This window comes from Podarcis vaucheri (assembly GCF_965113315.1).
Source record: "Podarcis vaucheri genome assembly, chromosome: 7".
Classification (NCBI taxonomy): Eukaryota; Metazoa; Chordata; class Lepidosauria; order Squamata; family Lacertidae; genus Podarcis; species Podarcis vaucheri.
Genome location: NC_138765.1, coordinates 6,141,520 through 6,203,030, shown reverse-complemented (window position 1 = coordinate 6,203,030; position 61,511 = coordinate 6,141,520). Strand labels below are relative to the sequence as shown.

Genomic DNA, 61,511 nt, shown 5'->3' with positions numbered 1-61,511 from the left:
GGGGCGGGGGCGGAAGGAAGGTAGGAAACCCACAAGCCCACCCCACCAATTTTATCCACGCCGTTGTCAATCGGGCAGATTTCTAAAATCAGCAGCTTCGACGTGGGGGTGTCCGTCGCCTCACCCCCACAGATTCCCTGTAATCCGAGCGCCGTTCGTAGCTGGGAATGTCGTTTAAAAACACCGGAAGTTTCCATCGGACAAAAGTGAGATAAAACCGTTTGCTGGGGCACAATCCGCTCTGAACGTTGTGCCAGGTGAGATCGCCGCCCCCTTGCAGTGCACAGAGGCCTACAAAGAAGTAAGGGCTCCCCCTCCCCACTCCAGCCACTGGAGGCCTTAAGGGGCCTTGACTCCCACCTGAGCACTGCCCAAAATGGGGCACGACTCTGCCACTCGCACGGTGTCTCTGCCCCTGCCCAGGAAGGCTTCTGCTTCAGGCCATTTGCTGCCACCGGCCTGCGAGGAGAGAGGTTTCATGTGCTGAGGGAGCTGGGGAACTCCCCGCTGCAGGGATTTGAACCCTCCAAAGAATGACTCTGTCGCTTGCAAGGTGCTGCCTGAGGAGTTGATTATGTAGGGGGGCAAGGGGGGGGGATCTGCAGAAGGCAGCTGGGTCAGGGACAAGCCAGGGAAGAGAGTCTTTGGGCTGCTCAACCAAACAAAGGGGAATAAAGGAAGCACAAAACGAGGCAGCGCCAGGCCAGCTGGGCACCACCCCAAATGCCCAGGGGCAGAAACTCTGGATGTTATGGCAAGAGAAGGGCCCCCCCATACACCCGCACCTCGGCCCCCTCTTTCGTTTCCTCTGGGGAGGAAGAGAGAGCCCCCCAACCAGAAGCAACAAAAAGTTCCCCAAACCCCCGGGCCGTTGGCAGATGCCAGTCCCTGGGGCTGATGGGAAATGGAGTCCGATAACGTTGACAACCCGCAGGCGGGACTCTGTGGCGGGGAGGGGGCCGGAAAGGAGAGCAGGGCGGCCCCCGGCAGTCCAAGTTGCGGAAAAAACGTGGCGGTCACAGCTCGATCTCGAAGGTTTTCTGCTGGTCGCCGGAGAAGGGGTTGGGGGTGGCGGAAGGAGCCCGGGACTCCAGCGCCGCCCACTGTGCTTCAAAGGGGTCTGTGGGGGGGTCCTGGCGGGGGGCGGGGGGCGCCGGCAGGCTCTGCTCGGGGGGCCAGGAGCCGCCGTTGGGCCTGGGCCGGGCCGGGCCAAGCAGGTTCTGCGGGAAGGGACTGGCCTTGGCCCCCAAGTTTGCGGCGGGCGCCTGCGTGGCGGAACAGAAGGCGTTGGCCACCATCTGGGAGGGGGTGATGCCCACCACGGGCAAGCTGGGCGCGGCGGCGGCAGCGGCGTAGGGCATCCCCGGGGGGTATTGCATGCCCATGGGGAGGAAAGCCGGCGGCATTTGAGAAGGGGGCGGCACAAACATGCCCAGGGGCAGGGGGCCCACATCGTAGCTCAGGGGGAAGGCTGGCAGCGCCATGGGCACCTGCTGCTGCTGTTGTTGTTGTTGTTGTTGTTGTTGTTGTTGTTGTTGTTGGGCCTTCGCGGCCTTGGCCACTTCCTGCAGCCAGCGTTCAGCTTCTGAGGGCGTCCGCTTGTGGCCTGGCTGGAACGGGGGGGTGACGGGGGCTCCGGCCGAGGGACCTGCAGAGGGCAAGAGGGAGAAGAAAAAAGCAGCTCAGTCCAGGAGGACGGGAGAGGAGGAGTCGTAGGGTTTGGGGGGTGCCCAGGGGTCATCCAGCCCAACCCGCTGCCAGGCAAGGATCTCCAGATGTGCTGGTTTTGACCTTTAAAGCCCTTCACAGCCTAGGACCCTCGTACCTATGGGACCGCCTCTCCTGGTATACCCCACGGAGGACCTTAAAGTCCTTAAGTGGTGCCCAGAAAAGGACACAGTATTCCAGGTATGGTCTGAACCAAGGCAGAAGAGAGCAGGACTATGACTTCCCTTGATCAGGACACTCAACTTCTGCGGATGCAGCCTGGAATAGCATTCGCCTTTTTTGCAGCTGCATCTCACGGTTGGCTTGTGGTCTATATTAAAACCCTGCCAGGTTTTGCACCTCCCAGCTGTTCTACCCAGACACTGAGGTCCAGTGCCAAGGGCCTTCTGGCAGTTCCCTCCCTGCGAGAAGCCAAGTTACAGGGAACCAGGCAGAGGGCCTTCTCGGTGGTGGCACCCGCCCTGTGGAACGCCCTCCCACCAGATGTCAAAGAGAAAAACAACTCCCAGACTTTAGAAGACATCTGAAGGCAGCCCCGTTTAGGGAAGCTTTTAATGTTTGATGTATTACGGTACAGTGGTACCTCGGGATGCGAACGGGATCTGTTCCGGAGCCCCGTTCGCATCCCAAACAGAACACAAGACACGATGGTGCATGCGCGGGTCGCGTTTCGCCGCTACCGCGCATGCCGTCATTTTGAGTGTCTGCGCATGCGGCGAAACCCGGAAGTAACACACTACGTTACTTCCGGGTTGCTGCAGAGTGCAACTTGAACGTGCTCAACCCAAAGCGCATTCAACTCGAGGCATGACTGTATTTTAATATTTTTTAGGAAGCCACCCAGAGTGTCTGGGGAAGCCCAGCCACATGGGCGGGGTATAAATTATTATTATTATTATTATTATTATTATTATTATTATCTGTGGGACAGAGGCCTTTCTGGAGAGGGGTGGTGGCAACATACCTGTGCTGCCCCCTTCCATGGGCATTGCGGCTGCCGTGGGTCCAGGGGTGCCGTTAAGTGGGGTGCCATTGGGGGCCTCCCCGGCCGGCTGGGTGAGCGAGGAGTCGATCTGGCTGCAGAGGGCAGTGATGCTGTCGGAGTCGCCGTTGGGTGTCGAGTCGAGCTCAATGACTGGCGGGAGAGAGGAGGGATTTCAGAAGGGCCTGTCCCCCAAAAGCAGCTTGCACCCCATATTTCCCAACTAGCATCCCCATCAAGAGCCCCCCCCCAACAAAACACACCACCCCCAGACCTCAGTCTCCCCACAAGCCTTACCTAGATGTGTGATGCATGTTTTAAGTCCTAACTTTTTGTATGTTTTTAATTACAGCTGTCAGAAAAAAAATTCAAACTGATAATTGTATCGCTTTTTGTAAACCGTGCTGAAGTTGTCTTTCTACCATCAAGCAGTGCATACCTTTTATGAAATAAAAAAAAGCAAATTCATACCCGCTTTTTTTTTTTGGCAAGACAGCTTACAGGATAGAAAGACAGAAAAAGCCGAAAACATAGATCACCATTAAAAAGTAACTGAAAACTAACAGAATTAAAACAATATAAATTTTAAATATCTGTTAAAAATGCAGATTATGAGAGCGATAAAAACATCTCAGCACCATTTCATTAAAAAAAGGCAGTTCCTAAATCCCTGTCGGAATAAAAAGGACTTCACCTGCCAGCAGAAAGATAGCAAGAATAAATGAGAAATGCTGCTAAGTATTATTATTATTATTATTATTATTATTATTATTTGCTGTTGCATTAATTAATGGAGATGTATTGTCAAAATATGGGATGCGGGTGGCACTGTGGTCTAAACCACTGAGCCAAGGACTTGCCGATCAGAAGACTGGCGGTTCGAATCCCCACGACGGGGTGAGCTCCCGTTGCTCAGTCCCTGCTCCTGCCAACCTAGCAGTTCAAAAACACATCAAAGTTCAAGTAGATAAATAGGTACCACTCCAGCGGGAAGGTAAACGGCGTTTCCGTGCGCTGCTCTGGTTCGCCAGAAGCGGCTTAGTCATGCTGGCCACATGACTTGGAAGCTGTACGTCGGCTCCCTCGGCCAATAAAGCAAGATGAGCGCCGCAATCCCAGAGTCGGCCATGACTGGACCTAATGGTCAGGGGTCCCTTTACCTTTACCTATTGTCAAAAGAATTGGTCTTATGCATGGTAGGCAAACTAAGGCCGGGGGGCCGGATCCAGCCCAACTGCCTTCTAAATCCGGCCCACGGATGGTCCAGGAATCAGCGTGTTTTTACATGAGTAGAATGTGTCCTTTTATTTAAAACGCATCTCTGGGTTATTTGTGGGGCATAGGAATACATTCCTTATTATTTTTTTCAAAATATAGTCTGCCCCCCCCCCAAGGTCTGAGGGACAGTGGACCGGCCCCCTGCTGGAAAAGTTTGCTGACCCCTGGTCTTATGTGTGACACAGGCAGCTCAGATAGTCATTGCAGCTCTATGGAAAATGATGGACATTTAGGCCCACATGCTTTGGATTAGAGAAAATTAAGCATTCTTTGAGATTTCATAGACTCATAGAGTTGGAAGAGACCACAAGGGCCATCGAGTCCAACCCCCTGCCAAGCAGGAAACACCACCAGAGCACTCCTGACATATGGTCGACAGGGACTAGAACCTTCAGGTACTTTTTATATTATTTGCATTTCCCTTATTATACACATACAAGGGAAGCACCATTTCCAAGCCAATCCTTCTCAAAAGCCTGGCAAATTGGGAACTAGACTGAATGACCCCATAGCACCGATATTCTTCATCGGAAGACATTTATTCTTGCTTTTGTCTTTCACAACCTGGACTTTATTTTAACCCCCGTACACAGTTTACGTGCCTATTTTATAGTTTGGATTTCCCCCCATCTTTTATTTTTCTCTCTCTTTTTAAAACAAAAAAACCCCCACGTTTATCTATCATGAATCTTGCAAGTAATATACCCCAAATCACAAAGGGGTACGGCTAAGTTTCACCTGTCGTTATAACGGTTCCCTCTTGCTTTATATATGGCATGAAATGAAACAGAAAAGATTTCCAAAAATGAAACAAAAAAACCTAAACGGCCTCGGTCCAGTATACCTAAAGAAGCATCTCCACCCCCATCGTTCTACCCGGACACTGAGGTCCAGCGCTGAGGGCCTTCTGGCGGTTCCCTCACTGCAAGAAGTGAGGTTACAGGGAACCAGGCAGAGGGCTTTCTCGGTGGTGGCACCCGCCCTGTGGAACATCCTCCCACCAGATGTCAAAGAGAACAACAAGTACCAGACTTTTAGAAGACATCTGAAGGCAGCCCTGTTCAGGGAAGTTTTTAATGTTTAATAGGTTATTGTATTTTAATATTCAGTTGGAAGCCGCCCAGAGTGGCTGGTTATTATTATTATTATTACAAGTGTTTTATACCCGCCCCTGGCATGGTTTATCCCGCCAGGGTAATCAGAAGGTAGACTGCCATGGCATGTGGAAGCTTCATTGAGGAAGCACGTTTGAAAACCTCCATGGAATGACAGCCATGCACCCAAAGGGTCTCTCAAGGTGCGCCCCCCACGCTTCACCTCCCTCTGCCCCCCCCGTTCCTCACCCGCGTCCCCCCTGCGCTGCAACGTAGAGGGCAGTTCATTCAGCCGCAAGGAGAGTTGCCTCTTGAATGGAGAGTTCTTCTGGCTGAGGGTGGGGAAGCCCCGGAAGGAGCCCTGGCGCACCAGCTGCTCCAGGGGCGCATGGCGGCGTGGGATGGCGTGGGCGCCCCCCACCTCGGCCTTCTCCTCCGGCGACGTGGCCCCCTGCGGAGGGGAGGCGCTGCCCGGCTGGGCGGGAGCTGGGGAGGGGGGCGCAGGAACGGTCGCCGCTTCGGCTGAAGGGGGAGAAAGCAAAGATTTAGAGGAGTCCCTGAACCCCGGACCTCATGCTTCTCTTGCAAAGGAGTCTTGACCCAGCTTCCCCTGGTTGCCCCTCCTTCCCCTGCCCCCCTGAAGTGCCCACATTTTGGGGAGTTGGGGAAGGGGTCGCCTTTATACGATTTATGTATGGAAAGGAGAAAGCGGACAGTTTTTTATTCTCCTTTTCGTAGGGGTGCAAATATCCAGAGTGTGGGGGTCAGGGGGGATTGCTATGAGGAATTATGAAATATGGAGCAAGCCATTGTGTCCGCGATGAAAGCATCACGTTGACTGAGCTTGATTCGTTGACAATAATTTCTGATCGAATCCCACTAGCCTCTGCACACCTCTGCCATTTGCTTTCTCTACGCCTGACAGGCACGTACAGTGGTACCTCAGGTTACATACACTTCAGGTTACATACGCTTCAGGTTACAGACTCCGCTGACCCAGAAATATTACCTCAGGTTAAGAACTTTGCTTCAGGATAAGAACAGAAATTGTGCTCCGGCAGCGAGGCGGCAGCAGGAGGCCCCATTAGCTAAAGTGGTGCTTCAGGTTAAGAATAGTTTCAGGTTAAGTATGGACCTCTGGAACGAATTAAGTACTTAACCCGAGGTACCACTGTATAAGTATTCAAAAAACACAGGCCAGTTGCTTCACCAGGCATCCTGGGTCATAAAGCTAGAAGGTCGCTTTGATGTAGTTTGATCTATAGATAGATCTTAAGGGCCAGGAAGAGAGTTCACAAGGAGATGGTAAATACTGCCATCGTTCCTCTCTTGTTTACTGCTGTTTATGACTTCCGGGGTTTCCTAAAAGCATTCCTCCTCAATTCCTATTTTATTTACTTTGAACTACTATGCATGCGGGTGGCGCTGTGGGTTAAACCACAGAGCCTAGGACTTGCTGATCAGAAGGTCGGCGGTTCAAATCCCTGTGACGGGGTGAGCTCCCGTTGCTCGGTCCCTGCTCCTGCCAACCTAGCAATTCGAAAGCACGTCAATGTGCAAGTAGATAAATAGGTACCGCTCTGGCGGGAAGGTAAACAGCGGTTCCGTGCGCTGCTCTGGTTCACCAGAAGCGGCTTAGTCATGCTGGCCACATGACCCGGAAGCTGGACGCCAGCCCCCTCGGCCAGTAAAGCGAGATGAGCGCCACAACCCCAGAGTCGGCCACGACTGGACCTAATGGTCAGGGGTCCCTTTACCTTTTTACTATGCATGCTCAAATTAGCTCTTTGTCGTTTAACTTTGTCCCCATGTGGGTATTTTCTGAAATGCTCAGAGGAAATCTGATTGGTTCTTACAAACGCTGTGTAAAAAGTTCTTTTGTGAATAAAACGACCTGGGCCGAGGGGTGGACAGGAATTATTATTACCGCATTTTTCGCTCTATAAGATGCACCAGACCACAAGACGCACCTAGTTTTTGGAGGAGGAAAACAAGAAAAAAAAATTATGAATCTCAGAAGCCAGAACAGCAAGAGGGATCGCTGCGCAGCGAAAGCAGCAATCCCTCTTGCTGTTCTGGCTTCTGGGATAGCTGTGCAGCCTGTATTCAATCCATAAGACTCACACACATTTCCCCTTGCTTTTTAGGAGGGAAAAAGTGAGTCTTATAGACCAAAAAATACGGTATACGCATCCCTCCCAGAGTCTCGCTGGTCAAGCCTCATGTGTATTTTATTAATCAGAGTCCAATCCTTCCTTGCTTTGGGAACGCTACATCTCCTAAGACTGGAACTTGTGCCATGAACCTGAAGGTTGGACAGATAAAAGAGAAGGCTTTTTCGCCCAGAGTTAAACTGCGGAACTCCCTCCCACAAGAAGCAGGAATGGCTTTGAAAGAGGATTGGACAAAGTCACGGAGTAGAGAGGCCCATCAAGGGCTCTGCTCTACCTCTACAGTTGGAGGCAGTAAAAGCTTCTGAATGCCAATTGCTGGAAACCAAAGGAGGGGAGAGGGCCTTGGGTTCGAATCCTGCTCGCAAGGTTTCTCATAATGGGCATTTGGTTGGGCACTGTGGGAGCAGGAGGCTGGATTCGATGGGACGTGGGCCTGATCCAGCAAGTCAGGCTGTTCTGGTACTCTTATGGAACCTCCAGCTGCAGGGGCAGTCTATTTCGATTCCTCGGTTGTTTGGGCTATTTGGCCAGTGTGAGATGATGATGGGCTTGATCCTGGTCGTCTGCTCTTAGCACCCAAAGTCCGGGGGGAAATGATATATAATGAACTGAAAAAGGTATTTAAATATACCTTCCTGAAGAAACCAGAGGCCTTTCTCCTGGGCATAGCCAGCCAATTGGTGCCAAAGAAGGACACAACTTTCTTTATGTATGCTACAACAGCAGCAAGAATACTCATCGCAAAGTATTGGAAGACACAAGATTTACCCACTCTGGAAGAATGGCAGATGAAGGTGATGGACTACATGGAATTGGCGGAAATGACTGGCAGAATCCGAGACCAGGGAGAAGAGTGGAAGAAATTTAAAGACTATTTACAGAAGTATTGCAAAATTAATGAATGTTAGAATGATGTTTGATTGAAGTTAAGCGGTTTCTAGCTGTAATGATATAAAAGAATATGGAAAATTTTTGATTTCTAAATAGGTAAAAATTTAATGTTATAATATATTAAGATCAAAGATCAGGATAATAAGGAGAGAAAGAAATTGCTGAATTAATTAATTGAATTGGAACACAAAAAAGGGAGGTACGAGGAGGTCAGGGAAACAAGGATATGAATGTAAGATATGGAAAGGTTGATTTTTTTATTTTTATTTTTTTCTTTGTAAGTGTATTTATTTTCTTTTTTTATTCTGTATTTTTCTTGTATTTTTATTTTTGTCTTGTACTTTTGTATTTCTTGCTTTTATGTAACTCCTTTTTCTGAAATTTTAATAAATATTTTATAAAAAACAACAACAACAAAGTCCGGGGTTTTTACCTTTCTTTCTGTCCTGCGGGGGCCTTGCTCCCAAGGGTCGGCTGGCAGAGGTAGGGGGTCCCGGCAGGCGGAAGGAGCCCTCGCGGGCGAAGCTGGTGCGGGTGGCGTCGAAGGAGGCTGTGACGCCACACTCCTTCTCCCGCTTCTGCTTGCGCTCCAGGCAAGCGGCAAAGGCACATCCCACGGCGTGGCTTAGGCGCTCTCCCTGCAAGGGGGGAGAGGCGGCGAGGCTGTCAGAGCAGCCCAGAGGGAAGGCCGGGGGGGGGGCCGCCCTCGCACCGGCTGAGGAGGAAGGTGGGCCCCCGCGCCCTGCGCACCACGCCAAATGCTGGTCAGGGGATAACCTGCGGAACTCCCTGCCACAAGGTGCAGCAGCAGCAGCCACTCACTTAAGGTGGCTTTGAGAAAGGGCTAGGCAGATTTATGGGACGTTTGCTGAAGAACACTTGTCCCCCTCCTTACAACAAGGTAGTTTGGGATGAGAGAGATGGCGACTCTCTGCGTCAAAGGCTTTAAACCTGATCCTTTCCACCCAATGACAAGAGGGGTCTCACAGGGGAAAGGGGACCCCACGGCATCCACACAGTTCTAGGGTTGCCAGCAGGTACTTTGGGGGTGCCAAGGGGCAGCGAAGTGATTTTTGAGGCTTCGCCCGTTGCAGGAGGACATCCAGAGCAGCATTTATGGTTCTGGTGGTGCCGGTCAGGGGGAGAGTGGCAGCGGTGGTGCAGTGGTTAGAGTGCCAGACTGGGGTCAGGGTTCGAATCCCTGCACCCAACCACGAAGCTCATGGAGTGACCTTGGGGGCCGGTCCCTGCCTCTTGGGCTGATCTATCTCACGGGATTGTTGTGGGGATTAAATGAGGAAGGGAATGAACCATATACATTATTATTATTATTATTATTATTATCATTATTGCTGCTGCTGCAGGGAGCTGTATTAGAACCCTTGGGATTCCTTCCAAATCTCCAATTCTATGATTCTGTGATTATTATTGTTGCTATCATTTATTAAAGTTTATATTCCGCCCTTCACCCAAGGGCCACAACCTAAAAATGCAAAGTGAGAACACAAAATGCATAATGAAGCGAGAACAAAGGCAAACCACACCGTGAGCCCCATGGTGGAAAAGGTGGGGTACCAATGCAAAAAAATCAGAAACCGTTAAGAGCATAGCCGTCAATTTACAGATTTGAAAATAAGGGATCAGCAGCCAAAATAAGGGATTTTTTCCAAGCACAGGTATGTTCAACTTCTGAGCCCCTCTGAGCCAAAGGCAGAAAGCCCAGCCGGCAGCCAAACGAAGCCTCAAGCGGTGGTTCCCACAGCGCAGCAACCCGGCAAAGGGGATGCAGCAAGGAAAACCACTGCCACCTCTCCGCTGGGAAGCGCTGAGCAAAGGCGAGTCCCCAGGCAACGTGGCCAATTTGATTGGCACAAGGCATGCAAGCTCCACCCCCCAGTCGTTCTTAGACTCCTTATTGGGTGAGCAACGCAGCCAAGCAACACAGCTGGAGCATCCCTCCTCCCTGGCCGGCAGGGAGGGAGGGAGGGGAGCTGCTTCCTTTGAAACCCGGGAAATTTAAGGGACATCATCAATAAGGGACAGCAGCGGGACACGGCGCTGGGATAAGGGACTTTCCCGCCAAATAAGGGACGGTTGACAGCTATGGTTAAGAGCTCCATATGCACGGGTCTGCAACGTCCGTGTGCCCCCCTGGCGCCACCCACCGAGTCCTTCAGCGCCAGGAAGCAGTGGCAGATCCAGCGCCGCGTGGTTCCGTCCCGGCAGATGTAGGAAAAGGCCTTGTCGAAGTTGCGGTCTGGGGCGCAGAAGGAGACCTTCTCAATCGTCTGGTCCACGATCAGATCCTGGCGGGAGGGGAAAGGAAAAGGGCAGGCGTGACACTGCGCAAGGGAGAGCTTGCATCGTGTGAGTGGAAGCTGCCCTCTGCGCACGCCCAGAGGCTGCTGTTCCCCGAGGCCAAAGCTCCTCCGTGTCGCCGCTTTGACGCTGGAGTGCAAGGAGCCCTCTGGCCAATGGAAAGCAGCTTCCGGGGCTCCGCCGTGGCTCTCCCGGGAAGCCACAAAGAGCATCACTCGAACCCAAAACCGTCCGTATCCAGAGCAGGCACTCTGAGCTGCAGCAACTTCGTACCTTGGTTTTGTCGTCCACAACTCTAAGGCCATCCGCCGAGACCCAAAGTACCGACTTCACCGATTTGCGGCCGCTCTGTTGGGAGAGGGCAATGAGAGGGAGGGCAGGAATGTTAACAGAATTTCACTTTGCCAGTCTTGCTACAGCCCCATGGGCTCTCTGGTTTTATTTCGGGGTGAAGGGAGGACAGAATGAATTTCTTTGCTTCTGCGCTCCTGGGTTTTGGAGATGGCACCGGTTGTTGCAACCAGGCCGCTGCGCCCAAGCAGGGGTCACAGTCTGCCCCCCACCCACAAGGTTGTTCTGGACGACAATTACCAGCAGCCTCAGCCAGCGGGGCAGAAGGTCAGGGCCAAAGGGAGGAGCGGTTGGCAACATCTGGAGGGTACCAGATGTTGGGGAACGGGTGATGCACATCAACATGTCTGTCCTTCTGATCCCAGGGCGGCAAACAGCTCCTTCCCCCCTGGTTGAGGACACATTCAAGGGCAAAACTAGTCTGTCCCCCTTAGAATGCGTGAAAAGGCCCTTTGGGTATACACTGGTTCTCAAATGCCTTGATTCTCAAACTCCGAAAACCCAGAAGTAAATGTTCCGGTTTTCAAACGTTTTGCAGAAGCCGAACATCCGATGCGGCTGTCGGCTATTGTTTCCAGGGCACCTGCACCAATCAGAAGCTGCGCCTTGGTTTTTGGACATTTCAAAAGTCAAATGGATTTCCAAAACTGATTAAAGTTTGGGGCGTTTGTTTTTGCTATGTATTTTGTGTTTCTGTTTTTGAAGCTTTTTCGATCAATTTGTTTTTGTGACTCTTCAGCTACTGATTGGTTGATTGTGTGACTGCGGAAATCAGTGCAGGTAAGAACAAAATTAATTTTGATTTTTATCATCTACAATACTGTCTTATAGTACAGTACATTGATTATTGCTTTCATTTTATGGATCAATGGTCTCCTTAGAATGTTAAATTGCTGTTTTAGGGGTTGTTTTTAAAAGTCTGGAACGGATTAATCCGTTTTGCATTACTTTCTATGGGAAAGCACGCCTTGGTTTTGGAACACTTTGGTTTTGGAACGGACTTGCGAAACGGATTAAGTTTGGGAATCAAGGTACCACTATACATTTATGGGGGGAGTCAGAGAGGGAGAGAGAAAGGGTTTGAAACAGAATGGAGGCATAAAAACACAAAGCATTGGGTTTAAAAAGAAGTCGGTTGGCTTGCTTGCTTAGAAGGCACCTCCCAATTTAAAATTTGCTCCACTTAAAAAAATTAAAATACAGTAAAATGCTTATTAATGGGGCGCTGGTGGCACTGTGGTCTAAACCACTGAGCCTAGGGCTTGCCGATCGGAAGGTCGGCGGTTCGAATCCCCGTGATGGGGTGAGCTCCCATTGCTCGGTCCCTGCTCCTGCCAACCTAGCAGTTTGAAAGCACGTCAAAGTGCAAGTAGATAAATAGGTACCACTCCGGCGGGAAGGGAAACGGCGTTTCCGTGCACTGCTCTGGTTCGCCAGAAGCGGCTTAGCCATGCTGGCCACACGACCCGGAAAAACTGTCTGCGGACAAACGCCAGCTCCCTCGGCCAGTAAAGTGAGATGAGCGCCGCAGCCCCAGAGTCGTCCGCGACTGGACTGTCAGGCGTCCTTTACCTTTACCTTTTTAAAATGCTTGTTGCTTTGTCATTACTTTTTAAAAGCTGCAGGGGGCAGCAGAAGCCTTGCACCACCATCATTTTCAGGCTGCCTCCATAACCCCCAACCTCTCTCTCCCTTCTTCAAGAATACTATGGTCCTTTTCGTCCTCATCTAATCCCCACAACCGCGAAAGGAAGGTTAGTCTGAGAGGCAGGGACTGGGCTCCCAAGGTGAGTTTCCGAGTGGGGGATTCGAACCCTGGTCTCCCAGGTCCTTGTCTGACACTAACCACTACGCGTCGCTGCCTCTATATTTTGGAAGATTTAACTAATGCAAATGGTTAAAGCTCATCTGCTCAACTGACTCTGGTTTCGTTAGCTCTGTATTAATCGTTTCGATGAATGATTTTTGAGGTTTTCTGAATGACTAAGACTGTACTGAATTGCAAAAATCATTTCAATGAATCGGTTGCTGCTTGCTGCATTTATATGTTATTGTGTTCGATGGCACAGTGAATGCAATGTTGGCTGCTTTTTCAATGCTTTTGTGATCATCGGGAGCCACTCTGAGCGCAACATTTGCTGCTGGAAAGGTAGGATAGAAATATAAAATCAGAGCAAAATTCAACCTTCTAATTAATGAGGGCATTGAAGTCTCCCCAACCCTGCCCAACTCTCCGTCCAGAATGACAAGGAGGGCAAACTCTGCTTTCTAGTTATAGGTAAAGGTAAAGGGACCCCTGACCATTAGGTCCAGTAGTGGCCGAATCTGGGGTTGCGGCGCTCATCTCGCTTTATTGGCTGAGGGAGCCGGTGTACAGCTTCCGGGTCATGTGGCCAGCAGGACGAAGCCGCTTCTGGCGAACCAGAGCAGCGCACAGAAATGCCGTTTCCCTTCCCGCCGGAGTGGTACCTATTTATCTACTTGCACTTGACATGCTTTCAAACTGCTAGGTTGGCAGGAGCAGGGACCGAGCAACGGGAGCTCACCCCGTCACAGGGATTTGAACCGCTGACCTTCTGATCGGCAAGTCCTAGGCTCTGTGGTTTAACCCACAGCGCCACCTGCGCCCCACTTCCTAGTTAGAAGCCTTCAAATTGCAAAAATTATAAACATGCACCAAGCTAATTTTTAAAGATTCTCCCTGTCTAATTTCCCTTTTGACCATCTGCTTCGTGACGCTGAGTCATTTGGCAACGCCATTAGGCAACATCACAGATCTGCTGGGACCCTTTTGGCACAAAATCTCCTGCTTCCCAGGCCAGTGACCCCTCACCCACCCCCACGAAACACACATAAGCCATTCCCCACATTGCACGGGGGTTGGACTAGAGGACCTCTGGGGGTCCCAACTCCACGATTCCGCGTCCCAGGGCAGAGAGGTCCTACCAGAGCAGCCAGTGCCCTGCTCCACACACAGGTTGCCCTCCGGCCTCTTCTCTGCCCCCTCCCCATGCGTTTCCTGGAGAGAAACCAGACCCTGGCCCACACCCTCTGAGAGACCCTCCTCCAGCAACTCACCGCTTTCAGCTTCTTCACGGCTTCTTCACAAACGTGCATTCCCCGAGACTCCGCCACTTCGGCATGACCCAGGTACTACGGGGGGCAAGGACAGGGGTCCAGTTATAAAGCTCTTTAAACTTGGGAACAGTTCACCTGTGAAATCGTCTCCCCCCCCCACATGCAACCCCCTCGGATCGGCAGAGCTGGCCCTGTTACAGGGGCCACACGAAATCTGCTCCATGTTTCTAAAAAATCGATTTTTTCGTCTTTTGGAACCTACACTTTGGAACTCCCCGCCACTTGATAACAAGCTGCCTAGAGCAGCTGGGGCAACTCAGATAAGCGGGATGCTAATAAACAAACAACAACAATGATAATAACAGCAGTGGTGCCTTTACTGTACTCCTGTCAGCACCTGCTTAAACCCATTTTTGTTTAGACAACCTGCAGAGGTTGATGAGAGCTTTGAATTCGAAACCTGCGGGACCAGAGATTCTCAGAAGACTGGAGTTAATTTATGGACTATTTGAAAAGGAATTGTGATGAACAGATTACGCTAGTAGGTTTGCAAGGAGTTTTGTAAGGTGGATTATTTGAAATATTGCAAAAAAGACAATGAGGAGAATTATTAGTTAAAGATAATTAAAGGTAATATGAAATTAAGAAATGCATAATAAGTGATAAGAATGGAAAATCATCAGAGGTGTTGACGGAAGTCCATAAATTATTGTATAAGATGAGAAGTTTTGTTGTATGAATGATAATTAATATATTAAAAACTAATAAAAATGTATATATATATTAAAGAAAAGAGCTTCAATCTGCTTTTAGTCTAAGGGTATTTAAAACTTTTTAAAAGTCTTAGTTATTCATCCTTCTTACTGATAATTCTATCTCTTTATTCTTCTCTTTTCTTTTCGCAAACCGCTCCATTTTTTCAAAACAATCAAGCAGCGTAAAAAATTATGAAATATATAAAGAAGCGAGGCTTCTGCTTCCTGCTCTGAACACCCCCCCACACTCTAGTCAAAAGATGGATGTGAGCATCACCCCCCACCCCAAATAATATCCATGATGGATGTTTGGATAACGGAGCTCCCACCTGCTTTGAAAACCAAGCCCTGGCAATTCACAGTGGAGGAATGGGCACTCTGCACATGCTCAGAGGCACACTTCTTTATATTCCCCTCCCCAAGCACACACACACATGTTCCTAGAGCAGAGTCCAGACAGCTGGACTCACCTCCCTGCCCATCACTCAGGATCGCCACTGATATTCCCATTTCACAGATAGGAAAGGCGATGGGTTTGGTAGAGAGCCTAGGCAGTTGCTCTCAGGAAATCCCGGGCTGAGCTGGGATCCGGACCCGGCAAAGCGATGAAAGATCCCCAAAGGACTTGAAACCATTCCAGGACCAGGAAAGCTTGGCCACAGAAGTTCATGCACGGGTTTCTTCAAGACTGGACTGCCACAGCGCCCTCTCTGTGGGGCTTCCCATGAGCCTGATCTGGAAGCTGCAGGCAGAATGCTGCAGCACGATTGCTGACGGGAGCAAGTCCCTGTCACCAACGTCAAAACATTGCTACCCAGAGATCCACGCTGGTTCCCGATTTGCCACAGGGCCAAATTCAAAGGGTAACTATTAGTACGTGATCCTGAGTGCGACAGCGCAGCGCTGTGGAACTCCCTGCCTCTTGATATACCATACAATTTGCAGTGCTTGGCAAAAAAAAACCACAAAACCTGGAGTACCAGGATATATGGAAGAAATTTAAAGACTATTTAACCAAATATGCTAAGATAATCTAAATAGAAATATTTGCGAGCACCAGACTGGCCTAGGATTTAAATAAGTGATGTTATAGAATAGTATGTCTAAAGTGAAAATGAAAAGAAAGAAAGATGTTAATTGCCTAAGTAAATTTTATGGGAAAATAGTTTTTGGAAAACTGTTGCAATGATATACATTGAAACTCAGCTTGGGGGAGTTGAGTAAGTTATCCAACAATGTAAACAAAAGTGGAATTATTACATGTAAGATTTTTGTTTGTTTATAAATATTAAAATTCAATTAAAAAAAATGGGGGGTGCCACCAAAAAGCCTTCCCGAGACTTGTGTGAGTTTTGATCCGTTTTCCATCCATTGCCCAATTTTACCTTCCGAATATTTCAAGGAGTTACCGGTATTTGTACGGATCGTGTTTCATTCTTCCTGTAAGCGGCTTTGGAGCTGCCGCGCCTTTAAAACAAGTGGCGTATAGATCTCACGAAATAAGGTACAGTGGTGCCCCGCAAGACGAATGCCTCGCAAGACGGAAAACTCGCTAGACGAAAGAGTTTTCCGTTTTGGAGGTGCTTCGCAAAACGAATTTCCTATGGGCTTGCTTCGCAAGACGACAATGTCTTGCGAGTTCCTGCTGGTTTTTTTCCCTCCCCCCCCTTTTTCTAAGCCGCTAAGCCACTTATCAGCTGATCCGATCAGCAGATAAGCCGCTAATAGCCGCTAATAGCGCTAATCCGCTAATCCGCCAATGGGCTTGCTTTGCAAGACGAAAAACCGCTAGACGAAGAGAATCACAGAACGGATTCTTTTCGTCTTGCGAGGCACCACTGTAAAATAAAAGCACCCCCCTCCTTCTGCTCCCTCCAACTCCCCCCCCCCCCGGCGCCCCTCGCCAGACTCACCCGCACTGGGAAACTACAACGCCCCTTCCGGACGGCTTCCTCGTCGGCCTGCCACTGGTGGGGGCGACTGGCCTCCGGGACATAGGCTGACTTCTTGCGCCTCAGGCTCTGCCGCAGCTTGTTCATCGCTGACCCCCCCGGGCCTGCAAAGGGGGCAGGGAGGGAAAAGGCCGGGCTTAGCATCCCTCAGGACCCCAAAGGAGAGAGGGGGGGAGGCAGGACTCACAGCAGGGAGGGCTGCCAGGATGACCCCAGGAGGCAGCTCACCAAAATCTCAGAAGACCCAGAAGCCTCTGGCAGAGCAAGGGTTAATAACCCCGGGGGGTCTCCCAGTCTCACTGGGAGTGAAACACAGCAAGGTGTTTATATAATATCATATCTTCTCCAATAACGTCTCCAATCCTTCCCGTTGGACTTTTTTATACAGCGGTACCTCGGGTTACATACGCTTCAGGTTACAGACTCCGCTAACCCAGAAATAGTGCTTCAGGATAAGAACTTTGCTTCAGGATGAGAACAGAAATTGTGCTCCGGCGGCGCGGCAGCAGCAGGAGGCCCCATTAGCTAAAGTGGTGCTTCAGGTTAAGAACAGTTTCAGGTTAAGAACGGACCTCTGGAACGAATTACGGTAAGTACTTAACCTGAGGTACCACTGTATTGTCTTCATTTTATCGCAGTTTGTTTTATAGCCTTTTCTGTATAATCCTCTAAGATATTTATTCCATTTGTTTGTTATACACAAGTATCATTCAATTCTGCTGTGATAATATCATTATAAATAACTGGCTTTTTAACTGATATTCTTTTGTTGTCGTTAATTCTTTTATGCTCCTTATTTTTATTTTCTTTATCTCTTTCTTTTTTTCATTTTCGCTGTAACCATTTGTAAGATGGTATTTTAAATTAATAAAGAAGATTTTTTTTTTAAGAAACACAGCGAGGGGGGGGCGTGTTTTGCCTCCCCCCTCCCTTTTGGCAAGGATTTACTGGGAGGCGAATCTCCAGCAAATTTCACATCCTCAAGATCAAAGGAGCTTCAGGGAGCCAGGGCTTTTATAACCATCTCTGAGGAGACACACAAACACCCTTGATCTTGCCTTCGCTGATTTAACTGGGACGCCTCAATTGCAGGCCGAGGAAAGAAAAAGAAAACACACACGCAAACACACAGAGTCCTTGCAGCCTAGACAGGAGCTGCTAGGGGGAGACCTAGGACCCTGGAAGACCCAGGGATGCACAGACAGAGGCCAGGGGATGGTTAGAAACTCAAGTATATAAGCCAGGTGGGTTCTTAAATCAGGGTTTCCAGACGCCAAAACGGAACGGCTTGTTGCCATTTGGCTCGAAAGCTGAAATATTCAATATGACATTTTGGGTTCCCGAAATTCGTTCTGAAGGTGCAGACAAAGTATCACGGACAGAATTCGACAGGACGTGTCGCTGGTGTGAGAAAACAGTCCAGATCGTCGAATTTTGCACCAGGCAGGCATCTCTAGATAGTGGAAATGTCAGGTGACAGACATCCTGGCACCTGGGCATCCACACTTGGTGGCAGCAAGTGGCTGGTAAAAGTAAAGGGACCCCTGGCCATTAGGTCCAGTCGTGGCCGATTCTGGGGTTGCGGCGCTCATCTCGCTTTATTGGCCGAGGGAATCGGCATACAGCTTCCGGGTCATGTGGCCAGCAGGACTAAGCTGCTTCTGGCGAACCAGAGCAGCGCACAGAAACGGCGTTTACCTTCCCGCCGGAGCAGTACCTATTTATCTACTTGCACTTTGACGTGCTTTCAAATTGCTAGGTTGGCAGGAGCAGGGACCGAGCAATGGGAGCTCACCCCGTCACCGGGATTCGAACCGCCGACCTTCTGATCGGCAAGACCTAGGCTCTGCGGTTTAACCCACAGCGCCACCAGCATCCCAAGTGGCTGGTAGCCAGGTGCAAAATGTGCCCGAGAAATTTCAAACACGGGCGGAAAGGCACTTCCCACATGCTCAGGAGCAGTCTCGCAAGGCAAAGTCCTAGCACTTAACTCCTGAGGTGCTTAAATAAGCCCCCTGACACAGTTGAGCATTAAACCTGCAAATGGTACAACATAGCAGCAGTGGCGTAGCGTGGGGGGTGCAGGGGGGGCCGGCCACACCGGGCGCAACATCTGGGGGTTAGGGTTAGGGGGCACAAATCCACGGGTTAGGGGGCGCAAATTACTTGCCTTGCCCTGGGTGCTGACAACCCACGCTACGCCACTGCATAGCAGGACCCCCACCCCACCTGCTCCTTTGCAGGGGGAGGGGGAAATGGTTGCCCCTTTTCCTCCTGGAGGGGCCTCTGCAGACAGCACATTTCTTCCTGCAGCAAGGCTGCCAAGCGCACAGGAGCCCCACCAAAGAGGAGAAGTGGCCGTCTTTGCAGCGAAAGGGGCTGGGTGCCACCAGCTGCTCCCCCCTGACCCGGCCCAAGGCCAGAAGGTCAAAGCTACTTAGCCATCGCCTGGGTTGGGGTCAGCTCCTGCCCCACATTCTCCACAAAGGGCTCCAAGCCACAGCCTGCATCCCTGGGGTGGATCGAGGGTAGGATTTCTTGGGGGGGGCGGGGGGCGGAGAGGCCATGAAGCCAAAAAGAGCCATCACCCAGGAGCATAGCTGTCAACTTTTCCCTTTTCTTGCGAGGAATCCTATTCGGAATAAGGGAATTTCCCTTAAAAAATGGGAAACATTGACAGCTATGTTCAGGAGTTGAGCAAGAGGCCTTGGATAGAAGGGCAGCTGGATCAGGCCCAAGGAGGCTCCTCTGGCCCAGCAACCTCTTCTCCCAGGGGCCTCAGAGGGAAACCCACGCGCAGGATCCGTGCACAAGAGTTCTCTCCCCTCCTGCAGTTTCCAGAAACTGGGATTCAGAAGCATCGTTCCATGAATTCGTCTAGTCCTACCGTATTTTTCGCTCCACAAGACACACTTTTTTCTTCCTAAAAAGTAAGGGGAAATGTCTGTGTCTCTTATGGAGCAAATGTGTGGTCCCTGGAGCCAAATTGCCCAGGGGCAAAAAGCAGATCATGCTCTTTTTTTCTGTGAAAGAGGAAAGTGGGCGTTGAAACAAAGCAGCTGATAGCTGGCTGATCGGGGAGAGAGATAAGGGACGCTAGAGATAAAGGAGGCTGCCTGGGAGGGGGGGAGGTAAAGACAGCGAACTTGCAAAGAGAGGAGACAGGAAGACTAAAGCAATGAGGAGAGAAATTAGAAGAAAAGGAGGAGCAAAAAACTGCTCCAGCTAAGGAAAAGACACTAAGGGGAAAGGCACTAAGAGGGAAGGGAGTGTTGAAAGGAAACAGCTGATCGGTGGGATCAGAAGAGAGATAAGGGAGGCAATAAAGGAGGCTGCCTGGGAGGGGGGAGGTAAAAGCTCATGGATCCTCAGGATTTTTGCACTGGGTCACCCCAAATTCACCATCAGATCACATAGCATGTCCATGGCTACAGCCTGCACCAAAAAAATCACGCACCCACTGTTACCTGGGGCCGCAACGGCGCACAAATGTGGTTACAAAGCACGAATCCGCATGGATCCTCAGGATTTTTGCATTGGGTCACCCCAAATTCACCATCAGATCACATGTCTGTGGCCACAGCATGAACCACAAAAATCATACATCCACTGTTTCATTCAGAATATATTTTTTCTTGTTTTCCTCCTCTAAAATCTAGGTGCGTCTTATGGTCAGGTGCGTCTTATGGAGTGAAAAAATACGGTATTTTAAAGTGACCCATGTTGGCGGCCATCTCTGCCTCCTGTGGCAAGGAGTTCCACCGTTTGCACTGCATGAAGAAGGAGAGAGAGAGGGGAAAAAAAACTTTTCTCTTTCCCCTTTCTCTCACTTGCTTTTTTCTCCAAGCGCTGCAACATTCCCTGGCCACCCGCTGCAAGTTCACAGATCTCAGCCAGCTCAAGTTGTTGGAGCATTTGCTGCTGCCCAGAGGGATCCCAAATCCGATGGGGTTGGAACTCCCGTTTTGAATGACGGAATCCTAGAGCTGGAAAGGGAGCCCTGGGTCATCTAGTCCAACCCGCTGCAATGAAGGAAAATGCACCCACACGGGGATCAAACCCATAGCCTATGCGTCATCGCCATGCCCTTACCAACTCTGCTAACTGCCAAGGCTCCTTCCCAGGTCATTGAATTGTGGTCAGGAGCTGTCGCCTCCCCCTCTAGCAGGAATCCCTGCAATTCACATAACTGCAGAGTTGGAAGGGACCCCGTGGGGTCATCCAGCCCAACCCCAACAACAGAGGGAAACCGCGGATCCTCATTCTTACTCTTGCGCTGCAGAGGAAGTTCGCAGAGACCCCTCTGCCTGCTGCACCAGCCTCTCTGCAGCTTGCGGACACCTCCCTCCCTCCCCACGGTGGCCGCCACCCCACGGCTCCTCTCATCTCACAGATGGCCCCGGCCAGCTGTTAAAGGCACCCCCCCCACCAAAATAGCCAGACGAAGACAACAGAAGAGGACAAGCAGGAGTGGGGGGGGAGAGATGGAGTGTTCTCTTTTGTGTGACGCGTGTGCCCCACACAATGGCCACAAAGCCAATCTTTCCCCCCCAACCCCCACCAGACGGCCGGCTGTGGAGACACACAAAAGGGGTACAGACAGTGGGCTGGTACAGCCGCCGCCCCCGTAACTCTGACCCCTCTTGTGCAGATGGGGGGTGCGCCGAGGAGCAGAGAAGATGAATGGAGACCCCCAAGCAGATTCTACAGGGAATTCCATTTAACATTTGTTAAAAAAACCTGAGGCATTTTTGTTGGGGATTGTAGGGAAAGACCTGCCAAAAAAGCTGAAAAACATCTTCATGTATGCGACAACGGCCGCGAGAGTTCTGGTAGCACCGGGATGGAAGACTGAAGAAACATCAACTAAAGAATCGCGGCAAGAAAAATCGACGGACTATGCAGAACTGGCAAAACGGACATATAAGCTACGGGACAAGGATAACTGTGACTTTAAGGATGAATGGGAACCCTTTACAAAGTATTTGAAGACGCAACAAAGCGAACTGGACTCCTTGGCTGGCTCTGAATAAACATTGACAAACTTTTTATTGATGATAATCAGCTAAATAGTTTGAGGATCTATAACATGCAGAAAACAGCATTCTTAGAGAAATCAGAGGCCGGAACTGAGGGAAGCCGGGGTGAAGTTGTGTGGGAGGGTGGGGGGAGGGAGGAAATATGGGGGAGAAATAAGGATGATATGTTTCTGGATAATATGTCTTGTTTTAATTCTGAATAATAAAAAAAAGTTTTTTAAAAAAGATTCTACAGGGAATGGGTTTAAAGGCAGCCCCCCTTTTTTTTGCAAAGTCAAACTTTCCCTTGCAACAGCTGCACTAGACCTGTTTGAAACAAAAGAGCATCCTGCAATGCCCCCAACCCCCCCTGAACCCGTTGCCGGGCAAGACAGCTGCCCCTGAATGGGTTTGGGGAGCCAACAGCTGTGTGTGTGTCCTGTCAAGCCCCCTCCCCGGTTTCTATGCCCCCATCCCAGTGCCTGGTCCAAGCACACCAGCTGTACTGGAGCTGGGCAAACATTTGGCCAAAAGGCAGAAGGGGGGGCGCGACGGACGGTGGGATTGTTTCCTCAGCTGCCACCAGCCGCTGGCTCAGCAGATGGGAGCCAGTCCCAGACAAGCAAAGGGGGGGGGCAGGAGAGGGGGGCTGTCCTCAGATGTGCCCCCTCTAAAAGGGGGGGGGAGAGGAGGTCTCCTCCTCCAGGGACCTTCAAGCCCAGGACAAAACCAGGAGATGGTGGTGGGGTGAGTCTCAGAGCTAGGAGCCTGGGCAGAGGCTAGAGTGAGTTGTAATAGGTGCTGGGGCTCCAGAATTGCGTCTTTTCAGGAGTCAACTCTCTGCGGTGGGTCATGCACAAACCTCACCCCTCCACTCGCTCACTAAGTAGTAGCAGTAGTAATAATAATAATAATAATAATAATAATAATAATAATAATAATGTTTATACCCCACTTATCTGGCTGGGTTTCCCCAGCAACTCAGGGCGGTTCCCAACAGAATATTAAAAATAGAATCAAACATTAGAAACTTCCCCAAACAGGGCTGCCTTCAGATGTCTTCTAAAAATCTGGCAGTTGTTTATTTCTTTGACATCTGATGGGAGGGCGTTCCACAGGGCAGGGGCCACCACTGAGAAGGCTCTCTGCCTGGTTCCCTGTAACCTCACTTCTCACAGTGAGGGAACCGCCAGAAGGCCCTCAGAGCTGGACGATGGGGGTGGAGACGCTCCTTCTAGTATACTGGTCCAAGGCTGTTAGGGCTTTAAAGGTCAGCACCAACACTTTGAATTGTGCTTGGAAGAAGAAGAAGAAGAGTCTGGATTTGATATCCCGCTTTATCACTACCCGAAGGAGTCTCAAAGCGGCTAACATTCTCCTTTCCCTTCCTCCCCCACAACAAACACTCTGTGAGGTGAGTGGGGCTGAGAGACTTCAGAGAAGGGTGACTAGCCCAAGGTCACCCAGCAGCTGCATGTGGAGGAGCGGAGACGCGAACCCGGTTCACCAGATTACGAGTCTACCGCTCTTAACCACTACACCACACTGGCTTGGAAACGTACTGGGAGCCAGTGTAGGTCTTTCAAGACCAGTGTTATGTGATCTCAGCGGCCGCTCCCAGTCACCAGTCTAGCTGCCGCATTCTGGATTAATTGCAGTTTCCAGGCCACCTTCAAAGGCAGCCCCACGTAGAGTGCATTGCAGTAGTCCAAGCGAGAGATAACTAGAGCATGCACCACTTTGGCAAGACAGTCTGCGGGCAGGTAGGGTCTCATCCTGCATACCAGATGGAGCTGGTAGACAGCTGCCCTGGATACAGAATTGACCTGCGCCTCCCTGGACAGCTGTGAGTCCAGAATGACTTCCATGCTGCTCACCTGGTCCTTCAGGGGCACAGTTACCCCATTGAGGACCAGGGAGTCCTCCACACCTGCCCGACACTCTGTACATGCTTGCTGTTACGCTTCTTTGAGATTTAGCCTGAATCTCCTGGGGCCAAATCGTGGCATCTGGTGCTGCAGGAGCCCCAGGACGAATGGTCCATGCAGATCCTCGCAGGTTCAGGAAGGAAAGATGACATACCTGAAAGGACCCTCATGGGGAAGAAGAGGAGCAAAACTCGCTTTCTGCGGCTCCAGTGGGGAGGAGCCAAAACGACTAAACATTAGAAAGAGCTTCCTTGGAGGCTTTCAAGCAGAGGTTGGACGGCCACCTGTCAGGAATTCTTCCGCTGCGATTCCTGCATTGCAGGGGGTTGGACTAGAGGGCATCTGGGGGACCCTTGCGATTCTACCCTCCTGTGATTGTGGAAGCAGATGCCCTTCCAAGCTGGGTCCGAAGGGATGCCTCCCCCCTCCCTGCATTTGGTACCTGCACCAGCCCCTCCCTCCTGGCTTCCTGCCTGCCTCCTCCGCCCTGGCCCATTAGCGGAACAGCTTTTATCGGCTTTCATGGCTTTCATCCTCTCTGCGCATCACTCAGCCTTCTAGGAGAAAGCGGGGGGGGGGGGGAGAGGGGAAGAGAAGCACCACCATTATCCATGTCTTCGCTGGAGAGTTTTCCCGGAGACACGGAGACCAGCTAGCCTGTCTCCTGCTCTCCCCCTTCAGCCCAGCCCAGGCTGCCAAGGGAAGGGAGACACACCCAAGAAAGCCCCCATTGCAACACAACAACCCTCCCAGTGCTGACAGTGGGTGACGCCAGAGTGGTGCATGCTCTAGTTGTCTCTCGCTTGGACTACTGCAATGCGCTCTACGTGGGGCTACCTTTGACGGTGACCCAGAAACTACGACTAATCCAGAATGCGGCAGCTAGACTGGTGACTGGGAGCGGCCGCCGAGACCACATAACACTGGTCCTAAAAGACCTACATTGGCTTCCAGGACGTTTCCGAGCACAATTCAAAGTGTTGGTGCTGACCTTTAAAGTTCTAGAGACCTCGACCCAGTATACCTGAAGGAGCGTCTCCACCCCCATTGTTCTGCCTGGACATGGAGGTCCACTGCCAAGGGCCTTCTGGGGGCTTCCTCCCTACTCAAAGTGAGGTTACAGGGAACCAGGCAGAGGGCCTTCTCGGTGGTGGCGCCCACCCTGTGGAACGCCCTCCCATCAGATGTCAAGGAAATAAGCAGCTATCCTATTTTTAAAAGACATCTGAAGGCAGCCCTGTTTAGGGAAGTTTTTAATATTTAATGCTGTATTGTTTTTACCACTCGATTGGGAGCTGCCCAGAGTGACTGGGGAAACTCAGCCAGATGGGAGGGGTATAAATAAATTATTATTATTATTATTATTATTATTACTAGTAATGGTCCATCTCTCTTCTGCCTTGGTCAGACCACACCTGGAATACTGTGTCCAGTTCTCGGCACCACAATTTAAGAAGGATTTTGACGAGCTGGAAGGTGGGCAGAGAAGGGCAACTGAGATGGTCAAGGGTCTGAAAACGAAGCCTGATGAGGAACGGTTGAAGGAGCTGCCTAGGTTTAGCCTGGAAAAGAGAAGACTGAGAGGAGATATGAGAGCCATCTTCAAATATCTTAAAGGTTGTCACATGGAAGATGAAGCAAGCTTGTTTTCTCCTGCTCTGGAGGGTGGGTCTCGAACTCGTGGCTTCAAGTTACAAGAAAGGAGATGCCGACTAAACATTCGGAAAAACTGACAGTAAGAGCTGTGGAACAGATTCCCGTGAGAGGTTGTGGACTCTCCTTCTTTGGAGGTTTTGAAGCAGAGGTTGGATGGACACCTGTCATGGATGCATTAGCTGAGATCCCTGCATTGCAGGGGGTTGGCCTAGATGACCCCCAGGGGTACCTCCTTCCAGCTCTAGGATTCTGTGACTTTATGATTCCTGCAGCCCAGGAGGGAGGGGACCTGGGCTGAAGCACAGCTATTATTTTATAAAAGGCTCCAGAGCCAGTGCACTCAGCACCGCCTTGGGCCAACCATACTTCTGGGGGGCAAACGGCTTTCTTATCCCAGTCCAATATCAAAGCAACTTGCTCAGTTCCCTGCCAAGCCTCAAAAAAAAACTTATTAGAACCTCTGAGGCAAACTGATTCCCTTTTGCGCTCCTTGGAGTGTAACGAGGTGGAGAAGGATCAAGTCATGAAGCTTCCCTGATGGGCGGGGTACAAATAATAAATTATTATTATTATTATCATAGAATCATAGAATCATAGAGTTGGAAGAGACCACAAGGGCCATCGAGTCCAACCCCCTGCCAAGCAGGAAACACCATCAGAGCACTCCTGACATATGGTTGTCAAGCCTCTGCTTAAAGACCTCCAAAGGAGGAGACTCCACCACACTCCTTGGCAGCAAATTCCACTGTCAAACAGCTCTTACGGTCAGGAAGTTCTTCCTAATGTTTAGGTGGAATCTTCTCTCTTGTAGTTTGGATCCATTGCTCCGTGTCCGCTTCTCTGGAGCAGCAGAAAACAACCTTTCTCCCTCCTCTATGTGACATCCTTTTATATATTTGAACATGGCTATCATATCACCCCTTAACCTCCTCTTCTCCAGGCTAAACATGCCCAGCTCCCTTAGCCGTTCCTCATAAGGCATCGTTTCCAGGCCTTTGACCATTTTGGTTGCCCTCCTCTGGACACGTTCCAGTTTGTCAGTGTCCTTCTTGAACTGTGGTGCCCAGAACTGGACACAGTACTCCAGGTGAGGTCTGACCAGAGCAGAATATTATTATTACTTCTACTGAGCCTGGCCATCGGTCCAGGTAGCTCAGTATTGCCTACCCTGACTTCCAGCAATAGTGTTTCAGACAAGGCAAGGCTGTTCAGTACTGAACCTGAGACCTTCTACAGGCAGAGCAGCTGTTCTGTGTCTGAGCTGCATCCCCTCTCAGGATCATCACCCTCTTGTGGGGGCAGCAACCCCCCCCCCCGCCCTCTAGATCCACGCCTGGGATTCCCAGCCTTCGCCCTTTGGCAGCCAGACGGGAGACACTGCCTTGGGCAAAGGCCACAGCTCCCTCGGTCAGGGATAGATTCCGGCTGCCATCCACAGCGGCGCCAGGGAAGGGCAGAATCCTGGAAGAGACCGCAAGAGTCATCTAGTCCAACCCGCTGCAATTCAGGAATCTTTTGTCCAATGCTTGAACCCACGACTGTGAGATTAAGAGCCTCACGCTTTGCGGAATGGGCCCCACTGTGGATCAGAGCAATCTCAGACTCGGCGGCGACTCTGGGCTAGCACAGACCAGCATCCCCACACACACCCCACAACCTGGGCACCTCCCCACACACCAGGGTCGTCACCCCTTACCCCAGCCTGCCCCAGAAACGGTCTCTCGTCCCACCCACCCATTTTAAAGCTGATTGTTGGGGAGGAAAAGCAAAGCAGAAGGCTCCTTGCCACCCACGGAAACCTGCAGAGTCATCACCTATGAGCAAACTAAGGCCCGGGGGGCCAGATCCAGCCCAATTGCCTTCTAAATCCGGCCCACGGACGGTCCAGGAATCAGCGTGTTTTTACATGAGTAGAATGTGTGCTTTTATTTAAAATGCATCTCTGGGTTATTTGTGGGGCATAGGAATTCATTCATTATTATTTTTTTCAAAATATAGTCCGGCCCCCGCACAAGGTCTAAGGGAAAATGGACCGGCCCCCTGCTGAAAAAGTTTGCTGACCCCTGACTTAGAGCCATCACAGCCCGAGGGAATGGCAGGGCTCCTGGAGCCAAGCTGAGTAAGCTGGAAGGGGGTGGCAGAGCCCCCATCCAGGCAAGACGCAGACCCCCCCATGGCAGGGAGATTCTCTCCCATACGGGACCCCCAGTCAGGACAAGGTGGGGGAGAGTCTCAGTCTGCCTTCGCCCCCACTCCTCTTTCAGGAGGATGACATGGGGAATCAGCCCCAGACTTGACCCAGTGGCATGCAAGATCTGTGGGACCCCCACCCCACAAAAGGCTGCTCATTACAGGAAGCTTCCCCTCCCCCAGCATGGAAGTGGGTGGGTGGGGGCTGCAAATAAAGGAAGGAGCAGCCAATTGGAACAAGGCGGGGGGGGGCAATGACAGAGGGATTCCATGAGGATCACATTCATCCAGTGCTTTACCAGATGCACTGGCTCCCGGTGGAATACAGGGTCGGGTTTAAGGTGCTGGTTTTGACCTTTAAAGCCCTATGCAGCCTAGGACCCATGTACCTACGGGACCGCCTCTCCTGGTATGCCCCACGGAGGACCTTAAGGTCCACAAATAACAACACTTTGGAGGTCCCAAATTGCAAGGCGGTTAGATTGGTCTCAACTAGGGCCAGGGCCTTTTCAGTACTGGCCCCGACTTGGTGGAACACTCTGTCACAAGAGACCGGGGCCCTGCGGGACTTGACATTTTTCCGCAGGGCCTGCAAGACGGAGCTGTTCCACCAGGCCTTTGGTCGGGGTTCAGTCTGATCCTTATGCTGTCCTCCCTTTATGGTCTTGATCTATGGGCTACTTTTAAAATGAGGCTGCATTTTAAATTGCATTTTAAATTGGGATTCCCCCCCCCCCTATTATGTTTTTGCTGTGATTTTATTGGTGCTAGTTGCTCTGAGCCCGGCTCTGGCCAGGGAGGGCAGGGTATAAATAAAATTTATTACTCTTATTATTATTAATAGACATTTAGAAAGTCCTTCTCCATGCAGCAGAGGGTTAGACTTTGGAACTCCTTCCCACAAGAGGAAGTGATGGCCACAAACAAACTACAGGTATATGGCTTTAAAAGAGGATTAGACCAGTTCATGGAAGGGGAGACGGCAATTGACGGCTATTACCCACCACTGCTGTGCTTTGCCTCCCACAACCAGAGGAAGCAATACTTTTGAATATGAGTTGCTGGAATGTACAGGAAGGCTGAGCGCTTCCGTGCTCAATTCCTGCTTGCGGGTTTCCCAAAAGGGGCATCTGGCTGCCCCCCCCCCCGGTGAGAACAGGACGCTGGACTGTTCTGTACGGCCCGATCCACCAGGCTTCTAAAGGGCCGTGCACCCGAAGGGAGAAGCTACAACAGACCTCATCACCCCGTCTGCAAAATGGGAACAAGAGTGACCAGCCCCGTAGGGTTAGGGAGAGGACAACCCACCCACCCCCCTCTTCAAAAAATAATAATTGTGAAACAGATGCCCAATGACTCACATGCACTGTCTGCCAAACTGGAACAGACTCCTCTTTCCCTCCCGCCCACTGTGTCTGCTCCAAACAGACCAGAAAATCTCAGGAGCCAGATTCTCCGCCCTTGTGCTGCGGTCCAAACACCGCCCGCCCCCCATCAGCAGAGAACCCAGGAATCCTAGCTCCCATCTCCCCTTGCGTCACCAGGGGAGACCCCAGGAGTCCTTCCGCTCCCCCAGCGGAGGAAAGCGGCAAAGAAACAGCAGCTGGAGCTAATTGGGCCGCCTTAATGGGCAGCAATAATTGCAGATTATTTCCCAGTTTCCTGCCTCCTGCCCCTGGTCTGGGAAGCCATGAACTCGGCTGCCCTTCTGCGTCCAGACATGGGAGGGGCAGGGAAACAATCCCCAGTCTCGGATGCCGGCCCCCCAAACCCCATCAGCTGCCAACCAAGGCAGAGGGGTTTCTTTCAAAACTGCCCCATAAGCAGCAGAGTCACACCTTTTGGCCCTCTGGCAAAAGGGTGTCTGGAAGCTCTTGCCATGGGGCCTTGGGATGCTCCCGCCTACTCAGAGTAGCTTCACAGGGTCAGAGCCACGGTGATAAAGGTCAGAGGCCTCCCCCACACCCCAAGGCCACAGCTGGAACCTCCTTTAGACCAGCCCTGGCTGGATCGATCGCAGTCTGTTCTGCTCATTGCCTTTTTCAAACAGTAAGAGCATCTTTGCAAGGGGGTGAGTGTCTTTTTGGGGGGCTCCAAAGCAGCGCCAGGGCTTGGCGGGGTACCTCTGGGCATGTGCAAAATGGGAAGAGGCCATAGCAAAGCAACTGAGCGCCTGAGCGCAGGACCCAGACTCAAGACACAACATCACAACCAAGTTGGGATGAGAATCTCCCTACCCGGGATTCTGGAGGGGGCCGCTGCCAGCCAGGGCAGACCAGGGCTGGGGTACCTGTGGAGACCACTCCCGAAATTCCTGGATGCCACACCCATGGCCACACCGGGTTGGTGCGGCTGGGAAGCTATCGACCTCCGGAGAAGCAAAGGGACCCCATCGCTCCTGCAGACAATGTTGAGCTGGCTGGATCAATGGTGTGATTCTGAACGAGGCAGCATCCTATGGTAAGATAAAGGGACCCCTGACCATTAGGTCCAGTCGTGGCCGACTCTGGGCTTGCGGCGCTCATCTCGCTTTATTGGCCGAGGGAGCCGGCGTACAGCTTCCGGGTCATGTGGCCAGCAGGACTAAGCCGCTTCTGGCGAACCAGAGCAGCGCACGGAAATGCCGTTTACCTTCCCGCCAGAGCGGTACCTATTTATCTACTTGCACTTGGACGTGCTTTCGAACTGCTAGGTTGGCAGGAGCAGGGACCGAGCAACGGGAGCTCACCCCGTTGCGGGGATTCGAACCGCCGACCTTCTGATCGGCAAGTCCTAGGCTCTGTGGTTTAACCCACCCGTGTGTCCCCAGGCTCTGGTATATATATTCTAATGTGGGGAGCACCCCCCCCAAAAAAAATTCAGCACAGCTGTCTGGCTGCATCTGGAAGTGAGCAAAGCCAGAGAGTCTAAAATCACTGTTTGGGGTAGAATGGAGAGGCAGATTCTCAATGAGTATTTTTTCCTTCTTCTTCTAAAAAGAAGCATGTTGAGTCGGAAGTGCCACAGGAAGAACGTCCTCCAAGCAGAGCCCAAGGAAATGTTTAGCGGAGAAAGGAAATGAGCGCTGAATGTGCTCAGAGGCACTCTTGACGAGTGTTTGTCATTTCTGCTTGAGGAGCTACTGAGCTCTCCAAATCCACTCCAAGTCTCTCTTCCCCCTGGCTAAGATTTTGCAGAAAAATGAGAGGAAGGCTGGAAGATTCCTTAACCCTAGCCCAGGACCCTGTTGCATACAAAGCAGTGCTGTCTACACCGACTCGCAGCAACGGCTTTTCTCTTGACCCCCCCACCTCTGACCTGAACATCCAAACCTGGGCTGGCCTTTAAGGAGAGATTGTCTCTGAGGTGAGGCTCAAACAGGAACACCTGGAAGCAAGACACTCGCAAGTCCCAGATGCGCCAGGGTCGGTGGGCATTAGAAATTCACTTTGCACATGTTCAGAGGTGGCCATGTTCTTATCTTGCCATCTAACCTGAGGCACGGCATTTTAAGCAAAGCCGTTCCTGGGCACAGAGGGGCCTGGGATAAGATGACCTCCAAGTTTATATTGAAAGAAGCAAGTTGAGAAGCTGGGAAATACAACCAGGGGTGGGGCTCTAGGCTGGCCTCAAAATAGCCGAGGCAGAATCTCCCCAAGCCCTGGGCACCCAGGGGAAGAGGGCAGGCTATGCATTGGGGCTCTGCCCAGGGAACGATGAAGCGCCATTAGCACCCAGACCCCTTTGCCCACTGCAAGGGCCGGGTGTGGCTTGCTGGGGGCCACCTGCTCTATACTGCAGATCCTTTCAAAAGCCAGGCCTTGGAGGGCAGAGGGAGCTCTCCACCCCAAACCACAACATGCCTCCTCCGAATCCAGCAGTTGGGGGTGAAGATCAGACCTAGATGCTCATTCTAAGCCAGGGCTCCCCCACCTTCTCAGACTGGGAGTCACCTGCAGTCATCAACAGGCCCTGAAGGAGCCCTTGTGTGGGGGGGGGACCTTTAAATACACGCCTGCCAAGGGTGCAAACAGGCTCCGAGGCACACATTTATTTTTTTAGCATCCAGAATTAAAACAATCTGTGACCCACAGTCAAGAACAGAGAAACTGAGAGGCTCCACCCGATGCTGCCAGCCATTTGGGGTGATGGAGGTCATTAATGCTCCCCAACTTATTTGCAGGACACATCACGTCGTTTTTTGCCAGGGGGGAACCAACTCCCCACGACTCTCCCCCTTAAGGTTCGTTGACTTTGACACCCCCTCCCAAATAAACCACCTATTCCGTTACCCAACCTGTGCACTTCTCAAATGGGGAGAAAGCCCCCCCCAATGCCCCCATGGGGCTTTTCCTGGCATCCGCGGGGGGAATTCCATCCCGAATCTCTCCGGAACCACGGGGAGGGGACGCGCGGCGCTTGCCAGGTTTCCAAAAGGCCCCCTCCCCAGACGCCTGGCCCTGCGCAATCCCTCTTAACCCCACCCACCCAGTTACGTCGATCCTGAAGTATTGGCGAGGGGGGAGCCCCATTCTCCCGTCCCCCGGCCCAGGACTGGGTGGGGCAACTGCTCCCCACCCCCTCCCCGACCACGATCCCGCGAGGCCCCATCGGGGGGCCGGCGAGGCAGAAGGGGCGCAGCCCTGCCCAGCTGGGGGCGCCGCTGCCTGCCGACGGAAGCAGCGAACCCGGGAGGAGGAGGAGGACGCGGAGGCGGCGCGCTTGCGGTGTGGGGGGGGACCAAAGAGATGCGATCCCTCCCCTCCGTCCGCTTTGATTTCCGAGCAAGGCTGCTTTTGGGGGGGGGGCAAGAAGTGGGCCTGTGCCCTTCGCAGCTGTCACTCGAGGCGGGGTGGAAGGGGAGGGGGCGCGGGAGAGGGATGCGGAAAGGCGGGGGCGGCGGGGATCCCCGGAAAGAGGCGTCGCGGGAGGAGGGGGGGCGTCGTCGGTGCGCGGAAAAAGAGGAGGGCGAGAGAAGGAGAGAGGAGGGGAGACTCCCCTGCCTGCCAGCCCCCCCCCACCCCATCCACCCCTGCATCCCATCCCTGCCCGCTTCGCCTTACCCGGGTGCGGCGGGGCTCCGACGCCTCCTCCGCCGCCTCTTCCCGGCTCCGCATCCACGGTGAGCCCGGCGCGGGTCCTCCTCCTCCGCTGCTGCCGCCCAGGGCCGCCCCTCCCCGGCTGCTGCTGCTGCTCCTCCGCCAGCCCCCCGCCCGATCCTCCCGATCCGCCTCTTCTCTCCGCTGCGGACGCCCCGTCTCGTCTCGCCGCTGCCTCGGCTCCTCCGCGCACGCGCCTTCAGTCCAGCTGGACGCGGCCCCGCCCCCGCGGCTCTGCGATATGCAAATGTAGACACGCCCCCTCCCCCCGCCGGCGCGCTCTTTTCTCGCCGCAAAACTCCGCCTCCCGCGCCTCCGCCGGTTTTTATTGGCTCCGCGACCCTGAATATGCAAAGGCGAAACGTCACCGCCGCGCTCTCTCGCTTCCCTCCCCGCCCGGTGTTATTTACAAAGTTCTGCCGACCCCGCCCACCGAGGCAGGCTATTGGTCCGCGCGCGTCCCCGCATGCAAATTAGCCCGTCCGCTCAGCCCGCCCACCTCGTCGGGATGCGACTATGCAAATCCTATGCCTGCCTTAAGCCCCGCCCCCTCACAATGAAAGGGAAAGCGAAGAGGTGCCCCGGGTTCAAGGCTCCCTGACCCCGTTTGCAAGCCCCGCTGGCTTCTTTCTCAAGGCTGGTCCAAAGGAGGCACTCTGCACATGCTCGCAGAAACCCTTTCACAGCAAAAGGCAGCGGGTCGCGCCTGTCTCCTCTCTGCCCCACCGCTTTTTCCTGATTCTTGCCTGGATGCCCCCCCCCTTGGGGCTTCCCTACAGCCAAACTCTGTACCTGCCTTGTGGACCACTGGCCTAGACCCCCAAGGGCGGATCACCCTTTTTCCGAACACTTTTTTTTAAATATTTGCGGGAACCGGAACCTTTGGAACTCCCCGCCTCTTGATACAAGCAGAGCCTACTTAAAACCTTGGCTGAGCTTAGAAAGCGGGTGCGAGTTTGGGTCTGTTTTTCGTCTACCGCTGTCCTGACATCCCGAAGGCCTTAAATGCTTCTTATTGAGAACTTTATTCTTGTATCCTTCTTTTGTAAACCTCTTTGAGGTTTTTTAAAAAATAAGAATTGTGCAGTGTATAAATTTCATGAGATAAAAATACATAAACTTGGCAGCTGGGGGCGGGGGAGAGGATTAAAAAAACGCGACAAGGCACCCCAAGGTCCATTCCATAGGCTCTGCCCCCTGCCCTTGGGCAGAAACCAGGAACCCTGAAGAAGAGGCCAGGCCAGAGCAGGAGGGAGGATGGGGGTAAACCCTCCCCTGCCCTTGTCCCCAGATGTGCAACCTCCCTCGCTCTCCCTGGGCACCCACCCCTGGGTGTTGCCTGCTGTTGCCGGCCAGGGCGGGTCCCAAAAAGGGTGGAAAGGAAGGAATTGTTTGCTCTCAAAACAAACAGCCTGCGCCAGCCCCACCCGTGCCAGGCCGGGGGGGGGGGGCAAAGGCTAGAAAGGGCCTGCCCCTCTCCCGTTGCTTCTAGGGCATCATCTAATGTTTATTGGATGGATTTCCCCCCTAAATTGGTTTTTGAATTCTGAATTTATTGTTATTCCCGTTTTATACTCTCTTTTATGCTGTTTTTTGTTGTATCAATTAAGCATTTTAAATTTGTTGTTAGCCGCCCTGAGTCCGGTTTTCTGAACCGGGAAGGGTGGGGTATAAATAAAAAATTATTTATTATTATTATTATGGCAGACTCTGCAAACCTGGGGCCCGTCCATCTGGCTCTCAGGCGAGCCCCAACACTGGTGCACCATCGTTGATGCGCGTCCCATGGTTTCCCCAGCTTGCAGACCGCCTCGCGTGTAGCGATATGGAAAGACTGCATACGAATGAAAAGGGAAATGAAATTGAAAAAGTGCAAAAGGAATTCTTCCAGTGTCCCAAAAGCCCTTGTTCTGGGAGGAAAAGAGGAGAAAGGGAGCCGTTGGCAGCCTTGATGTTTTCAGGCGTTTCTGCAGTGGAAAAATGCGTCTCTCTTTTTGGGAGCTGTGGTTCCTTATTCCGGAAGAGGATGCTTAGATTGAATCCAGCTGTGTGTTGGCAAGGCGGGGGGAGGCTGGCTGCACCTGGGGAGCCAAAACTGCAAAGAAAGAGAAAGCTTGGGCGAGATCAGTGTTCCCCTTGAGAAGAGGGACATCCTAATCCATCCCCTCCAACGTTTCTCCTATTCCACCCCATCCTAGGAAAATTGTTGTTGTTGTTGTTTAGTCGTGTCCGCCTCTTCGTGACCCCCTGGACCAGAGCACGCCAGGCCCTCCTGTCTTCCACTGCCTCCCGCAGTTTGGTCAAACTCATGCTGGTAGCTTCTAGAACACTGTCCCACCATCTCGTCCTCTGTCGTCCCCTTCTCCTTGTGCCCTCCATCTTTCCCAACATTAGGGTCTTTTCCAGGGAGTCTTCTCTTCTCATGAGGTGGCCAAAGTCTTGGAGCCTCAGCTTCAGGATCTGTCCTTCCAGTGAGCACTCAGGGCTGATTTCCTTCAGAATGGAGAGGTTTGATCTTCTTGCAGTCCATGGGACTCTCAAGAGTCTCCTCCAGCACCAGAATTCAAAAGCATCCATTCTTCGGCAATCAGCCTTCTTTATGGTCCAGCTCTCACTTCCATACATCACTACTGGGAAAACCAGAGCTTTAACTATACGGACCTTTGTTGGCAAGGTGATATCTCTGCTTTTCTTTATCCCACATAAACATACAAGGCTCAAAATTGGGCTATTATATTATTGGCTTTATTTTGTCGTCTTTTAATTTCCATGTGTTGTTATGACTGTTGCGCCTGTTTTAAATACGTTATAACATGAAATTTGTGTTACACACACAATTTAATATTGACCCCAGTGAAAACCCATAAACGATATCCTGGCCCAAGAATCTGCAGCCCTTGTGAGAAGCTTTGTCTGGCAGGACCCACAGCCAAGATGGTCAGGAAAAAAGGCTAAAGGCCCCTCTTCTTTTCCTCTGCCAGCCAGATGCCTTTGGAAGACCACAAGCAGGGCAGGATCACAATAGATTCCCCCCCCCCCCAAAAAAAAACCCAAGCCCCTCTCCATCTCTGTTTCCCAGCAACTGGTATTTGGTGGCATTTGATCCTGGAAGCAGCCCATAAAGCCCCCCAGAGATGCTCCTTTGAGTCAACACTGCTCAGGAACGGTAAAAAGCAAGACTCTTGCTCACGGGTAGGCAAGCTAAGGCCCAGGGGGCCGGATCCAGCCCAATCACCTTCTAAATCCAGCCCTCAGACGGTCCGGGAATCAGTGTGTTTTTACATGAGTAGAATGTGCGCTTTTATTTAAAATGCATCTCTGGGTTATTTGTGGGGCATAATAATTCTTTCATTCCCCCCCCAAAAAAATATAGTTCAGCCCCCCCCAAGGTCTGAGGGACAGTGGAGCGGCCCCCTGCTGAAAAGGTTTGCTGACCCCTGCTCTTGCTGCTCTAACCAAGGGACCTACATTGCTTCCTCCCTGCTAAGCCCTCGGGAGGAATAAGGGCTCCACTCCACACCAGCTTCTATTTAGTTATTTCATGAAATTTCTACACCTCTTGATTGCAAAAAGAAGCCCCAAAAGCTCAAAGCATTTTACGAAAAAAGAATAAAACAGGAAAATCAAGGTGTGGGGGGTGGAACGCAAGAATACGTTTAGAACATACAAAAGACTAAAAATAGTCAAACAGGTTAAAAGCTGGACCAGCATTTCTCAGCATCTTGCCCAAACAAGAGTGTTTTTAGCAGGCAGCGAAAAGAGTGCAGCGAAGACGCCTGTTTGATATCAATAGGCAGGGACTTCCAAGATGCCACACTAAATGCCCTGGTTCTTACAAGCAATCAGGAGTCAGGCAATCTCGTAGGTAAAGTGGTCCAAAGCTTGTTCTTTTTTATTATTATTATTCAGGATTTTCTTGTTTTACAGAAGTGTAGTGCCTCGTTTTTTTGTTTTTTTTCCATGTAACATTTTTACAAATCCGTTTCATTTGTTGAGGCATTAGGGGGAGAAGAAAAGAAAAAAGAAAAAAGAGAGGGGGGATGGAGGGAGGGAGGATGGATAGGGGTGGGGTCGGGTGGCGGTGTTTCTATTACGTTTAATGCATGTAGAGTTTGGTGTCGGCATTGCTTGTGTTGTTCACTTGTGTTCCTTTGGTGGTGAGAGAGGTTGGGGTTGGCCTAGGGTGTGATTGTTTGCTTGTGATTGGCTGTGGTGGTCTTTGTTTTCCTGTGTGAGTGGGGTGGGTGGGTGTTTTGGATCAGGTTAGCCATATTGATTTGTACGCTGTTGGTGGATTATTGTCACTGTCCTGTTGGGCTGTGTATGTGATAAAGGGGAGCCATACCGGGGTGAAGGCGTCTTCTTCTGTTTGTCCCCGTGTCAGTTTCAGTTTATTGGTTAATTTCTCTAGTAGGGCTGTTTCCCATACTATTTGGTACCATTGTTCCATGCTTACTCCTGACAGGTCTCTCCAGTGTCTGGTTATGGTGTTTCTGGCTGCTGAAAGTAGGTGGGTTATGAGTTCTTTGTGGTGTAAATGGGCATTGTTGTCTTGGAAGATGTTTAGTAGGGCCAATTCTGGGGTGATGTCTATTACTTGCTTAGTTATTTTACATATTTCTTGTATGGCTGTGGTCCAGATTTTGGGGCAGTCCCACCACATGTGGAGGTATGTGCCTGTGGAGGTGCACCCTCTCCAGAATTTTGGTGAGGTTCCTGGGTGTATTAGCGCTAGTTTCCCTGGTGTTAGGTACCACCGAAGCTTGTTAATGGTTTTATATGCTAATTGTAACACCTTGAACCTGGCCCAGTAGTAAATGGGGAACCAGGGCAGATTTGAAGATAAGGCCTTTCTCCTGCCAGCAATCGTTCTGCCCTGACCGCAGCTTCTGGGAGGGAAGCCCCGCAAAGGGCACACCGGGGTCATCCAGTCCTTGTGCTAGGAGGAGGAAGAGTTACAAAGGGGCTTGTGGGCCCTGGTTTGGCATGGAACTGGCACACACGCCCTGTTCTCTCTCCCCAGCAAACCAGCCACAGAGCAATATAGGAGGATTGGCAGGAGCTGTGCAGAGCCTGAGCTCAGATCAATTGGGGATACATTTAAGGCAAGAGCATTTAATGCCAGATGATCAATAAAGCCATGATGAGCACCCGGTTCTCTTCCAATTGCTGGGTAGGAGGAGGACAACAGAGGGTAGGGGCTGGTACGTTCGCACATGCCAGCAAGGAAGCTCAGCCGACCAGAGAGGGAAAGACCTTTGCTTCCTTTGTGCCTTGCAGTCACCCTCTCCTTGCAGATAGTGGGGGGGGGGGCACGACAGGAAAATCAAAGTTGCAAGGGACGCCCAAGTATCATCTAGTTCAACCTTCTGCAATGCAGGGATCGCAGCTAAAGAATCCCTGGCAGATAATAATAATAATAATAATAATAATAATAATAATAATAATAATAATTATTATTATTATTATTATTATTATTTATTATTTATACCCTGCCCATCTGGCTGGGCTTCCCCAGCCATTCTGGGCAGCTCCCAGCAGAATATTAAAAACACAATAAAACATCAAACATTAAAAACATCCCTAAACGGGGCTGCCTTCAGATGTCTTCTAAAAGTCAGGTACAGTGGTACCTCGGGTTAAGAACTTCTGTCAAACCAGAGCAGCGCACGGAAACGCCGTTTACCTTCCTGCTGGAGCGGTACCTATTTATCTACTTGCACTTTGACATGCTTTTTGAACTGCTGGGTTGGCAGGAGCAGGGACCGAGCAACGGGAGCTCACCCTGTCGTGGGGATTTGAACCGCCAATCTTCTGATTGGCAAGTCCTAGGCTCTGTGGTTTAACCCACAGCGCCAGGGACCCATAAAGAGAATTCTTTTAAAAAGGAAGAAAGGGTGTTGTAATATACAAAAATCTGCCCTTATTTCCTTATGGGGGACACAAAAGCCCTTATAGAGTCCTTTGTAGGTTCTCCATCGGTCGGAGAAAATAACAGAGGCCAACCAGAGAATATTGAGAAGCAAAGCAGCTCGTAAGCCTGATCTTTATTGAACTGTTGCAACAGGGTGCCCCCTTCACACTCAGGAGAAGGACCCAGAACCAAGGTGTACCTGCCCTTATATAGACATTTTAAATTGCCAGCCCTGGAGTCCAAGACTACCTCCAGAAACATCATACCTACATCACAGAAAGGGCGGTCTACAACAGAAATCAGAGTGCGCTGTTTTACCTCCTGTCTGGCAGGTTACCTGTTAATGCTTACTTGATTGGATACCCTGGGGAGCCTGGCCAGTCTTTTGTAATGATAAATACTTAGTTCCTGAGCCAGGCCACAGACTCACCCTGTTCATACACAGACATACCCTTAAGACAGGATTTGTGATGGAAAAGACAATGGGGAGTCTTTTCCATTTTCCTTTGACCTTGCAGAGAAATATTTGAGGTCAATTTGGGAGGGACAAAATGGTTTCAGGACTTTTTCTGTGGGGTTTCAGACATGTGCTTTATATATGCAGTTATGAACATTTTACACACACACACACACACACACACACACACATATATATATCTCCTTAATTTTTTTTATTTCAGTGTCAAAAGCACCGGCCATCAGGTTCAGGTCTTGGCAAAGGAGCAGGAAGGAGACAACAGCTAGGACTACCTTAGAAGGTGGTGAATCTCCTTCGTTTTAAGCAGAGGTCGGGTGGCCCTTCCAGTGGTTTTTTAGATGCACTGTGATGGTTGGACTGGCCCCTGGGGTCCCTTGCAATTCTACATTTCTCTGACTTTATGATTCCAAACTATCTTTTCGGAGCTGTTTTAAAGGCTTTAAAGTGCTTTGAGAAGCAGTCCTTGTTAAGATACCATACAGCTCCTTTAAAAGTGCCGTGGCTCCACTGGTCCACACACCATAGCTGTCAACTTACAGATTTGAAAATAAGGGGCCAGCAGCCTCAAAAATAAGGGGTCAGCAGCCAAAATAAGGGATTTTCCAGGCACAGGTATGTTCAGCTTCTGAGCCCCTCCGAGCCAAAGGCAGAAAGCCCAGCCAGCAGCCAAACGAAGCCTCAAGTGGTGGTTCCCACAGCGCAGCAACCCGGCAAAGGGGATGCAGCAAGGAAAACCACCGTCACCTCTCCGCTGGGAAGCGCTGAGCAAAAGCGAGTCCCCAGGCAACGCGACCGATTTAATTGGCACAAGGCATGCAAGCTCCTCCTCCCAGTTGTTCTTAGACTCCTTATTGGGTGAGCAATGCAGCCAAGCAACACAGTTGGAGCCTCCCTCCTCCCTGGCCGGCAGGGAGGGAGGGAGAGGAGCTGCTTCCTTTGAAACCCGGGAAATTTAAGGGACATCATCAATAAGGAACAGCAGCGGGACACGGCGCTGGGATAAGGGACTTTCCCGCCAAATAAGGGACGGTTGACAGCTATGCCACACACATACTTGCAGTTCTCTGCTGGGATTTCTTGCCTGACCCCTTTCCCTTCTTCCGGGAGATCTTTGTTCTTAGGGTGGGGCCAGAGAAAGTGTCCTCTGGAAGTGCTTTCCATTTCTCTCCCCCCCCCCTTTTCAAGGCGAGCAGAGCTTCCCTCACCCCCCCTCCTCATTTAATCCCCACAACCACCCTGCGAGGTAGATTTGGCCGAGAGGCAGTGGCTGCCGCCCCAAGGTCACACCCCATGGAATTCATGGCTGAGTGGGGATTCGAACCCTGGTCCCACAAGTCCTAGTCCGGCACTCTAGCCACTACTCCACGCTGCCTCTCACAGGTTCTCCTCCACAGCTCTGCTTCCTCTGGAAACTCCGCCTGGCCTTGCCCTTCCTTGCCACCACGCTGCCTTGGAGGGAGGAACTGGACCCCTGGACAAATTCTGCCACGCGCCCCCACCCCGTGCCTCGGGCTTTCTCTCGCCATGTTTTATGTCCCGGGGCTTTTCCCTTTGAGTGCTTTCGGACTTTAATCCTCGCCGGATCCTCCATTCACAAACTAATGCCATCTGGGCAAGTGTTGCTGCTGGATTTAGGATTTTAAGCGTCCAGCTGTTCGGGGGGGAGCCTGTGAGCTGATTTGCAGGGCTGCCAGCCCTTTAGGATATTGTTTATGGCGTGTCACTGATGTGCACCCTCTGGGGACGTTTTGGACTACAACTCCCATCAGCCCCCGGGGCAACACGGCTGTGCTGCCCGGGAGCAGCGGTGCTGAACATCTGGCCGACTCCAGGCTACAGAAGGCGGGGGAGGGGCTTTGAGGAGCAGCAGAAGAAGCATGGCAGGTCCCTGCCCCGAAGAAGAGATGACTGCAATACGCTCAATATGGGGCTTCCCCCCCTGTTTGATCTGGAAGCTATGGTTAGCGCAGGATGCTGCAGCGCAATTGCTGACAGGACGGAGACCTTGTCAGCGTGCAACACCTGTGCTCGGAGACCGGAGCTGGTTGCTGGTTGGCTACGGGGCCAAGTTCAAGGTGTTACATTCCTGCATTGCAGAGGGTTAGACTGGATGACCTTTGGGGGTCCTTTCCCAGCTCTACGATTCCGATTCCACACATTCTCGGCTAAGGAAGGGAGGAGAGCCAGCCAGTTCGTTGGCCACCCGTCTCTGCCCATCGCTCCCCTCGGCCATATCGGAAGGCGTGGTTCGCCTGGCGTAGCAGCCTTGGGTTCAAATCCTAAGCCCAGCCCTTTTGCACTAGGAACCCTGCGGGGTGGTCCCCGCCACATCCACGGGGCTCCCCCAGAAACAGGCCCCCCGTTCCGTCTACAGCTGCTCCTCTTTCCAGACTAATGTCCCTGAGCCATTCGGCAGCGGCTCCAGCCCCCTGGCAGGGTTGGACCAGGCAACAGGCACCTGAAGTAGGCAGCCAAGTCGTGGAGTGAATCCACTTCCAATTCAGCCTGGAAGTGAGCTCAGCTCCCTTTGCACCTTTCGCTTGGTCCAGAGCTGGGGGGGGCGCGCGGTGCGGTCCTTGAGCAGGCCTGGGACATCTTCTGGAACCGGACGTCCCTCTTTTCACGGGAGAAATGGAGGGGACGGAATAGGATGTTCCTATTTTCCTAGCAGAGACATCACCTTGCCGACAAAGGCCTGTATGGTTAAAGCTATGGTTTTCCCAGTAGCGAAAATCAGCCATAGCTACACAAATATTGTGCCTGAATGTATCCTTTCGATTTGACAGTTCAGGGGAGATACCTAGCTTTATAAATTGCCACTGTATTCTGCTCTGGTCAGACCTCACCTGGAGTACTGTGTCCAGTTCTGGGCACCACAATTCAAGAAGGACACTGACAAACTGGAACGTGTCCAGAGGAGGGCAACCAAAATGGTCAAAGGCCTGGAAACGATGCCTTATGAGGAACGGCTAAGGGAGCTGGGCATGTTTAGCCTGGAGAAGAGGAGGTTAAGGGGTGATATGATAGCCATGTTCAAATATATAAAAGGATGTCACATAGAGGAGGGAGAAAGGTTGTTTTCTGCTGCTCCAGAGAAGCGGACACGGAGCAATGGATCCAAACTACAAGAAAGAAGATTCCACCTAAACATTAGGAAGAACTTCCTGACAGTAAGAGCTGTTTGACAGTGGAATTTGCTGCCAAGGAGTGTGGTGGAGTCTCCTACTTTGGAGGTCTTTAAGCAGAGGCTTGACAACCATATGTCAGGAGTGCTCTGATGGTGTTTCCTGCTTGGCAGGGGGTTGGACTTGATGGCCCTTGTGGTCTCTTCCAACTCTAGGATTCTATGATTCTATGATTCTATAAATTCATAGAAAATCCATACTTTAACCGACTCTCCTCATTCTGACACCATTTTAACCCTTAAAGAAAGGTGAATTTGGGCTCCACATCCCTCCATGGACCAAGAAGCATCCTGCCATAATTCCCCAAGTGTGAGACCACATACACGGCCCCCCAACCCAGGGAGTGACCAAGGGGGCAACACTAGACATACGCAGAAGCAGTTGAGCAAGGCAGGTGTTCTGAAAGCCCATCTCCAGACCAGGTCTGAGGGCAAGGAGATGTCAAGAGCTTTATTGTTCTTTCGGTGATGGGTACTTAAGAGGTCCATATTGTTAAAGCTCTGGTTTTCCCAGTAGTGATGTATGGAAGTAAGAGCTGGACCATAAAGAAGGGTGATCACTGAAGAATTGATGCTTTTGAATTGTGGTGCTGGAGGAGACTCTTGAGAGTCCCATGGACTGCAAGAAGATCAAACCTCTCCATTCTGAAGGAAATCAGTCCTGAGCGCTCACTGGAAGGACAGATCCTGAAGCTGAGGCTCCAAGACTTTGGTCACCTCATGAGAAGAGAAGACTCCCTGGAAAAGACCCTGATGTTAGGAAAGATGGAGAGTACAAGGAGAAGGGGACGACGGAGGACGAGATGGTGGGACAGTGTTCTCGAAGCTACCAGCATGAGTCTGACCAAACTGCGGGAGGCAGTGGAAGACAGGAGTGCCTGGCATGCTCTGGTCCAGGGGGTCACGAAGAGTCGGACACGACTAAACAACAACACTTAAGAGGTTGTTGGTAAAGGTCTTTGATCAAGTGACCTAATGTTGAACTTGTGTAACCCTTGTGTACCCCTCCCCATTTGTGACATGCTAGTGATGTAGTGATGATGTATCAATGCTGCTGCTCAAAGTGTATTCTGGGGGGAAAAGGGAATTTTGAAAGAGGGTGTCACCCTGTGTTTGGAGTTCTTACTCCCGTGGGGACCTGTTGTGCAACAATAAAGATCATGGTCTACTGACAGGTGTTTTGCTCCAAATTACTTGGCTGGAACTTCCTTCTTTTACTGACCACATAGACCCACAGGAGACTTGCACCCCGAGGAGCTGGGCTGTTGAGTAGGCTCTCACCCTGGAATTTTTCCTTAACAGAAACAAAACAGGACAACACCCACCACCACCACCGGGAAGTTCTGGCTTGGCTGGCCATGTATCTCCTTCTGATGCACTCTTATTCATTTTATTTCTGCATTTATACCACACCTTTTCCACCAAGGATCTCCAGTGTACCTGAAGGAGCGTCTCCACCACTATCGTTCTGCCCGGATGCTGAGGTCCAGTGTTGAGGGCCTTCTGGCGGTTCCCTCCCTGCGAGAAGCAAAGCTACAGGGAACCAGGCAGAGGGCCTTCTCGGTAGTGGCACCAGGCCTGTGGAACGCCCTCCCACCAGATGTCAAAGAGATAAACAACTACCAGACTTTTAGAAGACATCTGAAGGCAGCCCTGTTTAGGGAACCTTTTAATGTTTAATAGGTTACTGTATTTTAGTGTTTTGTTGGAAGCCGCCCAGAGTGGCTGGGGGAACCCAGCCAGATGGGCGGGGTACAAATAATAAATTATAATTATTATTATTATTTATAATTCTCCTCTCCATTTTATCCCCACAACAACCCTATGAAGTAGGTTAGGCTGAGAGAAGACAGTGCCTGGCCCCCCAAGGCCATACCCAGTGAGTTTCATTGCTGAGTGGCAAAATTTGAACCCTGCTCTCTCCCAGGCCCTAGTGCAACACTCTAAACACTACACCACACTACCTCTGGGGCCAAACATGACAGGAAGCAGCCCCCCACACCCATGGAGCAGCCTGGATGCAGCTGGGGGAGCTGAGCGCCACGTGCAAAGTGGAAGCGATCCTGAAAACCCATCTCCCTTCAGCCGCAGTATCCGGTTCTCTGGAGCAGCTCCAAAACACTCACAGAGACGTGATAAGAGCGTCTCCTTTACGCGCTGACAGGCTCGGCTTCCGTCATCTTGGCGTCTCCTGCCAGAGTTGGAGAAATTCACCAGCTGGACTTCACCCTGGAGAGCTGCGGTGGTTGCTGCTGCCAGCCAGGGTGGGCAGTATGGAGCCAGATAGGCCTGTGGCCTGGGGCTCAGGGTAAAGCCACTTGCTGCAGCAGGTCAGGGAAAGTTCTTGTTTGGTTAGTGGGCAGCTCTTGAACCCGGCACAATAGCAAAAGCGCTCGCAGGCTTTTGCAAACATCGCTCTGCAGAGGATATTGTGTTGCTGAGTTCAGGAAAGGGCAGCCACAGTGACCCAGGCGATGGAGAGACTCTCCGGCAAAGAAAGGCCAGAGCTTTTTCGCCTGGAGAGAAGGCGAGGAAGAGGCGGCAGGACAGAAGTTTCTAAAGAGAGGCAAGACATGCAGAAAAGAGGGGAAAGCTTATCTCCCTCTCTCCTAATGCAAGAACTCACAGACATCCTATGCAGCTGAATATCGGAAAGATTCAGGATAGATAAAAGAAAGCCCCCCCTTCATGGAGTTAAACTGCGGAACTCTCTGCCACAGGAGGCCACCAACCTAGATGGTCTTAAAAGATGATTAGGACTCAGATACATTAGTCAATAAGGGACGCGGGTGGCGCTGTGGGTTAAACCACAGAGCCTAGGACTTACCGATCAGAAGGTCGGCGGTTCGAATCCCTGCGACAAGGTGAGCTTCCGTTGCTCCTGCCAACCTAGCAGTTTGAAAGCATGTCAAAGTGCAAGTAGATAAATAGGTACAATTCCAGGTGGGAAGGTAAACGGCGTTTCCGTGCGCTGCTCTGGTTCTCCAGAAGCGGTTTAGTCATGCTGGCCACGTGACCCGGAAGCTGTACGCCGGCTCCCTCGGCCACTAAAGCAAGATGAGTGTCGCAACCCCAGAGTCGGTCACAACTAGACCTAATGGTCAGGGGTCCCTTTACCCTTTACATTAGTCAATAAACATTATAAACATGCAACACCAGATGGCGCCAGAGAGCAAAAAAATATATATATGCAATTTTTACATAGTTTTCTTCTTTTGTTACGATTTAATTTCTGACTTATTTATGGTGGGGTTTTCCCTGTGTGTAGAGCTATCCTTAGACAAATTCATGGAGGAGGAGAGCTATCAATGGCTACTAACCAGGATGGTTGTGCTGTGCCCTTCCCATTTTGAGCCTGTAGACCCAAGTGGACCCAAGCAGACATTTAAACCTACAGAGGTTTAAAGAAATAATAATTTAAAGCTTACAGGAAAGGGACTCTGGGATTCTAATTCTTTAATAGCAAATCTCATTGCTGCTAATATTATAGTTGCCCAGAGTCGCTGGGAAAACTCAGCCATATGGGAGGGAATTATTATTATTATTATTATTATTATTATTATTATTATTATTATTGCCTCATGAGTGGAACAGGCCTCTCTTCCTGGGAGCAAAAGGGGCATCCTAATGACCCTAGATCTTGCAGATGTCATTGTGGTGTAGTGGTTGGATGTCCTGGGTTAGGGCCCGGGTTCAAATCCTGCCACTCAGCCATGACACTTGCGGGCCAGTAATTATCTCTTGGCTTGACCTACCTCAAAGGGTCGTTGTGAAGATAACATGTAGGCAGGGGGAGAAGTCTGCAGACCACCTGGCACCCCTGGGTAAATGTCACAATGGTACAAATAACTAGGAAGAGATGATTCAGTGGAGATCGGATCAGGCTGGTTATCCCACAAAAGAGTGAAAATCTATTTCATAGTGGAATCAGCGTTATAGAATCATAGAATCCTAGAGTTGGAAGAGACCACAAGGGCCATCGAGTCCAACCCCCTGCCAAGCAGGAAACACCATCAGAGCACTCCTGACATATGGTTGTCAAGCCTCTGCTTAAAGACCTCCAAAGTAGGAGACTCCACCACACTCCTTGGCAGCAAATTCCACTGTCAAACAGCTCTTACTGTCAGGAAGTTCTTCCTAATGTTTAGGTGGAATCTTCTTTCTTGTAGTTTGGATCCATTGCTCCGTGTCCGCTTCTCTGGAGCAGCAGAAAACAACCTTTCTCCCTCCTCTATGTGACATCCTTTTATATATTTGAACATGGCTATCATATCACCCCTTAACCTCCTCTTCTCCAGGCTAAACATGCCCAGCTCCCTTAGCCGTTCCTCATAAGGCATCGTTTCCAGGCCTTTGACCATTTTGGTTGCCCTCCTCTGGACACGTTCCAGTTTGTCAGTGTCCTTCTTGAACTGTGGTGCCCAGAACTGGACACAGTACTCCAGGTGAACACAGTACTCCAGGTGATGAATGGGAATGGCTGGGATTTTTGTGTTTCTGCACTTTTAAAACTGATTTCCCAATATCCTTTAAAAAAAAAAAGTACACACATTTTAAACTGCCCACATCTTTGTGAAGCTGCTTGCTTTAAACCTCCCAGAGCAGTTCATACAAATTAACTGCATGGATCAATTCCAATATCACCAGCTGTTAGCTGGGAAAACATCTGCTGAGATGCAAAAGCGGTTAACCCTTTGGCTGGCTCCTTTCCTGGAACAGGAGGAGGATGCCAAGTGGGTCTTTATTAAAAAGGAGGCAACCGCCCCCCCTGCCCAAGGCAGACTTGTGTGCCCAGCCAAACCAGAGCCCAACAGCAGCAGCAGCTCCCATCGTAGGGAAATGGAGGTATAAATAATTGAACTTTATAGAGGTATTGATTGGCACGAGCCTGCCATTAGCTCCGGCAGAAGGCAAGCATAATGTCCTTTTTCGTTTTGCCGTTCCCAGTAGTGATGTATGGAAGTGAGAGCTGGACCATAAAGAAGGCTGATCGCTGAAGAATTGATGGTTTTGAATTATGGTGCCAGTGTGGTGTAGTGGTTAAGAGCAGTAGTCTTGTAATCTGGGGAACCAGGTTCGCTTCCCCGCTTCTCCACATGCAGCTGCTGGGTGACCTTGGGCCAGTCACACTTCTCTGAAGTCTCTCAGCCCCACTCACCTCACAGTGTTTGTTGTGGGGGAGGAAGGGAAAGGAGAATGTTAGCTGCTTTGAGACTCCTTAAGGGGAGTGAAAGGCGGGATATCAAGTCCAAACTTTTCTTCATGGTGCTGGAGGAGACTCTTGAGAGTCCCACGGACTGCAAGATCCAACCTCTCCATTCTGAAGGAAATCAGCCCTGAGTGCTCCCTGGAAGGACAGATCCTGAAGCTGAGGCTCCACGACTTTGGCCACCTCATGAGAAGAGAAGAATCCCTGGAAAAGACCCTGATGTTGGGAAAGATGGAGGGCGCAAGGAGAAGGGGACGACAGAGGACGAGATGGTTAGACAGTGTTCTTGAAGCATGAGTTTGACCAAACTGCGGGAGGCAGTGGAAGACAGGAGTGCCTGGCGTGCTCTGGTCCAAGGAGTCACAAAGAATCGGATACGAGTAAACGACTAAGCAACAATGTACCCTCTGCGGTCCCAAGATCAAGGATGGTCAGAGCTGGTCTCGTGTGTGCTTGGATCAGGCCCCCATGGCCCGTTTAGCTGGCAGGTAATCCCATGAAAGGGGACGCGGGTGGCGCTGTGGGTAAAAGCCTCAGCGCCTAGGGCTTGCCGATCGAAAGGTCGGCGGTTCGAATCCCCGCGGCGGGGTGCGCTCCTGCTGCTCGGTCCCAGCGCCTGCCAACCTAGCAGTTCGAAAGCACCCCCGGGGGCAAGTAGATAAATAGGTACCGCTTACCAGCGGGAAGGTAAACGGCGTTCCGTGTGCTGCGCTGGCTTGCCAGATGCAGCGTTGTCACGCTGGCCACGTGACCCGGAAGTGTCTCCGGACAGCGCTGGCCCCCGATCTATAGATGTGAGATGGGCGCACAAACCCCACAGTCTGTCAAGACTGGCCCGTTCGGGCACGGGTACCTTTACCTTTTTTAATCCCATGAAAACACAAGTGGAGCGATTCCCTGGTAAAATCTGCACAGTAGCTTCCTTTGCTCTGCTTTGCAGCTCAGCTCACTTCCTTGAGCGGCCTGGAACCACCTGCTCTGCCCTCTGCTGGATTAAAAAGGGGTGTGCAGCCAAGAATGGAGAGGCTAGCGATCAATGGGAAGTCAGAACATAAGTTGAGCAGGCTGGATCAGGCAAAGGGGGCCTCCCATTGAGTCTGGGATCCTGGTCTCACAGGAGCCGACCAGATGCCCATTATGGGAACCCCGCAACCTGGGGAAGGGAGTTCCGTAGTTTAGCTTTGCACTGCATAAAGGGACTCCCCTTATATCTTTTAATCTGTTTTTCGTGTGTCTTTCAACATGGGGGAATTCCACTGCACAGTGGGTGAAAGAACCTTCCCAGGCAGGTACCGTATTTTTTGCTCCATAAGACGCACCTAGTTCTTAGAGGAGGAAAACAAGAAAAAAAATATTCTGAACGAAACAGTGGATGTATGGTTTTTGTAGTTCATACTGTGGCCACAGACATGTGATTTGATGGTGAGTTTGGGGTAGCCCAATCCTGAGAATCCATCTGTGCTTTGCAACCACGTTTTTGCACCATTGCGGCCCCACGAAACAGTGGGTGCGTGGTTTTTTTGGTGCAGGCTGTAGCCATGGACATGCTACGTGATCTGATGGTGAATTTAGGGTGACCAAATGCAAAAATCCTGAGGATCCATGGGCTTTTACCTCCCCCCTCCCAGGCAGCCTCCTTTATTGCTAGCGTCCCTTATCTCCCTCCCGATCGCTTGCCAATCAGCAGCTTTGTTTCAACACCCCCTTCCCTCTTTCTTAAAAAAAAAAAAAAGCACGATCTGCTTTTCGCCCCTGGGCAATTTGGCTCCAGGGACCACGCATTCACTCCATAAGACGCACAGACATTTCCCCTAACTTTTTAGGAAGGAAAAAGTGCGTCTTATGGAGCGAAAAATATGGTAAATCACATTTCTAACACATTTTAGTCCCAGAAATCAGTTGCCTCTTTTCATCCCTCCCTCTTTCTCTGTTTTCTTTCTCCTTTCTCTCCCCCTTTCTTTTCTCCCTTCCGCGCTGCCCTCTCTCTTAATTATTCCTAACCTTAGTTTTGTTTCTGTATATGCCTTTCTCTCATTTCCTTGTGTCTTTCGGATTTGATTATCCTAATATAATTTCCCCACAGATGGGGTCATCAAGTATGTGATCGTTGTCTAATGAGATGTGCTATGTTTCTCCCTATTTGCTTTCAACTTTTCCATTCTTCAGCCACTCCCTCTGCCCTAAAAAATAAAAAATATTAAGCAAGGATGAGGAGCTAAGACGTCAGAGCCACAGGACAATATCAAAGCATTTATCTGAGCTTTAAAAAAGATTATATATATATATATATAGAGAGAGAGGAGCCCCTTCTCCAATAAAAACCGATACCAAGCAGTGAAAAGCCTTGCTAAATTTGCAGAAGTGTGACAGGTCGTTCTGATGGATCAGATGCTTATTTCATTTCCCAGACTGGGTGTTGGCTGTTTTGGACGCTCTGGGATGGGGCTGGGAGGCCCTCCCTGCGCAAAAATGCCCCCAAACTGCAACCCGTGGCTTCCCTGCTCGCTTTTGGCCCACAAGGAACAGCCGCTTGCTTTTCTGGTCCTCAGCACCTCCCCGTTTGGATGGCAGAGAAAACACACGGACACGGTTTTTTCATTTTAAAAAACACCCCGGTAGCTGTAATGGGCAGAGACACATACAGACACACACACACTTTGGCCACCCAAGTCAGGCCCGAGACCCAGTTGCTTCTGCCAGATCCCTCTCCCCCCAGATCTCTCGCTGCCTTTCTCTCTTTTACAACACTTAAGCCTTCGTCTAGCTGCCCCAGCTTAAAGTCACACCCAAGTTTATATATTAAAAGCAGAAGGAGGGGAGGGGTCCCTTTCACGGGTGGGACAAGCCCCAGCTCAAGGGCAGTCTAACAGCGCTCATGTCCTCCTGATTCAAAGGCCACAGATGGAGGAAGCCAGGACTCTCCTGGCTGGAGTTAGGAACCGGAAAGGGACATGGGGAAGGATGGATCTCCTTGGGAGCAGCAGTGAAGCTCTTTTATCATTCCCGGGAGACTGACCGCTCCCAAATCACTTGAGCTTCTTCAAGCCTCTTTGCTTGGCAATGAGATCCGTCGGTTCCTCCAAGGGAGTCGATTGCAAGGAGCGCCAAACCTCGCTGATTTGACCGCACCCTTTTGGGCAGCGGCGGCACCTCAGTTCTTGCTGCCTTAGGGACACCGGGCCTGTAGGGGGCAGGAGAGCAGGCAGGAGGCCAAGCGAGGGTGTGGGGCAGAGCCGGCTGGCGCTACCCCTTCCCTTGCGCAGAGGAGACCACCAGAGGGGTCGAGGATGGAGCTGCCAGGCCAGGCGGCTGTGTTAGAGGGCAGCTCTCATACCGGCCAGCGGCTGGTCCGAAGAAAGACCCCCGCTTGGCCGAGATGCTGCCCCACAGAGGGCCCCTGCCCCACACAAGCTGTCCCGGCAGCAGAATGGTCAGGGCTCCCTCGTGGAGAGTTCCGGCCGGCTGGCGAGCTGCAGGATCCACTGGAAACAGCGGAGGATCCCCCTAGACCCTGCCGGCCATGGGAGCTGGCCGCTCCCCAGCCAAGTACCGGGCATAGGCCTCTTCGAACATCTCCCGGCAGGGGATGGCGGCCCCGAGTCGTGCGCAGATGAGGAAGGACCCGGCGATCTTGCGGTGCAGCGAGTAGCTCTCCTCCGGAGGGGGGCTGAGTCGGTGCTTCAGCATCACGGGAATGAGGTCCTGGATGCAGCGAGTGGTGCGCTGGGTGCCGAAGTCGAAGGGGCCTGGCGTGGAGAAGGCCTCTCCCAGGATCATCACGGCGTCCACGTGGGCCTCCTCAAAGACCTGCCGGGAGAAGGAGGGAGGTCAGTCCAAGGGCAGGAGTTTCTGGGACTGGCTGCACAGGTAGGGGGTCACAGGAGCTGACAGGAAGGGGAAGAGGGGTTCCTGGGCATGGGCAGACAGCCTTTGCCACTTCCTTCAGCCTTGGTCAGACCCCACCTGCGTCCAATTCTGGATGCCGCAGTTTTAGAAGGGTGTTGAGAAGCAGGAAGGCGGGCAGAGGAGGGAGACAGAGATGATCGAGGGTCTGGAAACCAACCCTGATGAGGAACGGTTGAAGGAGCTGGGAGTGGTTAGCCTGGGAAAGAGGAGACTGAATACTTTGATAAGTAAGGGGAATGAGATAAAAGAATGAATCTACAGTATTTTTCACTCTATATGACGCACTTTCCCCCCTCCAAAAATTGAGGGGAAATGAACAGTGGGGGTTCTAGTAACAAGATAAAATTTAAGATTAAACTAACAACTAACAATAGATAAACTAAGGGCTATGAATTTGCTGAACCAACTTTTAAAAGGGATACAAGAACGGGGGATGTGAGGAAGTCAGGAAAATATGTGAATTTAAGATATAAAATCAAGAAAGAGGGAATTTTTGTGTTCTTTTCTATATGTGCTTTTTCTTTTCTATTATTAGTTTTTTAATGTATGTATTTTTGTAACTTTGTGATTAATGTTTGTGTTGCTGTATTTTGTAGTATGTATGTGGTGTTTCTATATTTTTCCTGTTGTTGTCTTTGTATTTTTTCTTTTATAATGTGTATTGTTAAAACTGAATAAAAAATTTCATTAAAAAAAACAAACAAAAATTGAGGGGAAATGTGTGTGCGTCCTATGGAGCGAACGCAGGCTCCTTGGCTTCAGCGATAGCAACGCGAAGCCTCCGAAGCGCAGAGAGAGCGCTCCCTCCGTGCTCCAAAGGCTTTGCGTTGCTTTTGCTGAAGCTTGGAGAGCGAGAGGCATCGGTGCGCATCGACCCCTCTCCCTCTCCAGGCTTCAGGGATAACCGCATGCAGCCCCTCCGGCAGGGAGAGGTTGCGGGGGCTAAAGGGGAAGCCCAAACAGCCAGCAGGATGGATCCTGCTGGCTGCCTTGGCTTGTGACATAGCTGCGCGCAACCCCTCTGGCAGGGAGAGATTGCGCGCAGCCTGTACGCTGCTGTTTGGGGCTGGGGGGGGGGATATTTTTTTCTTGATTCCTCCCCCCCAAAAAAAAAACTAGGTGCGCCCTATGGTCCGGTGCGCCCTATGGAGCGAAAAATATGGTACTTGCAGGCAACAAGCAGCCTTTCTCAAGCTGTGGGTCCCCAGATGTTGTTGAATCACAACTCCCATCACCCCATAACTAGCAAGGCCAGAGCTCAGGGATGATGGGAGTTGTAGTCCAACAACATCTGGGGACCCACAGCTTGAGAACCGCTGAGATAGAGGCACTGGGTTTCACTAGGGGGCGCTGCCCTACCTCGAATCGGCCAGGAGGGAGGGCTTGGCCCCAGGGCTCTCCTGCCTTGCGTTCGAATCCCCTTTTCTGGGTGCAGCACCCTTGCAGGATTAGGCAGGCCCAGCAGCACAACATGGGGTGGAACTGGGTGTGGGTGGGTGCTGGAGGAGACGAAGGGGACGTGCAAGGAAGGGATTGTTCGTCGCTGCCCCCTTCTCTTCCTTTTTAAACTTCAAAAGTGGGGATGTGTCCATGAAAGAGCCTTTCTCAACCTGTGGGTCCCCAGATGTTGTGGGACTACAACTCCCATCACCCCAATAACTAGCAAGGCCGGAGCTCAGGGATGATGGGAGTTGTAGTCCAACAACATCTGGGGACCCACAGCTTGAGAACCGCTGCCATAAAACCTTCAAAGAATCTAAAACAAACAAGCCAGCCCCCCACCCCCAGCAAAATCACCCAATGGCAGGAATGGCAGAGCAACTGCCCAGAGGGGGGGGGCAGAGAATGGCACCCCACTCTGGACAGTATGGGACTCGTTGACTTTGATAACCTGGTGCCCTCCTACGAAGAGCCTGGCTGTGGGATTACAGAAGAAAAGCCTCCTATTCTACCCCAAAGAACCGAAGACTCCAGATAGACTGCCGCTGGATCTGGAGGCTCCACAAGAGCGTGAGAAGAGCCTGCCAGATCAGGCCAAAGGGGGCCCCATCCAGTCCTGCTCCCACAGTGGCCAAGGAGACGATGCCTCTTTGGGGAAACCCACAAGGATAAGGGGGCTCTCCCCTACTGCGGTTCAGAGCAAAGGGTGCCCAGAGGCGTCGCTGCCTCTGACTGTGGAGGCAGAGACCCACCATCCTGGCTAGCAGACACCAACAGCTCTCTCCTCCTCCGTGAATTTGTGCAAGCCCCTTCTAAAGCCATCCAGGCGAGTGGCCTTCACTGCCTCTTGTGGCAGGGAGTTTCACAGTTTATGTGCTTCATGAAAAAAGTCTTTTATCTGCATTCAGCTTCATTGCAATGACCATGAGTTCTAGAGTTATGAGAGAGAGAGAGAGAGAGAGAGAGAAACTTTCCTCTCTTCCTACGATTGTTGTTTAGTCGTTTAGTCGTGTCCGCCTCTTCGTGACCCCATGGACCAGAGCACGCCAGGCATTTCTGTCTTCCACTGCCTCCCGCAGTTTGGTCAAACTCATGCTGGTCGCTTTGAGAACACTGTCCAACCATCTTGTCCTCTGCCGTCCCCTTCTCCTTGTGCCCTCCATCTTTCCCAACATCAGGGTCTTTTCCAGGGAGTCTTCTCTTCTCCTGAGGTGGCCGAAGTCTTGGAGCCTCAGCTTCAGCATCTGTCCTTCCAGTGAGCACTCAGGGCTGATTTCCTTAAGAATGGAGAGGTTGGATCTTCTTGCAGTCTATGGGCCTCTCCAGAGTCTCCTCCAGCACCAGAATTCAAAGGCATCCATTCTTCGGCGATCAGCCTTCTTGATGGTCCAGCTCTCACTTCCATACATCACATACCATTTTATAATCTCCTCTCTGTAAGCAGCAAGAGCTCTGGTGCTCCTTGAGAAGCTTTGCGACTGTTAAACTAGCCTAAGGTGGACAGGCCATCACAGCAGATCGGCGGCGGGGGGGGGGGGAGAGATTTAAACCTCCCCTCCTCTTCCTGCCCCCCTTCCTGGCTCACAGCCTCTTGAAATCCACCCGCTCTGCCCAGCGCCCCTCAATGCCAACCCAAAACATTGGTTCCTGCTCAACCTGGGGCAGCTGGTGAGATTAATCTCCCGACGGACACACTCACCTTAGTCTCGAACCCCGTCATGAACTTAAGATCTTTGGACTTCTGCAGCACTTTGGCCCGGTCTCCGTCTGCCGCGGCCCTCACCACCTTCGCAGAGAGGAAAGATAGGGGCTGAGGGGCGGATATTGGGGGGCTCAGCCCTGCTCTAGCCAGCAGCTGACATTATATAGCCACCACTGGAACCCCACTTCCCCAACCTGCTAAATATGCGTGGGGGCTAAATATGCGTGCTGTAATTAGGATTATTATTTTATTTTATTATTATTGTGTGTATTATGTTAGGAATGAGGTTACAGGGAACCAGGCAGAGGGCCTTCTGGGTAGCCTGCCCTGTGGAACGCCCTCCTGTAAGATGTCAAACCACTATTTGACTTTTAGAAGACATCTGAAGGCAGCCCTGTAATAATAATAATAATAATAATAATAATAATAATAATATTTATACTCTGCCCATCGGGCTGGGTTTCCCCAGCCACTCTGAGCAGCATATGGCATATGTAAAGGTAAAGGTAAAGGTAAAGGTAAAGGTAAAGGTATCCCTGACCATTAGGTCCAGTCGTGACCGACTCTGGGGTTGCGGCGCTCATCTCGCTCTATGGGCCGATGGAGCCGGCGTTTGTCCGCCGACAGCTTCTGGGTCATGTGGCCAGCATGACTAAGCCGCTTCTGGTGAACCAGAGCAGCGCACGGAAACGCCGTTTACCTTCCCGCCGGAGGGGGTCCTATTTTTCTATTTGCACTTTGACGTGTTTTCAAACTGCTAGGTTGGCAGGAGCAGGGACCGAGCAACGGGACCTCACCCCGTTGCGGTGATTTGAACCGCCGACATTCTGATTGGCAAGTCCTAGGCTCTGTGGTTTAACCCACGTCCCAATGGCATATATAAAACATAGTAAAACATCAACCATTGAAAACTTCCCGATACAGTGGTACCTCGGGTTACATACGCTTCAGGTTACATACGCTTCAGGTTACAGACTCCGCTAACCCAGAAATAGTGCTTCAGGTTAAGAACTTTGCTTCATGGTGAGAACAGAAATCGTGCTCCGGCAGCGCGGCAGCAGCAGGAGGCCCCACTAGCTAAAGTGGTGCTTCAGGTTAAGAACAGTTTCAGGTTAAGAACGGACCTCCGGAACAAATTAAGTACTTAACCCGAGGTACCACTGTACAAGGCTGCCTTCAGATATCTTCTAAAAGTTATGTAGTTCTTTATCTCCTTGACATCTGATGTTTTATTCTGTTTTTAACATTTTGTTTGGAGCTGCTCAGAGTGGCTGGGGAAGCCCAGTCAGATGGATGGGGTATAAATAAGAGAATTATTATTATTATTATGCTCTGAAGTATGTTGTTATTATTATTAAACGACAGAGATAACACATTACGGAGGTGATGGAAAAGGCCAGGAAGTTAAAATGGACACATGCAGGCAAGAGGCGACTCAGGGTGATGGATTAAAGTAGGGTTAGTATGGAAACCTTGGCCTTTCCAATGGCCGAGGGGACGCCCACCTGTGTGATGCCTGGACCATCTAGAAAGCAGCCATCTACCCCAGGAGGGATGTGAGGTGCTGTAAAAGGAGGAGGGAAAGATAACTGGTACTCACCTCAATGTAATTGTCAGTGAACTCTTTGCTGAAGTCTCGGCTGGCCCCAAAGTCCAGCAGGGTCACCTGCGAGGAACGAGGACGAGGGGTTAGACGCACCTGCAGTCTCTCGCACCTGGGAAATATCTCACCCCCACCCCGGGAATCTGGCCCAAGCTCCCACCTTGTGCCTCTCAGCATCGTAGAAAAAATTGGACCAGTTTGGATCGGTCTGCATGAAGCGGAACTCAAAGACCTCTCGGAGGCACAGGCGAAGGATGTGGGAACAGATCTGCGGAGAGAAGGAAGAGAGGGAGCCCCCCTTTATTTTTAAGATACTTTTAATGGAAGGAAAGGCAAAATTTAAAGGAAGAAAGTAAGAAAGGGTACCAGAAGAAAAGCATTAGGCAGCAGCAGGGCAGACACAGAACACGAATTTTGCTGCTTAATAAATACTTTAAAAATATTACCAATATGTTGAACACACGGTGGACTTTACAAAATTGTTAATCTTAATTCCCTTGCTTTCTTATTATGTGTACACCAGGTGAATGGAGAGATGGCAAGAATAAAATGGAAGAGAATGGGTGAATTGTGTCTTATTTTCATGTAACCTGGAATGGCCATTCGTCCGTTTGCCTCCTCGTTCACAAATGATGTGAAATCAAACCATACTGCAAGAACCCTTCCTCTTTTACTAGATCCTACTAGAGACTGTTTATTATTATTATTTTCCTGCCAGGCTACCTGCCAGACTCTTGAGTGCCACTAGTCCAGAGAATGACTAGCTAAAGCGTTTCCCAGAACCTCGCTAGAGACATTCTCGCTGTGAGAGATGAACTCCTTGGTTTTTTTCCATCTCTTTATTGGCTTCAGAAAATCAATTTCAAAGCGCCAAATACAGAGGAGGCACAACAGTTCGATCGGGGATTGGAGATGTTTCCTTTAATGCCTGGCCCAGAACTCTGCAGCCTTGAGATCATCCTATTGCACGGTGCTTGCCATTTGGCAGCATTTATGCATAGCTGTCAACTTACAGATTTGAAAATAAGGGATCAGCAGCCTCGAAAATAAGGGATCATCAACCAAAATAAGGGATTTTTCGGGCACAGGTATGTTCGACATCTGAGCCCCTCCAAGCCAAAGGCAGAAAGCCCAGCCAGCAGCCAAACGAAGCCTCAAGCGGTGGTTCCCTCAGCGCAGCAACCCGGCAAAGGGGATGCAGCAAGGAAACAACCGTCACCTCTCCGCTGGGAAGCGCTGAGCAAAGGCGAGTCCCCAGGCAACATGGCCGATTTGATCGGCACAAGGCATGCAAGCTCCACCCCCCAGTCGTTCTGAGACTCCTTATTGGGTGAGCAACGTAGCCAAGCAACACAGTTGGAGCCTCCCTCCTCCCTGGCCGGCAGGGAGGGAGGGAGAGGAGCTGCTTCCTTTGAAACCCAGGAAATTTAAGGGACATCATCAATAAGGGACAGCAGCGGGACACAGTGCTGGGATAAGGGACTTTCCTGCCAAATAAGGGACGGTTGACAGCTATGCATTTATGTAGTTTTCCCTGGGCAGGCAGGAAAGGGGGCTGCAGCCGCCTGGGGGGGGCAAATGCTATGAAGATCTCCTATAGAGACGCTCCGTTTTGGGGGGTAACGCCATCCACAGAAACCTCTCCTTCTCCACCCAAGCTTTCTCTGTAAAGAGTGCCCTGCATTCCTGGCCCCCGCCTCACCTCGTTCCGCAGCTCCTGGCTGAGATCCTGGCAGCGGTCCAGCGGGACGCCCCCTGCCAGCTCCATTGACAGGACCCTGTGGGTGGACAGCTCCTCTACCACCTTGGGCACCTCAAAGAACGGGTCTCCTTCCAGGAGGCGCCTGGGGGAAGAGATGATTCACCACGTGGGAGGGCCGCAAGACACCAAGGCCCCCTCCCCCAAAAGGGTGGTTGGTCCTGAGGCTACAGGGGTCCTCCAGCCGGGTCCCAAAAGGCACCTGCCTTTGGAGTAGGTATTATTGGGTTATTACTTTTATTTTTATTTTATATACTGTGATGTTTCTACGTGAACTGCCCTGAGACCTCCGGGTATAGAGTGGCACATAAATTACCGTATTTTTTGCTCTATAATACTCACTTTTTCCCTCCTAAAAAGTAAGGAGAAATGTGTGTGCGTCTTATGGAGCGAATGCAGGCTGCACAGCTATCCCAGAAGCCAGAACAGCAAGAGGGATCGCTGCGCAGCGCTCCCTCTCGCTGTTCTGGCATCTGAGATTCAGAATATTTTTTTTCTTGTTTTCCTCCTCCAAAAACTAGGTGCGTCTTGTGGTCTGGTGCGTCTTATAGAGCGAAAAATACGGTAAATGGATAGTAATAGTGGGCTCTGCCCCAGCTCCCGCCCACTCCTGTGGCTCAGTGTGGCACAGCGCCCGCTATGGAGACAGAAGTCCCTCGGTTCAGTCCCTGGCAAGAACTCTTGAAACCAGGTCGTGCTGTTGCTGCCAGCCAGGGTTGACTCTCAGGGCAAGGCAGCTCCCCACTTTCCCGAGTCAATTCCAAGAGCTGGCAGCCCTGAGCAGGACCGCCCGGGGAAGCCGTGCTGGCATTTCCTTGTTAGGGGAAGGGTTTGCAGGGAAGGGTCTTGAACGGCTGGGTAATCTCCCAGGAGGAGCAAGGCCAGACCAGGGGTTTGCTCTCAGCTACCTGAACATCCTACAAATACCTAAATACAGATGGTCATTTACCCTCACTAGATTCAACGTGCTGCCATCTGCCTTACTGCAGGGCAGATTCGAGGGTAAACCATACGCGGAACGTGTCTGCCCCTGTGGCTTGATGGAGGTAGAAACTGTCTCTCATGCCATTTCTACGGGAATATACGCTCGGTATTTATTACCCCTGCTATGCAAAAATCTCCAAATGAATCCGAACTTCAATGTCTAAAATCCCTTGTAGAGGACAAGGATCCTGAGATCACATTAAGGGTAGCCAAATTCTGTGCGACTGCTGTAAAACGTAGGGAACAAGCTGTGCTATCATAATGATTAAAGCCTTAAATGATAATTTTAGGTTACATGTTAGTGACTAAGTTTTAATTTATATATATATATTTTTAACTGTTGCTACATCTGTATTGTCTCTGTTATACCTAATTGCAAATTCAAATGTATCACTATCGTGTTTTATGACTTCCTTGATATTGTATGTGGGCTGGAACTGCTCTGTGGCCGAAATAATGAATTCATTTGTACCTGAACTTCCGGGCGCACTGAGCCTCCCGCTGGTAGTCGCATTCCCACTCCAGCTCCTTCTGAAGCACCTGCAAGGTGTTGTCAGCAAAGAGGCCTGCAAGGAAGCAGAGACGGGCAGAGGCTGCTCACCCAGGAGAGCACAAAACTGGGGAACTCCCTGGTGCAGGAGGGAAAGACCCGCCATCCACCTGGACGGCTCTCAAGGAGGACTGGACAGATTCAGGGAGGAGGAGAGAGCTCTGGCGCTCAGGTCCTGCTTGCAGGTTGCTACCTGGTAGGCCATGGGTAGGCAAACTAAGGCCCGGGGCCCGGATCCGGCCCAATCTCTTTCTCAATCCGGCCAGCGGACGGTCCGAGAATCAGCGTGTTCTTACATGAGTAGAATGTGTCCTTTTATTTAAAATGCATCTCTGGGTTATTTGTGGGGCATAGGAATTCGTTCATTCCCCCCCCCCAAAAAAAATATAGTCCGCCCCACCCCCACCCCAAGGTCTAAGGGACAGTGGACCCAGCTGCCTGCTGAAAAGGTTTGCTGACCCATGTGGTAGGCCCTTGTGAGAAGATGGACTAGATGTGAAAATGTACAGAATGGAATGGCATACAAAAGGTGAACAGGTAAAATCTGTAATGCTACACTGGGCAAGGGATCTGAGGCATAACATTCAGATTGCCGGATTGGGAAAAGTTATGGAAAACAGATCTGAAATTCACAGCATGTCCTACGCTGAAAGAAAATTATATGAAAATGATGTGTTGGTGGTATTTGACTCCTAGTACAGTGGTGCTTCGCAAGACGAAGAGAATCCGTTCTGTGATTCTCTTCGTCTAGCGGTTTTTTCGTCTTGCGAAGCAAGCCCATTAAAGGATTAGCGGATTAGCGCTATTAGCGGCTTTTAGCGGCTTATCTGCTGATCGGATCAGCTGATAAGCGGCTTAGCGGCTTAGAAAAAAGGGGGGAAGGGGGAAAAACCAGCAGGAACTCGCAAGACATTGTCGTCTTGCGAAGCAAGCCCATAGGAGATTCATTTTGCGAAGCACCTCCAAAACGGAAAACCCTTTTGTCTAGCGGGTTTTCCGTCTTGCGAGGCATTTGTCTTGCGGGGCACCACTGTAATCCTAGTAAGCTAGCAAAAATGTATAAAACAAGTACAAATACCTGCTGGAAATGTAAAGAAAAAGAAGGTAACTTTTATCATATGTGGTGGTGGTATAAGGCAAGAAAGGCTTTTTGGGAAATGATATACAATGAACTGAAAAACATGTTTTAAATAAAGTTTAGGGGGGTGGAATTCAGAAGCCTTCTTATTAGGAATTGTAAGTACCGACATCCCAAAGGAACTCTTCATGTACACGACAACAGCAGCACGGATGCTACTAGCCCAGAGATGGAAAGAAGAAATTGAGTCCCTAGCAGAGAGGAATAGCAAACCAAGCTATTAGACTAGCTGAAATTGCAAAACTGACCGGAAAGCTCAGGGACCAAGAAGACAAAAGCTTCCAAGAAAGAATGGGGGGGGGGAATTATAATTTATTTAGGAGACCATCGGAAGCAGATGAAAACAGGATTTTAATCTCACTTGTAATGTAACAAATACTATGGACAATATGGACAGATGTAAAATATAGATTATGAAATAATATGCTGTTGAAAATGTTGACAATAGGACCCATGGAAGGGATTGGGCAGGAAGTCTTGATTCAGATAAATCTCTCTATATGGATATGTATTTGGTTTTGTTATAAATTTATACCTGTAAAATCAAATAAAAACGGTTTTTCAAAAAATCTGATTTCTTTCCACAAAGCCTGTAAGACAGAGTTGTTCCGCCTGGCCTTTGGTTTGGAATCAACTTGATTCCCTCCCCCTCTTTCCTTTCTCCTCCTGTGTTGGAACTCCTATTTGGGGACTTCCCTGGCTTTTTTCTGGCCCACGTAGGACCAGCCTGGATAGTTGGCCTTGGTGAAGACTTGACATTTTCATTCCCCCAAAACTGAGTTTCCACTGAAATGAGGCTGCATTTTAATGTTGTATTTTAATCCTGTTTTTAAGCTGTATTTCAATCAATTGTTTTACAGCTGGTGTTAGCCGCCCTGAGCTCAGTCTTGGCTGGGGAGGGAGGGGTATAAATAAAATTTGTTGTTGTTGTTATAAAAAAGAAGAAGAGAGAAAACGGGTCTAGATGGGCCCTCTTTGGCTCACCTTGCGTTCTCCTTACCTTCTGGGAGCATCATGCTCATCTTGAGCACCACCAACAGGTTATCCACATCACTTCGGATGCTCTGAGCAATGCCTGGGTACTGCAGGAGGAGAGGAGGGAGATGGAACGTCAAGACCGGCTGCGCTCCCAAGTTTGCCTTCAGGAGAAACTGGCCACTCTCCAGGCACCC

General features: G+C 50.9%; 2 protein-coding genes across 3 annotated transcripts in view; both read right to left on the bottom strand.

Moving 5' to 3' along the window:
- Positions 1–827: 827 nt before the first annotated feature.
- Positions 828–32,655, bottom strand: NUMBL (NUMB like endocytic adaptor protein). The gene is made up of 9 exons (XM_082231230.1): positions 32,437–32,655; positions 16,564–16,706; positions 13,896–13,970; positions 10,740–10,814; positions 10,313–10,453; positions 8,581–8,785; positions 5,332–5,604; positions 2,693–2,863; positions 828–1,648 (listed from the first exon to the last, which is right to left on the bottom strand). The coding sequence occupies exons 2-9, from the start codon at positions 16,687–16,689 to the stop codon at positions 1,017–1,019; spliced, it is 1,698 nt and encodes a 565-aa protein (XP_082087356.1). The 5' UTR covers positions 16,690–16,706; positions 32,437–32,655; the 3' UTR covers positions 828–1,016.
- Positions 32,656–49,494: 16,839 nt separating this feature from the next.
- The window catches only part of COQ8B (coenzyme Q8B), a 20,370-nt gene continuing 8,353 nt past the window's right edge, over positions 49,495–61,511 (bottom strand). For both annotated transcript variants that reach the window (XM_082231144.1, XM_082231145.1), the window contains exons 8-14: positions 61,340–61,421; positions 59,124–59,217; positions 57,611–57,752; positions 56,069–56,176; positions 55,906–55,971; positions 54,303–54,389; positions 49,495–51,064 (exon numbers count right to left, since the gene is read on the bottom strand). In XM_082231144.1, the coding sequence (XP_082087270.1) occupies positions 50,762–51,064; positions 54,303–54,389; positions 55,906–55,971; positions 56,069–56,176; positions 57,611–57,752; positions 59,124–59,217; positions 61,340–61,421 (882 nt within the window). In that variant the 3' untranslated portion in view covers positions 49,495–50,761. The remainder of the gene's footprint in view (positions 51,065–54,302; positions 54,390–55,905; positions 55,972–56,068; positions 56,177–57,610; positions 57,753–59,123; positions 59,218–61,339; positions 61,422–61,511) is intronic.

What these genes read in the sequence shown, in the direction of transcription:
- NUMBL (XM_082231230.1), bottom strand. Translation starts at nt 16,689, where the DNA reads ATGAACAAGCTGCGGCAGAGCCTGAGGCGCAAGAAGTCAGCCTATGTC. An exon ending in GTTGTAGTTTCCCAGTGCGG is followed by an intron (nt 13,971 to 16,563) that starts GTGAGTCTGGCG and finishes TGCCCCCCGTAG; the next exon opens with TACCTGGGTCATGCCGAAGT. An exon ending in CATGGAAGGGGGCAGCACAG is followed by an intron (nt 1,649 to 2,692) that starts GTATGTTGCCAC and finishes TGCCCTCTGCAG; the next exon opens with GTCCCTCGGCCGGAGCCCCC.